Below are 72,089 nucleotides of genomic sequence, written 5' to 3'. Positions count from 1 at the left end.
CCCCTTCTCTTCCTGCCCCCAATCCCTCCCAGCATCAGAGACTTTTCCAATGAGTCAACTCTTTGCATGAGGTGGCCAAAGTACTGGGGTTTGAGCTTTAGCATCATTTCTTCCAAAGTAATCCCAGGGCTGACCTCCTTCAGAATGGACTGCTTGGATCTCCTTGCAGTCCAAGGGACTCTCAAGAGTCTTCTCCAACACCACAGTTCAAAAGCATCAATTCTTTGGTGCTCAGCGTTCTTCACAGTCCAACTCTCACATCCATACATGACTACAGGAAAAACCATAGCTTTGACTAGACGGAACTTGGTTTGCAAAGTAATGTTTCTGCTTTTCAATACGCTATCTAGGTTACTCATAACTTTCCTTTCAAGGAGTAAGCGTCTTTTAATTTCATGGCTGCAATCACCATCTGCAGTGATTTTGGAGCCCAAAAAATAAAGTCTGACACTGTTTCCACTGTTTCCCCATCTATTTCCCATGGAGTGATGGGACCCAATGCCATGATCTTCGTTTTCTGAATGTTGAGCTTTAAGCCAACTTTTTCATTCTCCACTTCGTTTTCATCAAGAGGCTTTTTAGTTCCTCTTCACTTTCTGCCATAAGAGTGGTGTCATCTGCATATCTGAGGTTATGCAGAATCTGATATTTCTCCTGGCAATCTTGAGTCCAGCTTGTGTTTCTTCCAGCCCAGTGTTTCTCATGATGTAATCTGCATATAAGTTAAATAAGCAGGGTGACAATATACACCCTTGATGTACTCCTTTTCCTATTTGGAACCAGTCTGTTGTTTCATGTCCACTTCTAACTATTGCTTCCTGAACTGTATACATATTTCTCAAGAGGCAGGTCAGGTGGTCTGGCATTCCCATCTCTTCAATAATTTTCCACAGTTTATTGTGATCCACACAGTCAAAGGCTTTGGCATAGTCAATAAAGCAGAAATAGATGTTTTTCTTGAACTCTCTTGCTTACTCCATGATCCAACGGATGTTGGCAATTTGATCTCTGGTTCCTCTGCCTTTTCTAAAACCAGCTTGAGCATCTGGAAGTTCACTGTTCACGTATTGCTGAAGCCTGGCTTGGAGAATTTTGAGCATCACTTTACTAGCATGTGAGATGAGTGCAATTGTGCTGTAGTTTGAGCATTTTTTGGTATTGCCTTTCTTTGGAATTGGAATGAAAACTGACCTTTTCCAGTCCTGTGGCCACTGCTGAGTTTTCCAAATTTGCTGGCATATTGAGTGCAGCATTTTCACAGCATCATTTTTCAGGATTTGAAGTAGCTCGACTGGAATTCCATCACCTCCACTAGCTTTGTTCGTAGTGATGCTTTCTAAGGCCCATTTGACTTCACATTCCAGGATGTCTGGCTCTAGATTAGTGATCACACCATGATTATCTGGGTCGTGAAGATCTTTTTTGTTCAGTTCTTCTGTGTATTCTTGCCACCTCTTCTTAATATTTTTTGCTTCTGTTAGGTCCAGACCATTTCTGTCCTTTGAGCCCATCTTAGCATGAATTGTTCCCTTGGTATCTCTAATGTTCTTGAAGAGATCTCTAGTCTTTCCCATTCTGTTCTTTTCCTCTATTTCTTTGCATTGATCGCTGAAGGATTTCTTATCTCTTCTTGGTATTCTCTGGAACTCTGCATTCAGATGCTTATATCTTTCCTTTTCTCCTTTGCTTTTCGCTTCTCTTCTTTTCACATCTATTTGTAAGGCCTCCCCAGACACCTATTTTGCTTTTTTGCATTTCTTTTCCATGGGGATGGTCTTGATCCCCTTCTCCTGTACAATGTCACGAACCTCATTCCATAGTTCATCAGTAACTCTATCTATCAGATCTAGGCCCTTAAATCTATTTCTCACTTCCACTGTATAATCATAAGGGGTTTGATTTAGGTCATACCTGAATGGTCTGGCGGTTTTCCCTACTTTTTCAATTTGAGTCTGAATTGGGTAATAAGGAGTTCATGATCTGAGCCACAGTCAGCTCCTGGTCTTTTTTGTGTTGACTGTATAGAGCTTCTCCATCTTTGGCTGCAAACAATATAATCAATCTGATTTTGGTGTTGACCATCTGGTGATGTACATGTGTAGAGTCTTCTCTTGTGTTGGTGGAAGAGGGTGTTTGCTATGACCAGTGCATTTTCTTGGCAAAACTCTATTAGTCTTTGCCCTTCTTCATTCCTCATTCCAAGGCCAAATTTGCCGGTTACTCCAGGTATTTCTTGACTTCCTACTTTTGCATTCCAGTCCCCTGTAATGAAAAGGATATCTTTTTTGGGTGTAAGTTCTAAAAGGTCTTATAGGTCTTCATAGAACCGTTCAACTTCAGCTTCTTCAGCATTACTGGTTGGGGCATAAACTTGGATAACTGTGATATTGAATGGTTTCCCTTGGAGACGAACAGAGTGGCCCCTTACAGAATAGAAATTAAAGGCTGCTAAGTTCCGTCTAGTCAAGGTCATGGTTTTTCCAGTAGTCATGTATGGATGTGAGAGTTGGACTGTGAAGAACGCTGAGCACTGAAGAATTGATGCTTTTGAACTGTGGTGTTGGAGAAGACTCTTGAGAGTCCCTTGGACTGCAAGGAGATCCAACCAGCCCATTCTGAAGGATATCGATCCTGGGTGTTCTTTGGAAGGAATGATGCTAAAGCTGAAACTCCAATACTTGGGCCACCTCATGCGAAGAGTTCACTCATTGGAAAAGACTCTGATGCTGGGAGGGATTGGGAGCAGGTGGAGAAAGGGACGACAGAGGATGAGATCGCTGGATGGCATCACCGACTCAATGGACATGAGTTTGAGTGAATTCCGGGAGTTGGTGATGGACAGGGAGGCCTGGCGTGCTGCGATTCATGGGTTGCAAAGAGTCGAACACGACTGAGCAACTGAACTGAACTGACGGAACTGATAGATACACAATTGAAATTAAAACATTTTGAGGAACCTTGTTCCCCTTGGAATTCTCCCATTTTTGGAATAAAAAAGTAATCTGACAAATGGCGTCTTTTAACAGATCTTCAAAAAGTTAATACATCTATGAAACCTATGGATGCATTCCTACTGGGAATTCCATCACCTACCATTATTCCTCAAAACTGGCATATTATTATTATAGATTTACAGGATTTCATTTTTAGTATACCCATGGATGTGAGAGTTGGATTGTGAAGAAAGCTGAGTGCTGAAAAATTGATGCTTTTGAACTGTGGTGTTGAAGAAGACTCTTGAGAGTCCCTTGGACTACAAGGAGATCCAACCAGTCCATTCTGAAGGGGATCAGCCCTGGGATTTCTTTGGAAGGAATGATGCTAAAGCTGAAACTCCAGTACTTTGGCCACCTCATGTGAAGCGTTGACTCATTGGAAAAGACTCTGATGCTGGGAGGGATTGGGGGCAGGAAGAGAAGGGGACGACCGAGGATGAGATGGCTGGATGGCATCACTGACTCAATGGACGTGAGTCTGAGTGAACTCCAGGAGTTGGTGATGGACAGGGAGGCCTGGTGTGCTGCAATTCATGGGGTCGCAAAGAGTCGGACCCGACTGAGTGACTAAACTGAACTAAACTGACACCCTCTTCCTTATCATAATCATATCGGGTGTCATAAACGGTACCAATGGACTGTGTTACCTCAAGGAATGATGAATTCTCCCACCATGTGTCAATATTATGTAGCCAAAGACCTTGAAACTGTGACAAAACAATTTCCTGACCTTCTTGTTATTAATTATATGGATGATATATTGTCTTAAGCTCCATCTATTTTAGAAACTCAACAGATGTTTAACATAGCTCAACAATGCTAAAAGCTTCTAAATTGATCATTGCCCCTGAAAAGATTCAAACATCTACACCTTACAATTACTTAAGATTTGTTGTTAATAGACAACATATTACTCCCCAACTAACAGATTAATATTAATAAATTATCAACCTGAATGATTTTCAAAAACTTTTAGGCGATATAAATTGGATTAGACCCTCTTTAGACATTACATATTATCAACTAATTTATTTAACAGTTTAAAAAGAGACCCCGATTTAAATAGCCCTCATTCACTTTCATAAGAGGCACAAGATAAACTGTTCAATACAAAATAAATTGCAAAAACAATTTCTTACTCATATTAGACTTGATTTACCTCTACAATTATTTATACCCACCTCTCTTCATTCTTCCACTGGACTTCTTACCCAACAAGAATACCCAATAGAATGGATCTATACCCATTTTAGAGGGACAAAGTCTCTTACAACCTATCTTGATTTGATCATGCTAATCATTATCAATGGAAGAAAGAGAGCAAAGACTCTAATTGGCTCTGATCCTCATAAAATTGGAGTACATATTAATAAATCTCAATTAAAAAACACATTATGAATGACTACTAATTTCCAAATAGCTTTTCTGGAATATTTTGGAGAAATTTCATTTCATTATTCTTCTAACAAACTCTGGAATTTCTTCAAAAATACTGAATTTATTCTCTCTCACATTGTCACATCACAACCTATACCTCAAACTGATGTTTTCTATATAGATGGGACTAAAAATGCCAAAGCCTCATTCTGGTCTCTCAAAGAATATAAAATCTTTTATACTAAATTTCCTCTGCTCAACAAAACGAATTAGATGCTCTCATTCAGGTTATTCACCTACGTTCTTATCCTATTAATATAGTTTCTGTCTCCTTACATTCAGTTTTTGTATTAAGAAATACAGAAACTTCTACCATAAATTCTAATCAATCTATTATCCAACAACTTTTTCTTGAACTACAATTATTGTTAAGAACCACACTTCCCCCATTTATATTCAGTTCAGTTCAGTTCAGTCACTCAGTCGGGTCTGACTCTTTGGGACCCCATAAAGTGCAGCATGCCAGGCTTCCCTGTCCATCACTAACTTCTGGAGTTCACTCAAACTCATGTCCATCGAGTTGGTGATGCCATCCAGCCATCTCATCCTCGGTCATCCCCTTGTCCTCCTGCCCCCAAACCCTCCCAGCATCAGAGTCTTTTCCAATGAGTCAACTCTTCTCATGAGGGGGCCAAAGTACTGGATTTTCAGCTTTAGCATCATTCCTTCCAAAGAACAATCAGGGCTGATCTCCTTCAGAATGGACTGGTTGGATCTCCTTGCAGTTCAGGGACTCTCAAGAGTCTTCTCCAACACCACAGTTCAAAAGCATCAGTTCTTTGGCGCTCAGCTTTCTTCACAGTCCAACTTTCATATCCATATGTGACCACTGGAAAAGCCATAGCCTTGACTAGACGGACGTTTGTTGGCAAAGCAATGTCTCTGCTTTTCAATATGCTATCTAGGTTGGTCATAACTTTTCTTCAAAGGACCCGTATTCAAACACATTCTTGTCTTCCTGGCCCGATGGCTCACGGCAATGAACAAGCTGATAAACTTGTCTCTCTTGTTACTCCTGAAGTGCATCATGCTCTATTATACAATAATATAGGCTCATTACATCAAATTTGGAAAACTCCATACTGACATGCTAAAGAAATCATTAATAATATCTCTACTTGTAGGCCCCTACATCTTCGACCCTTTGCACAAAGTATCAGTCCTCGAGGATTACAACCCAATGAACTATGGCAAATGTATGTAACTCTTTGCCCTGAACTTTCTCCCTCTTCCTTCTTACATATCTCAATCGATACAGATTCTTTTATATGGGCCACACCTCCCCGAGGTGAAGCTACACATGTGATAACCTACCTATTAACTTGCTTTACAATAATGGGAACGCTAGTTCTATAAAAGCAGACAATGGCCCTACCTATATTTCTAGGCCATTCAAAACAATTTTTACAATCATTTCCTATTAAACATATTACAGTTATTCCTTATAATTCACAAGAATAATGCATAGTAGAATTAGCACATCACACACTGAAACTACATATAAAAAACTTTAAAAAGGGGGAATACACAGGAACATTTCTATCTTCCTTATATGTTGTAGTCTTTACAGACTGGGCCCTGGGGACTAGAGTCGATGAAAAGAAAGTGAAAGAAGGATGCGGGGGACCCAAGTCTCAAGTGAAACAAGGGTACTTTATTTTCAGAAATGCATGCTTATATATCTTCAAGAAAAATGATTACTCAGCCATTAAGAATGAAATTCCATCAGTTGTAAGAAAATGGATAGTCCTATAAGTTAAAGGTCACTGAAGGGAGTCACTGAAGGGAATCGAAGCAGGTGCTCTTTCCTATGATCTCAGTCCTGAGAACTGCATGCAGCTCTGCTTGTTCCTGTTTTCCAGGAACTGATAAGGAACAGAGAGTCTTGAGAAATGGCACACAAAGGAAGAAAATGCAACATATTGGATCCCTTAAAGTTGAACGTCCCCTGAGAATTCCCTCTTTTTTATTTTTTCATAATTGGGGGTGACTATAGATACTTTTTATGAAAAAGGCCCTGACCAATTGAGTTTGTTTACTTTGAACAATTTTACTTGAAAAGCATCGGTATACTACAAATATAATCACCAGGATAATTATCAGCATTATAGTTCCAGATCCAATACTACATGTAATTCTTTGAAACCATCCTCGAGGGTGTAGCCCAGATAATTGATCAGCTAGCTGTTCTGCTAAGGTTTCCAAATTGTTGGAAGAAGGTAGACTCTTAGAGAAGGTTTCAAAGATTTCCTTTTGTAATAACTGTACATTTAAGGAAGCATTATCATGTATGTCTTGCAAATGAAATTTGATTTGTTCCCAATAGTAGGCACTACAGTTGAACCGAACAGGGGTAATACAAAATTGAGTAGAATTCCAGTCACATTTTAGTATAACTTGCTTTTGTAAATGTATTAATTGATCGCTGACTCATTGGATGGCTGTTTTTATTTCCTGTATTTCATCTTGAACTTCCTCATTTATCTGAGCCTGAGTGGTCCACATAGCATGCGCACCTTTGCTCCAATTTTGAATAAAGTTGTGTGTTTGAATTGAGGCTTGTAAAGCAATGCCTGCGACAGTGGCAGTAGTGCAAATGGTAGTTAATCCCCAAATGCCAAGAATTAACCATCCAATAAATCGTTTAGATCATCGAAGTACTTTAGTAAGTAACTGGGAGGCAAGTCCTGCCATGGGACCCTCTTCCCAGGGTCGTTGGAGATCTACTGGCAACCATAGATTATGTCAAGATTGAAGAATCAAAAGGGATTTGTTTTGTTTTCAAAGAAACCTAGGAATTAAGACAAGTATACAATTTGCAATCTATACAAGTCACAGAACATAAAGTCTTTTTAAACTACAAGTTCCCTATAGCTATAACAAAAGGAAGGGGAACACAAGCTTGTATGAAATATGAATGATTATAACGAAAGGAATAGTTACTATGACTACAGCTGGTCCCCATGAAATATCCAGTCCAAGTTCCAAGTTCTTCGGTGCTTGCGGCAAGTTTCCAGATGTCCCATTGTTCAGGCCCAGTCTGTTTATTGAGGACAATTTGAGGGCGAAGGGGTGCCATTTCATCATCAAGCCAGCCAAGAAGTCCTTTGTCATGGTAATGTTCCATCATAGTATCAGTAACCTTCTATGCTACCTGAGTAGCATAATCACAGACGGTGCTATTAATATCATCTGAACAGTTAGACAACCATATACTGTGGGATCCCCAATCAACAATGGTGTAATTGGCCACAAACATTAATTTCCTTGATTTAGCTTGACATCTGTATATTCATATATATATATATGAACAGGAGTATATTTAAAGTTCTTATATGCAAAGCCTTTGCATAACGACTTTTGTCCTTTTCTTAGAGTTTCAGTAGTGTTGACATGGTTCTCATTGAAAGAAAGGGCAGTAAACAGTCCAAGCAATGTCCCAAAGTTCTTCTTTGGAGGCAGAACGAAAGCCCATGTTTGTCGGCTATTGTTAATGCATAATTCTGCTGGACCCATGCAGAGAGGAAGGACTTCATACCCTAGAGAAATATTAATCTCCCTTCTTCCTCAGGATGAAAGGGCCCCTCCAAACTCCAAGGAGGAGGCATATGTACTGAGTCATTGGTGGATACAATCAGTCCTTTATCTGTCAATTCTACAACCTGCAGTAAAGGGAGGTTGGGTATATAGGCCCAATAAGTATGATAATTAATTCAGCTTGAGCAGGGGAAGCAAAAGCAAGGAAAGCAAGCATAGCAACAAAAATCTGTTCTGGATTCTGAGGCATTCCCTGTTGAGAAACCAGATTTTCAGCTTGATAAGCAAGGGTTTTTATTTGTCCACAGTAGGGAGATCATCAGGTCGATGACATCAAAGGTGATGCTTCTTGAAGATTTTGAGAGCCGCCATGACATTTATTGGAATATTTTTCTCCTAGGGTTTTGTTTTTTCGTCTTTATTTTGAACACTGGAGGCTCCCCTGGGGCAGATCTTCTGAAGAGGATGCCAATTGAGTTCGTTGGATCCATCTGGAGAAATACAAGCATACCCCTTTCCCTGTAAGATAATTTCCCAAATTTCCATTGCTTAGTGAGCCCGTCTTGATACCAAATGGGCAGAGGAAGAGAGGTATCCTTTAATTCCTCAAAAGGTTTTTCTGCTCATATCAAGATATCTCCTTGAGGTAAGTTTAAAAAATTTAAAACAAATAAAGCTGTATTAACAATAGTTATAGGAATAGAGAGTATACAGTGTTGAGATCTAGTAAAATCTGCTCTGGATAAGGAAGATAGAAATGTTCCTGTGTATTCCCCCTTTTAATTTTTTAATTCGTAGTTTCAGTGTTCAATGTGCTCATTAAACTATGCCCTGTGCTTGTGGATTATAAGGAATGCCTGTAATATGTTGAATAGAAAAAGACTGTAAAAATTGTTTGAATTGCCTAGAAGTATAGGCATGGCCGTTGCCTGTTTTTATAGAGTTGGGAGTTCCCATTATTGCAAAACAAGCTAATGGGTGGGTTATAACGTGCGGTGTAGCCTCACCTCGAAGAGGGGTGGCCCATATAAGATAATTTGTGTTGATACAGACATGTAGGAAAGAAGATGGAGAATGTTCAGGGCAATGAGTTACATCCATTTGCCATAATTCATTGGGTTGTAATCCTCGAGGATTAACACCTTATGCAATGGGTCGAAGATGTAGGGGACTACAAATAGAGCAATTATTAATGATTTCTTTAGCATGGTGGTATGGAATTTTCTAAATTTGGTTTAAGGAGCCAGCATTATTGTACAATAGAGCATGTTGTTCCTCGGGAGTAGCAAAAGAAACAAGTTTATCAGCTTGTTCATTACCATGAGTCACAGGGCCAGGAAGGCAGGAATGTGTTCGAGTATGGGTAATATAAGTGGGGGAAGTGCAGTCCCTAATAAGAGACCGTAGTTTGAGAAAAACTTGTTGAATAATAGGTTGATTGGAATTTATAAGAGGTTTCTATATTTCTTAATATAAAAACTGAATATAAAGAGTCAGAGACTATATTAATAGGGTAAGGATATAGGTGAATAACTTGAATAAGAGTATATAAATCCTTTTGTTGAGCAGAATGAAATTTAGTATAAAAGACTTTGTATTCTTTGACAGACCAGAATGAGGCTTTGGTGTTTTTAGTCCCATCTATATAGAAAACATCCTCCCGAGGTATAGATTGTAATGTGACAATGCAAGAGATAATAAATTCAGCATTTTTGAAGAAATTCCAGATTTTGTTAGAAGGATAATGAAATGAAATATCTTTAAAATATTCCAGAAAGGCTATTTGGAACTTGGTAGACATTTGCAGTGATTCTCAAATTGAGATTTATTAATTACAATTTTATGAGGATTGGAGCCAATCAGAGTCTTAGTTCTATTTCTCCCATTGATAATTATTAGAGTGATCAAATCAATATAGGGCGTAAGTGACCTTGTCCCTCTAAAATGAGTAGAGATCCATTCTATCAGGTGTTCTTGTTGGGCAAGAGGTCCCGTGAGGGAATGGAGAGAAGGGAGTATAAACAACTCGAGAGGTAAATCAAGTCTAATACGAGTAAGAAACTGTTTTTGCAATTTATTTTGTATTAAACGAGGGCTATTTAAATAGGGATCTCCTTTCAAAGTATTCAAGAAATTAGTCAGTTGATCATTTGCAATGACTAAAGTGGGTCTAATCCAGTTTATGTCGCCTAAAAGTTTTTGAAAACCATGCAAGGTTGATAATTTATCAACGTGAATCTCTGTTAGTTGGGGAGTAATACGTTGTCTATTAACAACAGATCCTAAATAATGGTAAAGAGTAGAGGTTTGAATGTTTTCAGGAGCAATGATTAATCCAGAGTCTTGCAAGCATTTTTTAGCTATGTCAAACATTTGTTGAGTTTCTAAAACACATGGAGCTGAAAACAATATATCATTCATATAATGAATAACAAGAAAGTTAAGAAATTGTTATCTCACAGGTTCAAGGGCTTTGGCTACATAATATTGACACATGGTGGGAGAATTCATCATTCCTTGAGGCAATACAGTCCACTGATATAGTTTATTAGGCCCGATATGATTAGGATAAGGAAGAGAGAAAGCAAATCTCTCTGGGTCTAGAGGGTGTAAAGGCATAGTAAAAAAAGCAATCTTGTAAATCTATAATATGCCAGTTTTGAGGGATAGTGGTAGGTGATGGAATTCCTGGTTGCAATGCACCCATAGATTTCATAGATAGTATTAATTTTCCTAAGGTCTGTTAAGAGATGCCATTTGCCAGATTTCTTTATTACAAAAATAGGAGATTCCAAGGGGAATAAGATTCTTCAATATGCTGTGATTTCCATTGTGTATTGATTAGTTCTTTAGTAGCCTCCAATTTCTCTTTTGTGAGGGGCCATTGCTCTGTCCAAATAGGCTCGTCATTTTTCCAAGTAATTTAAATAAGTGCATTGATTGTTAAGTGAGCAGTGGCCCCTATGAAAAATGTGGAATATATATTTGAGTTTGCCATTGCATAAGTAAATCTCTTAATATTAAATCGAGGGGTGTATCTATCACATAAGGTCGTAATGTTGCAGGCTGGGCTTTTGGTCCCTCACATGGATATACTTGGACACTGTGATAAACCTCTTGTGCTTTGGTTTGAGAAACTCCTGCAATTTGGCAAGAAATTCTCTGTATAGGCCAAGATTTGGGCCATAAATGTTTGGAAATAATAGTATTATTGGATCCAGTATCAAGAAGACCAGAAAACCTTTTGTCATTAATTTTGATATTTATATTTGGTCATGCATATTCAGATACTATTGATGTCCATAAGGACTGCTTTTGATCTGTACAGCCAAATCCATCTGTCCAGATGCCATTAGAGGAGTTAATAGACATGTAAGGTAAAAGGAGTAGTTGGGCAATTTTGTCCCCCTTTTTGAACTGCCATAGTATCTGAGATGACATCATAATTTGAATTTATCCCTTATCATCTGAATCAATTATTCCAGGGTGAACAGTAATTCCTTTAGAAGTCAAACTAGATCGGCCAAGTAAAAGGCAGAAGGTTTGTGGGGGTAGAAAGAGTATTCACCTCATTAGTTTAAGTGGAACCTTATATATGTTAGGGACCAAACGACGGTCTCTAGGACCTGAGTCATGTTTACCAGAAAGAGACAGGATATGCGCTCATCCTGCCTGGCCAATCATGTAACGCCAGCTACTCCTGTAACTGAGACAAAGAACTGCCTGTATATAAGCCGCCATACTCCTTTGTTCGCGGCTCTTGTCAGATTCCCTCGTGTGGGATGAGACTTGGGCCCTAGCGCGCTAGGAATAAACAAACTCCCTTCTTGCGTTTGCAATACTGTGGTGGACTTGTTCTCTCGGTCGGTTCGGAGATACGGGCTTGGAGCATAACATCTGGGGGCTCGTCCGGGATCTCCGTCCCGCCGGGGAGGACAACTCTCCTGGTAGAAGGGAGTAACCTCGTTAGGAGATAAGAGCTCTGAGCACCGGTGCTAACGTTGCAGAAGCCCAGATTAAGTCCAGGGCCTAGTATCTTACTGGGGAGGCATCTGGCTGTAAAGTGCAGAGGCAAGTCAGCGTAAGGCCGGGGCCTAGTTTCGTGCTGGGGAGGCAGCTGGCTCTGATACTGGATTAAGTCAGCGTAAGGCCGGGGCCTAGTTTCGTGCTGGGGAGGCGGCTGGCTCTATAACATCCTGCAGGTAAGATTGAGTGCACTGCCAGTGGCCACCTTGTGTTTGTTATCTGTTTGTCTATTTGTGGTGTCTGCACTGCTCTTTGTGTGCTCTGTTGGCTCCCAGTGTACTTTTCTGTGATCATGGGACAAACAACTTCTACTCCTTTATCTCTTATGATTAACCACTTCTCTGATTTCAAGTCTAGAGCTCAGAATCTTTCGTTACTGGTAAAGAAGAGCAAACTGGTGACTTTCTGTTCTGTCGAGTGCCCCAAATTATCCAGGCAGTTAAAGAGAGGGTGCTTACTCCTAGTCCTGCCGGGCACCCAGATCAGACTCCCTACATTCTGGTCTGGCAGGATCTAGTTTAAGCCAGAATGGCTTAAACCCTTTGTTCTCACTCCTCCTAAACCTCCCCATCCCTCTTCCCCAACTCCAACCTCACCAAGCCCACAGGTGTTAGTAATGAAGGCTTCCGAAGAAAAAGAAGAAAAAAAGGACGAAAATCGACCAAAGCCGGTATTCCAGGAATCTTCTCTGTATCCTAATCTAATAGATCTGGAGACCGAACCGTTCCCACCCCTGTATGTGGATCCACATCTGCCCTTGCTTTCACAGGTTTCATCGGGAGAAGCCAGGAGGAGAACCGAGCCTTTAGCTCATCCCAGAGTAGGGGGCCCCGCCCAGGGAACTCAGGGAAAAACAAGAGAAATGGCCAATGTAGCGGAAGAAGACCCAGAAGTCCCCTCCTTCACTGTTCACACGTTTCCGGTCCGGGCGGGACCAGCCAGAGAGGGTGGAGAGCGGACATATCAGTATTGGCCCTTTTCCACTAGTGATTTGTACAATTGGAAAACCCAGACTCCCTCCTTCTCTGAAAAACCGCAGGGTCTTATTGATCTGTTAGAGTCTATCCTTTTTACTCATAATCCCACTTGGGATGATTGTCAGCAACTGTTACAGGTGCTTTTCACTACAGAAGGGCGAGAGCGGATCCTGTCAGAAGCTCAAAAGAATGTGCCAGGGGTGGATGGGAGGCCCACAATACAGCCTAACCTCATTGAGGAGGGGTTCGCCTTGGTGCGACCCAACTGGGACTTCGAATGCGCTGAAGGTAGGGAGCGTCTCCGGGTATACCGTCAGACTCTTATGGCCAGCCTTAGAGTGGCTGCCAGAAAGCCGACTAATTTGGCCAAAATAAGTTCAGTGAGGCAGGAACCAAATGAGAGCCCAGCAGCCTTCCTTGAAAGGATAATGGAAGCTTTTAGACAGTATACCCCTATGGACCCACAGGCAGATGAGTCACGAGCAGCAGTTATGTTAGCATTTGTAAATCAAGCAGCCCCCGATATTAGAAAAAAGTTACAAAAGATAGAGAGGTTAAATGAACAATCCTTGCAAGATCTAGTGAGGGCAGCCGAGAGAGTTTTTAATCATAGAGAGACCCCAGAAGAGAGAGAGGACCGCATTAGAAGAAAAGAAAGAGAATTTAGAGCTGAAGAAAACCGTAAAAATCAAAAAGAGCTGGCCCAGATATTTTTTGCTGGGGTTGAAAACAAAAACAGGTTCCAGAAAGGGAAAAAATTGGACTCAAAAACTGAAGAAAAAACGACAAGGCGTAAGCTTGAGAAAAACCAATGTGCGTTTTGTAAAGAGTTTGGACATTGGAAAGATAAATGCCCCAAGAAAAACCTAAAAGAGGGGCCCAAGAACCCCAAAAACGAGACTCCCTCTCCAGACAGTCATATCCTCTATGCAGGTAAGGATAGCGACTGGGGGGTCAGGGCTCGAAGCCCCTCCCCGAGTCCTGGGTAACTATAAATGTGGAAGGGAAACCGGTTGGCTTCATGGTGGATACGGGAGCCCAATACTCAGTCTTAAACCAAAAAGATGGACCCATGTCTAAGAAAAGTACCTGGGTGCAGGGAGCAACCGGGACTAAACGATATGGATGGACTACAAAACGGCATGTGAACTTGGGGGCCCACCAGGTGACCCATTCTTTTCTGGTGATACCTGAGTGTCCAGCGCTCTTGTTGGGAAGGGATTTACTGTCTAAAGTAAATGCCCAAATTCATTTCGACCACGGACAAGTGTCGGTTTTAGATGAGACCGGGCATCCTCTTGAGGTCTTGTCTCTGGCATTAAAAGATGAATACAGACTCTACTTGCCAGAGGCCCCAGCGACAATAAGCCCCGAAGTACAACCATGGGTTCAAAGATACCCTCAGGCCTGGGCTGAAACTGCAGGAATGGGACTAGCCAAACAGAGGCCCCCTATCATTGTGGAACTAAAAGCCAGTGCTTCCCCAGTGAGGGTACGACAGTATCCCATGAGTCAGGAGGCTCAACAAGGAATTACTCCTCATATACAACGCCTCATAGACGCTGGGGTCCTGAAAAGGTGCCGGTCCCTATGGAACACTCCCCTGTTGCCTGTGAAAAAGCCTGGGGGAACTGATTTTAGACCAGCTCAAGATCTACGAGAAGTCAACAAACGGGTGAATGATATTCATCCTATGGTTCCTAACCCTTATACATTGCTAAGCAACTTGCCTCCAAACTACATTTGGTACACTGTTTTAGATTTAAAAGATGCCTTTTTCAGTTTGCCTCTTGCCCCCGCAAGCCAAGAGATCTTTGCCTTCGAATGGCAGGAAGACGGTGGTCAGACCCCTGTGCAGCTGACATGGACTCGCTTACCACAGGGTTTCAAAAACTCGCCCACGTTATTTAATGAGGCCCTGGACGAAGACCTCCATGAGTATCGGGTTGGACACCCTATCATTGTTTTATTACAATATGTTGATGACCTTATGCTGGCGGCGGCTACAGAGAAAGAGTGCCAAGAGGCAACAGGTGATCTTCTCCAAACCTTGGGGACTTTAGGTTACCGGGCTAGTGCCAAAAAGGCCCAGATTGCCAAGCAAGAGGTTACATACCTCGGTTATAAGATAAAACAGGGCCAGAGGTGGCTAACACAGGCTATGAAAGAAACCATCCTCCAGATCCCTGAGCCGGCTAACCCTAGACAAGTGAGAGAATTTCTGGGAATGGTGGGATATTGCCGGTTATGGATCTTGGGGTTTACAGAAAAGGCCAGGCCCCTATATGAGGGGATCAAAGAAAATAAGGACTGGAAATGGACTGAGCCAATGAAAGAGGCCTTCCAAGAGCTCAGGCGAGCCTTGCTAGAGGCTCCTGTCCTTGCCCTCCCTGATCCATCTAAGCCTTTCCAATTATTTGTAGATGAAAAGCGGGGGATAGGAAAAGGGGTACTAACACAGAGATGGGGACCATGGAAGCGACCTGTAGCTTACCTTTCCAAGAGACTGGACCCAGTGGCAGCCGGATGGCCACCTTGCCTCCGTATCATCGCGGCCACCGCGCTCTTAGTCCACGATGCTGATAAACTGACTTATGGACAGAGACTCTTGGTCTACACTCCTCATGCCATAGAGAGAGTTTTAAAGCAACCCCCAGGTAAATGGATTTCTAATGCCCGCTTGACGCACTACCAGGCCTTGCTACTTGACACCCCACGGATTCATTTCCAAAAGCCCTGCACTCTAAATCCGGCCACTCTTTTGCCCAATCCGGGGGAAAATAGCCCCCTCCATGATTGTGATGAGATACTGGCCGGGGTAACAGCAATGCGAAAGGACTTAACTGATACTCCACTGGATAACAGTGAGCTAAGATGATTCACAGACGGCAGCAATTATGTAAAAGATGGACAGAGACGGAAGGGAGCCGCAGTAGTAGATGACTCTGGACGGACGATATGGGCAGAGGCCCTTCCCCCGGATACCTCAGCACAAAAGGCAGAGTTAATTGCCCTGATTCAAGCATTAGAGAGAGCCAAAGGAAAAAGAATAACTATTTTCACTGACAGTCGCTATGCTTTTGGCACGGTACACATCCAGGGCCCGATATATCAGGAACGGGGGTTTTTGACAGCTGAAGGAAAAGAAATTAAAAACTTGCCTGAAATCCGTAGACTTTTAGAGGCTGTACAGATGCCTTGGGCTGTGTCAATAGTACACGTACCTGGACATCAGAAGGGTGACAGCCCCACGGCACGAGGGAATCGTGCCGCAGACCTGGCAGCTCGAAAAGTAGCTGATGAAGATTTCATCACCCCTGTGTTGGCGATCGGACTTCCACCTCCAGGTATGGGAACTCTGCCCCCAACCCCTGAGTATTCATCCACAGACTTTGCTTGGATCCAAAAACACACCAACCTTCAAAAAGATAAAGATGGATGGTACCGAGACTCAGACGGCTACTTGATACTCCCTGCTCAGTTGGGACAGCAATTATGTGAGCATTTGTACTTGTCTACTCATCTGGGAGAAAAGAAGACTCTGATGCTCTTTCAAACTGCGTGCCTGCGATTTCCCCGGCACCAGACGACTGTAAAGAATATAGTGCATGCTTGTAAGGCGTGTCAACAGATGAGGCCAGGAAAAGGACAACATGCAGGACTGAGGTATCGGGGAGAAGGACCAGGGCAACACTGGGAAATAGATTTCACCGAGGTTGATGGTATTGGGCCTTGGGTGCATTGCAACCACGTACGCCCAGCTGCTTCAGCAGAGCAAGAAGACGCTAAGAAAGAATGGGAAGCATCTCTGCTCCCGTCCAACCTCTTGAGGCTAAAGCTTCGAAGGCGCCAACAGGACCAGGACAACTCGGCTGGGCTCTCTTGTGGATGACCCAGTTACTCTGCTCTGGAGTTGCCAGCGTGAACCCACATCAACCCGTCAAAATCACCTGGAAGCTGCAAAATGGACTAACACGAGAGGTGCTAAACTCCGCTACCGCAATACATCCACCAAACACATGGTGGCCAGACTTGTACTTTGACCTTAAGCTGATGGTAAATGTGCCTTGGGCTAGGGGTTATCTCTGAGAACAACAGTTCTGGGCATGCCCAGGTGCACCCAGGCATGACTGGAAGACCTGTGGGGGGGGCACAAGACTCTTATTGTAAAACTTGGGATTGTGTTACTTCTAATGATGGACCTCGGCGCTGGGAAGTAGGAAATCGAGATTTACTTAATTTTTCATTCGCCAAGCCCCTCCCTAGGGCCCTTGGAGATCCAACTTTTAGCTGTGAAAGTTGCAATTATGCACAAGTCAGAATAAGGTTCAATCCAGAAAAAAGCAAAAAAGAGGGGACCTGGATCTCTGGCCTATCTTGGGGACTACAGACGAGGGAATCAGGAGGGTTTGGGGTTGATGGAAAAGGGATTATAGCAGTGAGCCAGGTCTTAGAGCCAATTCTTGTACACAGTATCAGGCCCAACAAAGTAGAAAAGCTGGCTATAACCCCCCGCCTAATGACTTCCATGCCAACATCTTTGGCAGTGAGTCCCGAAGCAGAAGCGCTCGCTGAAATAGATCCCCTATGGAAGCTGATTAGGGCAGCTTATGCCACCCTGAATCAGACCCATCCTGAGGCAACTAAATCTTGTTGGTTATGTTACAACTTAATTCCCCCTTATTACGAAGCAGTAGGCCTCAATGCCTCTTATGACTTGGCCAACAGCACCGATCCTCCTCAATGTCATTGGGGGGACCAAAAGGTGGGTCTGACGATGAAAGAGGTATGGGGAAAGGGCTTATGCATGGGCACGGTGTTACCAGCAAAGTCTCCACTTTGTGTGCATGTTGTCGAGCCTGATGATTTGCCTGTAGCTAAATGGTTAATACCTCAAATGGGGGGATGGTGGGTCTGTTCACACACGGGGCTAACTCCATGCCTGCATAGCTCAATCTTTGACCCCAAAGAAGAATTCTGTGTTATGGTGGCTGTCATGCCAAAGATTCTGTACCAACCAGAGAAAGCAATATATGATTATTGGGCCCAGAAATTAACTCTAAATCCTCCAAAAAGAACTTATAAAGTTAAGAGGGAACCTCTTACCATCATAACCATAGCAACTATGTTCGGTCTTGGAATAGTTGGGGCTGGAACCGGAATAACAGCTCTGTCCCTGCAAGGCCAAGGATTTAACTCCCTGAGAGCGGCCATAGATGAAGACATTACCCGTATAGAGCAATCTATTAGTCATTTAGAATCATCTCTAACTTCTCTATCTGAAGTAGTTCTGCAAAACAGGAGGGGATTAGATCTGCTCTTTCTGCAACAAGGGGGACTCTGTGCTGCCCTAGGAGAAGAGTGCTGTTTCTATGCGGATCATACAGGAATAGTTAGAGAATCTATGGCCAAAGTGAGAGAAGGACTAGCCCAATGTAAATGAGAACGTGAGGCTCAACAGGGATGGTTTGAATCTTGGTTTCAACAATCCCCTTGGCTGACTACCTTAATCTCCACCTTGCTAGGACCCCTGCTAGTACTTTTACTAATGCTTACCTTTGGCCCATGCATTATCAATAGACTTGTAGCCTTTGTAAAGGAACGCATAAATACAGTACAGCTGTTTGTGCTTCGACAACAATATCAAACTGTGTCTCAGGACAAAGAAGAAGATGCCTCTATATGATCTAAGGACAGGGGGGAATGTTAGGGACCAAAGACGGTCTCTAGGACCTGAGTCATGTTTACCAGAAAGAGACGGGATATGCGCTCATCCTGCCTGGCCAATCATGTAACGCCAGCTACTCCTGTAACTGAGACAAAGAACTGCCTGTATATAAGCTGCCATACTCCTTTGTTTGCGGCTCTTGTCAGATTCCCTTGTGTAGGATGAGACTTGGGCCCTAGCGCGCCAGGAATAAACAAACTCCCTTCTTGCGTTTGCAATACTGTGGTGGACTTGCTCTCTCGGTCGGTTCGGAGATACGGGCTCGGAGCATAACAATATACTTCTCAACTAGCTGTTGAGAACAATAAAAAGAATACCTCAAAGTTGTAAGAGGTCTAATTAGGCCATTTCCCAAGACATACATGCTAAGATAACTTTGGTACAAGATTAGCCAGGGAGAACAGGTTCCAGACAATGTCTCTATGCAAGATATACTGTTGCTGTGTAACCAGGGGTACAAGTCTTGAGATATAGGTTCCCAGGCAAGATTTGTTACAATTATAATCATTACCATAGAGCCTAAGAAAAGCGTTTCCATGAGTAAGACATTCGGCTGTCTAATCATTAGTTCTGGACCTAAAGAAAGGTCAGTTCTCCAGCAAGATACATTGTTGCACAAGGCTTAAGGAAAGCATGAGTGAGAATGTTTGCCTCCTCCTTAGAGGGCCTTGAACTGCCTGCCTAAGCATTAACTCTTTCATTTCCTCCTGCTTTTAGGAGAATACTGTTGCCAGGGAAAGGGGTGGAGAAATTGTTCTGTAACTTCTTCCTGCTGGGAAGGGGCATAGACCCTAAATTGTTGAGGCAACATATTCTCCTTATCTTCATATTGAGGGTCTCTGATCCAGGGGCCCTGAGTAATAGCTAGAGGAGGTAGCAGAAACTGCAGGAGCATGAACAATCACTTGTAACTTAAATGCCTAAGCCACTTAGATACAAAGTTCATTATATAGTTACAGATAGAAAAGCAAACAGCAAGAACCAGATGACTACAATTATTACAGTCAATTAGTTTTCCACCAAGGAGGGCTTTGTATTTGAGCTTCTATAGCATCACATTGCCCTGTATGGGTTAATATTTCAAAAGTAAGTTGGTTTTGGGGAGTATCAGCTCGAGCATTAGAATTGGCACGATCTCGGGCCACACCCTGAAGCCATATGGTCCACTGAAGATATTCTCCTGGTTTAAGATGAGCCCTTATCAAAAGTCGCCAATTAAAAAGTTACAAAATTTCCAGTGGAAGATGCCATAGCGTTTAAAAGTTCCGTAGTAAAAGGCAAATGAGGACGTACATAGTTACAGCTTTTTTCATTTGTTGCATGTGAGAAAAATCAATGCCTTGCTATTGAGGTATTATTTGCCCTTGGGTGTTAATATTTCTCAAAAACAGGAAAAGCAGAGAAACCATCAGCCTCAGTGATTTGAGACTGCAAAGCTGGTAACTCAGAAAGCCTTCATCGTGAAGGAGAATGAGTGGATAGTTTTTTTTTTTTTTTTTCATAAATACGAGTGTGTGCCAAAGGCTTATCATTGTCATCAAGAAAAGTATTGTCAGCCTTAGTGTCAAAAAGAGCCTCAGAAGAATTATGTTCAGGGTTATCCTGTTCTTGAATTGAGGGGACTTTCGGTTTTGTGCCCATTGCAAGAGGAGGAAGAGGAGCACTTGGGGCAGGGCTGGTGGGAAAACTCTGAAATATTTTATGTTGTTCTAACTGAGCCTTTTGTAAAGTTTCATCATCTAATTCATATTCATGTAACAAGTGTTTTGCCTATTGTCAAATATTGGGGAGAAGTGGGGCTAGAGTTACCTTGAAATGGCAGAATCACAGCTTTATTAATAAGAGCCCATAAGGGCCAGAAATATTCTGGAATAGTTTTTCCCCATCTTGAGGCTTGTTTAAGATTCTCTTTAATCTGGTTCCAAATTTCTAAATTGAAACTGCCCTCATCGGGGAACCAGGGATTATGTTCAACCACCGTTTGGAGATAAGCTTCTATTCGCTGACACGAAACTGAAAGTCCTTGAACTTACACAAAGTAAGAAAATGCAACATATTGGATCCCTTAAAGTTGAACGTCCCCTGACACTTATCCCGAGCAGATTCCTGTCAGGGAATCTTTAACAGGAGGATTCCTATGTGCTGTTTCTCATAAATCCTCTGTTCCTTATCAATTTCTGTTGTCAGAAACGAGTGGAACAGCACTCCGCTCCCAGGGCTGAGGTCATAAGATGCGAGAGGCTTGAATCTCCTTCAGTAAACATTCTCCTTATGACAAAACTGCTTAGTTTCGACCCTCTTTCTTAAGATATGGATTGTCTCCTGACCTTGTGCCCATTATTAATCCCTTGTTCCCTTGGTAACGGTTGCTGTACGTTTGGTTTTCTGATCTTTATCATTATCGAAAGAAATTTCTTGTACAACAGTCTATATATACTCACAGAAATATTAAAGCACCTTTGCACCATCAGAGCTTGGGTCTCCGTGCCTTTCTTTCTTTCTCTCTCTCTTTTACTCTCTTCCACTTTCTTATCATCGACTCCGGACAGCCAGGTTCTGATCCATTAAAGGACCCAAAGTGGCGTCCGAACAGGGACTCTGGTATACGTGGCATTTCGGACAGAGGGACTCAGGACCTATTGAGGTTGGTAAGTACTAAGACACGGGTCAAATGGCTGGAAAGCCCCATCTTTTCTCTACTTTATTTTACCATTTGTTTAAAGCTCAGGGACATTTGGTTTCATGCCAATGAATAGAGGCTTGCTTTCAAACAGTGGTTAAATGAAATCCTTGGTCCCCTAATATAGGTCGTTTTGATTTAGAAATTTGGCACCAGGTCAAAGAAATTGTTGAATGAGTCACCAGGCAGGGAAAAAATATTCCAGTTGATTTCTGACCCCTATAGGCTCCCATTAAAGCTGTAATTCTGCCATTTCAAGGTAAATTCTAGCCCTCCCAGTACTCAACAACAGACAGAACACTTATTGCATGAATATCAAGTAGATGATAAAACTTTCCAAAAGGCCCAAATAGAACATAAAATATGTCAAATTTTTCCTACTAGCCCTGCCCGGTTGCTTCAAATGCTCCTCCTCTGCCAGCAGGCACAAATCCAGAAGTCTCTCCTTTGTTAGAACCTAATGATTCTGACAACGACTCTCCTAAGATGTTTTTTAAAGGTTCTTCAGACTGCCCTCCTGCAAGCTCCCGCTTTGAGCTTGCCCACAGGGTCAGAATTTAATTTGTTTGTCACTGAAAGAAAATGTGTGGCCTTGGGAGTTTTGACACAACCCCGAGGGCCTCACCAGCAACCTGTTGCTTATCTAAGTATAGAATTGGATGTAACTTCACGTGGGTGGCCCCACTCCCTAAGAATAATTGGGACAGCAGCTTTATTAGCACCTGAAGCTTTAAAAATAATCAATCGATGAAATCTTACTGTCCTGACTTCTCATGATGTGAATGGAATCTTAAATTCTAAGGTTAATATTTGGATGACAGACAGTAGGCTTCTTAAAATCAGTCTTTGTTGTTAGAAGGACCAGTACCTAAGCTTAAAGTGTGTGGACATTTAAATCCTGCCACTTTCCTTCCTGAGAAGGAAAATGAAACACCTGATCACAATTGTTCCCAATTTCTAACTTTAAACTATGCAGCTTGGGAGGATCTAATGGATACCCCATTACACAATCCTGACATGGAAATATTTACAGATGGCAGTTCCTTTGTTCAGGATGGAAAGCATGAAGCAGGTTATACCTTGGTGACTGCTGAACAGGTTTTAGAAGCAAAATCTCTCCCCCAGGAAACCAGTGCTCAGTTAGCGGAGTTGTGGCTCTGACCCGAGCTCTACAGTTAAGCAAAGGGCAGCGTGTAAATATCTACATGGATTCTAAGTATGCCTTTTTGACTTTACATGCTCATGCTGCAATATGGAAAGACGGTTTAAAACAGCAACAGGAGAACTTATTAACCATTTCAGAGAGATTGAGAGACTTTTAACTGCTATATATTGTCCTAAAGAAGTAGCTACTATGCATTGCAAAGGGCACAGCAGGGATGGGAGTAAAGCAGCTGAAGGTAATCAGCTGGCTGACTGTCAAGCCAGAAAAGAGGCACTTTAAGAAACCCCTTCACTACAGACACCCTTGATCTGGACAGGTCCTGTAGAACATGAAAAACCACAATATACTGAGCCAGAATTAGAAAGATATAAGAGGAACTAAGATTACAGATAAAGGATGGTTATAGTCTGAGGATGGACGACTAATAATTCCTGAAAATGCTCAATGGAAAATTCTTAAGGGTTTACAGCAGAGTTTTCATTTGGGTGCAGACAGTACTTACCAGATGGCATCTCATTTGTTTGAAGGTAAAAATGTAATGAAAACTTTAAAGAACATTATCAAAAGGTGTGAGGTTTGTTAGAAAAATAAGCCAAAGACTGAAAAGCTAGCAAAATCTGGATTACAATGAAGTGGAAAGTATCCTGGAGAGGATGGAGAACTTGATTTTACTTATATGCCAAAAGCTAATGGGTATTCTTGCTTACAAGTTTGGGTGGATACTTTTACTGGATGGATCTTTGCGTGGTTCAGCAACAAACTTTTATGCTCTTCTGAACAAAAAGTCCTTGGCACAGACTCATATTTACAAAAAATCAGCACTTACTTGTTATGCCCAAGTCGCGAAATCTCCCAGTGACCACCAGCGAGCCGATATCCGATGCAAAAGCAAGAGAGTTTTTATTACCAAGCTCCAGCTGGCAGTTCCCTGGTGGTCACTGGGAGATTTCGCGACTTGGGCATAACATTTGGGGGCTCGTCCGGGATGGGTAGCAAAGTGGCAGGGTTCAGGAAACAAGGTGTTTGAAAGTGTATCCGGGGAGCATCCAGCAGCAGGCCTGGTAATGGGTTAAGTGAGCATTAGAAATCCACTTACCAGGTGGCTGTTTGAGGATTCCCTCTATGGCATGAGGAGTGTAGACCAGGAGACGCTGTCCATAAGTCAGCTTGTCAGCATCATGGACAAGGAGAGCAGTGGCCACGATGATACGGAGACAGGGTGGCCATCCTGCAGCTACTGGATCCAGTCGTTTAGAGAGATATGCCACAGGCCATCTCCAAGGTCCCCATTGCTGCGTCAGGACTCCCTTCCCTACTCCCTGCTTTTCATCCACAAACAGTTGAAATGGCTTAGCTGGGTCCGCAAAAGCAAGGGCTGGGGCTTCCAGTAATGCCTGTCGAAGTTCCTGAAATGCCCGCCTCATTGGCTCAGTCCAAGTCCAGTCTCTATTTTCTCTGCTTCCTTCATATAGAGGTCGGGCCTTTTCAGCAAACCCCATAATCCATAGACTGCAGTACCCAACCGTCCCTAAAATCTCCCTCACCTGCCGGGGAGTTGTTGGCTCAGGGATCTGTAGAATAGTCTCTTTCATAGCCTGAGTCAACCAGCTCTGCCCCTGTTTTATTTTATATCCCAAATAAATAACTTCCTGTCTAGCAATTTGGGCCTTCTTCGCACTTGCCTGGTTCCCCAATGTCCCCAAAGTCTGGAGGAGATCGCCTGTGGCCTTCAGGCATACCTCCTTAGTCGTAGCGGCCAGCATTAGGTCATCTACATACTGCAACAGAACAACTTCGGGGTGGCTGGTTCGATACTCACAGAGATCCTCGCCTAGAGCCTCATTGAACAACATCAGTGAGTTTTTGAATCCCTGTGGGAGGCGAGTCCAGGTCAGCTGCCCCACAGTTTGGCTGTCCTCATCAGCCCATTCAAATGCGAAGATTTCCTGGCTCTGGGGGGCCAAAGGCAAGCTGAGAAAGGCATCTTTCGTCTAAAATTGTATACCAGACATAGTCTGGTGGCAAGCTGCTCAGGAGGGTGTAAGGGTTAGGGACAGTGGGGTGAATGTCATTCACCTGTTTGTTGACTTCATGAAGATCTTGGACTGGTCTAAAGTCTGCTCTCCCGGGCTTTTTCACAGGCAACAGGGGAGTATTCCATGGGGACGGGCACTTTTTTGAGAATTCCTGCCTTTAGGAGGCGCTGAATGTGTGGCATAATTCCTTGCTGGGCCTCCTGGCTCATGGGATACTGTTTCACCCTCATAGGAATAGCATTTGCTTTTAATTCAACAACAATGGGAGGTCTTTGTTTAGCCAGTCCTGTTCCCACTATCTCTGCCCAGGCCAGAGGGTATTTCTGAATCCACTGTTGCATAGCAGGATCCACCGCTGCAGGGGGTTTTGGTGAATATAGTCTGTATTCATCTCTCAGTGCCAGGGATAAAACATGAATTGGTTGTCCAAGCCCGTCTGTGACTGATATCCCCCCAGAGTCAAAGTGAATTTGCACACTGACTTTGGCCAATAGGTCTCTTCTTAATAAAGGGGCTGGACATTCCGGGATCACCAGAAATGAGTGGGACACCCGTTGGGCTCCCAAGTCCACTTTTCGTTTAGTAGTCCAGTTATATCTCTTTGTCCCGGTGGCTCCCTGGACCAAGCTAGTCTTTTTGGACATCGGCCCAAATTTTTGGTTGAGAACTGAGTATTGGGCTCCCGTATCCACCATGAAGCCAACCGGTTTCCCCTCCACATTAATAGTTACCCAGGACTCGGGGAGAGGTCCCGGGCCCTGACCCCCCTAATCACTATCTTCCCCTGCATATAAGATGTGGGTCCCCGAGGAATATTCTTCCTTTCTTACAGTCTTTTTCTTCAGATCTCTCTTGGGGCACTCATTTTTCCAGTGTCCCTTCTCTTTGCAGTAAGCGCATTGGTCTCTCTTTAGGGCAGGTCTAGCTGGTTTTTCCTTTCCTCCCGACCAGGTGTCTTTAGTTCTCGGGGCTTTGGGCCCCTTACTCGTCCCCGCAAAAAGGATCTGAGCCAGCTCTTTCTGATTTCTCCGGTTTTCTTCAGCCCTATATTCCCCTTCCTCCTGTCTAATCCGTTCCTCATATTCTTTTTCTTCCCATCTAATCCGTTCCTCCCTCACCTCAGGGGTCTCTCTGTTATTAAACACTTTCTCAGCTGCCCTTACCAGATCCTGTGTTGACAGTTCCCCCAGCCCTTCTATCTTCTGTAACTTTCTCCTGATATCTGGAGCTGCCTGGTTCACGAAAGCTAACAGAACTGCTGTGCGTGACTCATCAGCCTGGGGGTCCATGGGCGTATACTGCCTAAAGGCTTCCATTAACCTCTCTAAGAAGGCTGCTGGGCTCTCTTTTGGCTCCTGTCTTATCAGATTCACCTTAGATAAATTCCTCGGTTTCCTGGCGGCTGCCCGGAGGCCGGCCATTAGAGTCTGGCGGTAGACCCGAAGACGCTCCCTACCTTCCGCACACTCAAAGTCCCAGTTCGGCCGCATGGAAGGGAACCCTTCCTCCACTAAGTGGGGCTGCATGGTCGGCCTCCCATCCACTCCGGGAACGTGTTTCTGCGCTTCCGACAGAATTCGCTCCTGTTTCTCTGTGGTGAAAAGCACCTGTAACAGCTGCTGACAATCATCCCAAGTAGGATTGTGAGTAAACAGGATAGTGTCTAAAAGATCAATAAGGCCTTGGGGCTTTTCAGAAAAAGAGGGGTTTTGAGCTTTCCAGTTATATAAGTCGCTGGTAGAGAACGGCCAATATTGATAATTCTGTTCTCCGTCAGGATTTGCTGGCCCGGCCCAGACAGGAAGTGCTCGAACAGTAGACGAAGGGGCCTCTCGGCTCCCATAGTCAGACGAGTCTCCACCCCCTCGGGTCCTTCCGTGAGTTCCCTGGGCTGGCCACCCTTCCTGCTGCGGAGCTGAGGGTTCTGAGTTCCCCCTTTGTTCTCCGGACGACACCTGAGGTACCTGCAGGAGCAAGGGTGGTGGGATATATGGGGGAGGAGAGATTTCAGTGTCTAAATCAATCAGACTAGGGTATAGAGAAGATTCCTGGAGTATCGGTTTCTTCCGGCTCTCCTATGCCTCCCGGTTTTCTTCCTTAGAGGTCTCCATGACCAGGACCTGTGGAACAGAAGCACTGAGGGGGTTGTGAATAAAGGGTTTCAGCCAGACGGGAGGGTCTTCTACTAGATTTTCCCAGACCAGGATGTAAGGAGCTTGGTCCAGATGGCCCCGAGGGTCAGGAGCCATTATCTTTTCTTTAACAGCCTGGATGACCGGCAGGCCGAAAGTTCCCTCCGGCGGCCAGCTGACCTGAAATGTCAGCCACTCAGATGAGCATAGGGTTTTTAGCTTGCTCTTCTTTACTAGCAGGGATAGATTCTGAGCCTTGGACTTAAAATCGGAAAAATGGTCAGTCATTACAGATAGCAGTGTAGAATAACTTTGACCCATGGTGGCAATATCCACAATGAACACACAAAAAGCACGGCGCCAGCACACAAAGACAAGCGACAGACAGTAGACGAACAAATATCAGCCGAAAACACTGAACTAGGTTTATCCCGGGTTGCTGTTGTCCTGTTCCCCAAAGTTACCTTACCGAAGGACGTCCACTGCCCACCAGACTCAGGATCGGGAGAAACGTTTTCCCCCATTCCTTTACAGAACGGCTCACAGAACCAGCTGCCTTCCAGCTCGAATTCTGGGCCCCGGACTTATGCTGGCCGGGCGACTCTTTCACCCCCTGACCTAATGCCGGCGTCCAGATATATTTCCTCCTAGTGAGGCTTCCCTTATGCCTGGAAGGTGTTGTTCTTCTCAGTCAGGGGATCCCGAACGAGCCCCCAAATGTTATGCCCAAGGTCCCAATCCCCAGAACTGAGAGAACAAGACATCCACAGCAATGCAAACACAAAAAGGAAATTTATTGCTAGCTTGAGCCAAGGCCCTTGTTCCACTCCACTGCGTTGGATGAAACTTGGGCCCTGGCTCGAGCTAGCGATAAATTCCCTTTTTGCATTTGCATTGCTATGGATGTCTTATTCTCTCAGTTCTGGGGATTGGGACCTTGGGCATAACATTACTCACTCTCCTCCGTGACAGAGGCTCTCTGAATTACAGGCTTTGCAATCACAAGTTTCTGATGCCAATGGTTTCTCCATCTTTCCAGTTTTAAGAAATCCTGACGCTCAAGGGCACATAATACCTCAATATGAGGGTATTAATCTTTTTTTACATGCAACAAATGAAAAAGGCTGTAACTATGTATGGTCCACATTCGCCTGCTACTAAAGAGCTTCTAAATGTTGTGGCATTTTCTATTGGAAATTTTATTCCCTATGATTGGTGAACTTTAATAAAAGCTCTCCTTAAACCAGGAGAATATCTTCAATGGACAATGTGGTTTCAAGATATAGCCAGAGATCATGCTAACAAGAATACTTGAGCTGGCACTCCCCCAAACCAAATTACTTTTGAAATGTTAACTGGTGCCAGACAATTTGATACCATAGAAGCTCAAATACAATGTCCTTCCTTATTGCATGAACAATGGAAAACAGTGGTCCTTGAAGCCTGGGATAGAATTACTCCTCAAAGAGAGCCTACAGGTAGCTACACTAAAACATTACAAGGACCTAATCAACGTTATGCTGGTTTTTTTAGCTAGATTAGAAACTGCTATTTCCCGTACTGTAATCAGAGAAGAAGCCAAAAAACAGCTAGAGAAATTACTTGCTTATGAGAATGCAAATCTGGAATGTCAGAGAGCTACGGTTTCAATTCGTGAGACTGGGACTATTATTATTTGAAGACTTGTTGTAATCTAGAATCAGAAACTCAAAAGATGCAAATGCTAGCTAAGACAATGGCTGCTACCTTCTAGAAAGCGAAATGAAGATTATTTTACATGTGGAGATAAAAACCATTTAGAAAGGGACTGCCCTAAGAAGGCTAATAAAAATCTTCGAAGAATCTGCCCTCGTTGCCATAGAGGAATGCATTGGGCCAAAGACTGTAAATCTAAATTTGATATTGAAGGAAAACCTATTCCGGGAAACTCCAAACAGGGGACCCCCCCACACACACCACAGGTCCCCTACAATAAAAACCAGGGGCAACTTCTATCTTTTCCCTCAAACCTCAACATCTGGCAGTGTTGCGGTCGATATACCAGCCCTAAATGATTTTTCCCTTTACCTTCAAGCAGTCCCTTCTACAGTACCTACCGGACTTTTTGGACCCCTGCCCCCACAAACTTTCGGTCTTTTACTTGGCCAATCTAGTTTGACTTCTAAAGGAATTACTGTTCACCCTGGAATAATTGATTCAGATTATAAAGGAGAGATTCAAATTATGATGTCATCTCAGATTCTATGGCAATTCAAAAAGGGGGACAAAATTGCTCAATTACTTCTGTTGCCTTACATTTCTATTAACTCCTCTAATAATGTACAGACAAGCAGATTTGGCAGATCAAAAACAATCCTTATGGACATCATTGGTATCTCAATATGCCCGATCAAATATAAATATCAAAATTAATGCTTCAAGATTTTCTGGTCTCCTCGACACTGGATCTGATATTACTATTATTTCCAAACACTTATGGCCCAAAACCTGGCCTACAGAAAAAAATCTCTTGCCAAATTGCAGGAATATCTCAAACCAAGGTATAAGAAATGTATCAAAATATTCAAATCTACCCACATGAAGGACTGAAAGGCCAGCCTGCAACATTAAGACCTTATGTGTTAGATGCACCCCTTAATCTAATAGGAAGGGACTTACTTATGCAATGGCAGGCTCAGATATACATTCCACATTTTTCCTAGGGGCCACTGCTCATTTAACAAACAAAGCAATTATTAAACTAACTTGGAAGAATGATGAGCCTATTTGCACAGAACAATGGCCCCTCATGAAAGAAAAATTACAGGCTACTAAAGAACTTATAGACAGACAAGTAGAATTAAAACATATTGAGAATCTTACTCTCCTTGGAACTCTATTTTTGTTATAAAAAAGAAATCTAACAAATGACATCTCTTAACAGACCTTAGAAAAGTTAATGCATCTATGACTCCCATGGGTGCACTACAACCAGGGATCCCATCCCCTACTACTGTTCCTCAAAATTGGCACATTATTATTACTGATTTACAAGATTGCTTTTTAAATATAACTTTACACCCTTTAGACTGAGAGAGATTCACTCTCTCTCTCCCTTTTCCTAATCACATCGGGCCTCATAAAAGATTTCATTAGACTGTGTTACCTCAAGGTATACTTAACAGTCCCAAGGCTTTACACATCCAATGTGACAGCAAGTCCCTCATGCATATATCATTAGTAATATACTGTAACTACAAAAAGGAGAAGTGATATTTTTGACACTGAATGGCCATGATATTCATTCTTTAGACTCCATAAAAAACTGATTAAATCTTTTTTGAAATTGCAAAACCCGTTCTTACATGTGCAGTTAGGAAAAGGTTAACTTGTTAAAATACTTTTTTGGCGCTCCAATTCTGCCTCGGAAACAAAAACAGGCCTAAGAAAAAAACCTAAAGTTAACTCTTATCATGTCCTTGGGATACACAGCCCACTCTATCTGGGACTCCAGACATAAAGAAATTGGTGGAACTCAGGGAAAAAAAAAATACACACACACACACACACACACACATATACATATATCAGAAAGATATTTTAAATGTCAAGTGGAAAACTATGTCTGTCTGTCTATCTAAAATTATCTATGTCTCAATGTATGTCTTTGTTTTTGGATAATATGAAATTAATGAGCTCTATTTAAATTCAAGTTCATGTCAACTGAAAAATATTCAATATTAAATGTTTATTTAAATATAAATATAATCATTTGTTAATTAATTAAGACATGTCTTAAATCATTATATAATACTTTTATTGTGCCTAGATTTAAGGTAAACTAAGTTTGTCAACAAAAAAGTAACTCACTATATATATAAATATATAAATGAGATGAAAACTTTTAGATAAACTCTAATAAAAATAATTATATTTTCAAACTGTCTACCTAATCTCTTAGGATTGAGTTAACCTAAATTCATAAAATTGTACTAAACGAAATAAGAAAAGTTTATTAAATAGCTAGGTCATTTCCAAATAAAGTAAGATTTTAGAAAATAATTACTGAACACTAACTTCCTCTTACAAAAAGTTTTCCTTACAGAAAAACTAAAGAGATTTAAACTATTAATAAATATGTATTTTCTTTGCCATAATGATAAATACAAACATATAAAAAAGGTTTCTGACAAATGAAAGAATTTTATGGCAAATGGATGGAACTCATTGCTCTGAACTTTCTTCCTCTTCCTTCTTACATGTGTCAATTGACACAAATTCTTTTATATGGGCCACAGCTCTCCGACATGAAACTACACGTTATAACCCACCTGTTAGCTTACTTTGCAATAATGAGAACACCTAATTCTATAAAAACAGACAATGACCCTGCCTGTATTTCTAAGCATTTCAAACAGTTTTTACATTCATCCTCTATTATACAGATTACAGACATTTCTTATAATCCACAAACACAAGACACAGTTAAACAAACACATTACACACTGAAACTACAAATAAAAAATTAAACACGGGGGAATACACAGGAACACTTTTATCTTCCTTATCCAGAGCAGACTTTACTAGATTCCAATGCAATATATTCTTTAAGCCTATAACTATTGTTAATATAGCTTTGTTTTAAATTTTTTAAATTTACTGCAAGGAGATATCTTGACACGAGCAGAAAAAAACATTTTGAGGAATTGAAGGACTCTTCTTCTTCCTCAGCCCATTTGGTAATAAGACAGGTTAAATGGACAATGGAAATATGGGAAATTAATCTTATAGAGGGGCAGGCTTGTATTTCCCCAGATGAACTCACATGGCTTCCTCTTTGGAAGATCCGACCCAAGGGGGCCCCCGGCCTTCAATGTAAAGAAATGAGACAACAAAAACCCCAGGAGGAAGAAATTCCAATACAGGCCATGGTGGCTCTAAAGATCTCCAGAAAGCACCACCCTTGGCGGCATCAACCTTATGATTTCCCGTCTTGGGCAACAAATAAAAACCCTAACTAATCAAGCTGAAAATCTGGTTTCTCAATATAGAGAATGCCTTGGAGTCCTGAAAATGTTTTTGTTGCCTGGTTTGCTTTGCTTGCTGGCACCTCCCCCCAACTCAAGCTGAACTAATCAATCACACTGGGCTTACATATCCAACCCCCCTTTACTTCAGGTTGTAGAATGGACGGAGAAAGGGCCAATCATATCAACTAATGACTCCATACATATGCCTTCTCCCTGGAGCCTTAAAGGGCCCTCATACCCTGAAGAAGTGAAACTAACACCTCTCTAGATTATGAAGTCCTTCATGTATGGGCCCAGAAAAATTATGCATAAACATTAGCAGACAAACTTGGGCTTTTGCCCTGCCTCCAAAAGAGGACTTTCAGATGTTGCTTAGATTATTTATCGCCCTTTCTTTGTCTGTGAACCATGTTTATACTACTGAAACTTTAGGGAGAGTTAGGGAAAGAACAAAGAACACTATCCAAAGCGTTTACTAATAAGAACTTTAAATATACTCTGGTTCATTGGGACAAGTGTCAGGCCAAATCAGGAAAATTAATGTTTGTGGCTAATCATACAATTGTCGAATGGGGACCCCATGATATGTGGTTATCTAACTGCTCAGATGATATTAACAGCACTGCCTGTGATTATGCTTCTCAAGTAGCATAGAAGGTTAGTAACACTATAATGCAACATTACCATGACAAAGGACTTCTTGGGTGGCTTTAGGGTGGAATGGCACCCACCTCATCCTCGAATACTCCTCGATAACCAGATTGGACTTGAACAATGGGACACCTGGAAATTTGCTGCGAGCATCAAAGAACTTAGGACTTGGACTGGACATTTCACAGGGACTAATTGTAGTCACAGAAACTATTTCTTTCGTAATAATCAATCATATTTCATACAAGCTTGTGTTCCCCTTTCTTTTGTTCTAGCTATAGGAAGTTTACAATTCAATAAGACTTTTACGTTCTGTAACTTGTATAAATTGCAACTTATATACTTGTCTTACTCTTCTGTTTCCTTAAGAAATGAATCCCTTTTGATTCTTCGATCTCGACGTAGTCTGTGGTTACCAATAAATCTCCAGCGGCCCTGGGAAGAAGGGCCCATGGCTGGACTTGCTTCCTGGTTACTTACTAAACTGCTCATCATCTAAACGATTCATTGGATGGCTGATTCTTGGCATTTGGGGATTAATAGCTATTTGCACCACTGCTGCTGTCACTGGCATTGCTTTACAAACCTCAATTCAAACACATCATTTTATCCAAAATTGGACTAAAGATGCTCATACTATGTGGGCCATTCAGGCTCAGATAGATGAGCATATTCAAGATGAAATACAGGAACTAAAATCAGTCATCAACTGTGTTGGAGATCAATTAAAACATGAACAAAAACAGGTGATGCTAAAATGTGATTGGAATTCTACTCAATTTTGTTATACATGTTCAATTCAATAATAGTACCTACAACTGGGAACAAATCAAATTTCATTTACAAAACATACATGACAATGCCTCTCTGAATGTACAATTATTACAAAAAGAAATCTTTGAAACCTTTTCTAAAAATCTGCCCTCTTCCACTAATTTGCAAACTTTAGCTGAACAACTAGCTGATGAATTATCTGGGTTAGCCCCACACAGATGGTTTCAAAGCATTACACACAGCACTGGGTCTGGAACTGTAATTTTGGTGATTGTCTTGACAATTATATTTATCGTTCACCATTGCCTTCATGCAAAATTGTTAGAACTAAACAAATTCAAATGGCCAGAACCCTTTTTACAAATAAGTGGGAATTGTCAGGGAATGTTTAACAGGAGTATTTCAACGTGCTGTTCATCAGTTTCTGTTGTCAGAAACCAGTGGAACAGCACGCCGCTCCCAGGACTGAGGTCATGGATGAGACAGGCTTGAAACGCCTTCAGTAAACGTTCTCCTTACAACAAAACTGCTTAATCTCAATCCTCTTTCTTGAGATATGGATTGTCTCCTGACCTTGTGACCATTATTAATCCCTTGTTCCCTTGGTAATGGTTGCTGTATGTTTGTTTGTATTGAAGGAAATTTCTTGTACAACAGCCTATATACACTCACAGAAAGATCATTAATGCACCTTTGCTCCATCAGAGCTTGGGTGCCTGTGTCTTTCTTTCTCTCTTTCACTTTCTTATCTTTGACACCGGACCGCCAGGTTCCAGTCCATTAAAGGACCCCAACACATTCCAACGCAATATACTCTTTAATCCTATAACTATTGTTCACTTCAGTTCAGTTCAGTCGCTCAGTCGTGTCCAACTCTTTGTGACCCCATGAATCGCAACACACCAGGCCTCCCTGTCCAGCACCAACTCCCGGAGTTCACTCAGAGTCACGTCCATCGAGTCAGTGATGCCATCCAGCCATCTCATCCTTGGTCGTCCCCTTCTCCTCCTGCCCCCAACCCCTCCCAGCATCAAAGTCTTTTCCAATGAGTCAACTCTGCACATGAGGTGGCCAAAGTACTGGACTTTCAGCTTTAGCATCATTCCTTCCAAAGAAATCCCAGGGCTGATCTCCTTCAGAATGGACTGGTTGGATCTCCTTGCAGTCCAAGGGACTCTCAAGAGTCTTCTCCAACACCACAGTTCAAAAGCTTCAATTCTTTGGTGCTCAGCCTTCTTCACAGAACAGCTCCCACATCCATACAACACTACTGGAAAAACCATAGCCTTGACTAGACAGACCTTAGTCGGCAAAGTAATGTCTCTGCTTTTGAATATGCTATATAGCTTGGTCATAACTTTTCTTCCAAGGAGTAAGCATCTTTTAATTTCATGGCTGCAATCACCATCTGCAGTGATTTTAATACAGCTTAATTTGCTTAAAAATTTTAAACTTGCCTCAAGGGGATAATTTGACAAAGCAGAAAAACATTTTGAGGCATTCAAGGATACCTCCCTTCCTCTGACAATTGGTATCAAGATGGGTGGACTAAACAATGGACATCTGGAAAATTAATATTACAGGGAAAGGGGTATGCTTGGATTTCTCCAGATGGACCCAACGAAATCAGTTGGCTCCCTCTTCAGAAGATCCGCCCCAGGGGAACCACCGGCATTCAAGATAGAGAAGAAATGGCAAAATCCCCAGGAGGAGGAATTTCCAGTACAAGCCATGGTGACTTGAAAATTTCCAAGAAACGCTGCACTTGAGGTCATCGACTTTATGATTTCCCTACTTGGGGACAGATAAAAACCCTTACTAATCAAGGTGAAAATCTGGTTTCCCAACAGGGAATGCCTCGGAATCCTAAAAATATTTTTGTCACTATGCTTGCTTTTGCTTCCCCCGCTCAGGCTGACTTGATTAATCACACTTATTGGCTTATATACCTAACCCCCCCCCCCCTTTATTGCAGGTTGTAGAATGGACAGATATAGGACCGGTTGTATCCACTAATGACTCAGTATATATGCCTCCTCCTTGGAACTTGGAGGGGCCCTCTCATCGTGAGGATGAAGAAAGATTAATTAACATTCCTCTAGGCTATAAAATCCTTCCTTTATGCATGGGCCCAGCAGAATTATGTATTAATGTTAGTCAACAAACGTGGGCTTTCATCCTGCCTCCAAAAAAGAATTTCCACACATTGCTTAGACTGTTTACTGCCCTGTCCTTTTATGAGAACCATGTCAATACTACCAACACTCTAGGACAAGGACAAAAGTTGGAATGTAAGGGGTTTACTTATAAGGATTTTAAATATACTCCTGTTTGTTGAGATAGATGTCAAGCTAAATCATGGAAATTCATGTTTGTGGCCAATTATACCATTGTTGATTGGGGACCCTATGGTATGTGGTTATCATACTGCTCAGATGATATTAACAGTACCATGTATGATTATGTTACTCAAGTAACATGGAAGATTACCAACAGTTCAATGGAACACTTCCATGACAAAGGACTCCTTGGCTGGCTTGATGGTGGAATGGCACCTCCTCGCCCTCAAATTGTCCTCAACAAACAAATTGGCCCTGAACAATGGGACATCTGGAAACTTGCTACAAATACTGAAAACTTGGAACCTGGACTGGATATTTCACAGGGACCAGTCATAGTAACTATTCCTTCCATTATAATCATTCACATTTTATACAAGCTTGTGTTCCCGTTCCTTTTGTTATCGCCATAGGAAACTTACAATCAGACTTTACGTTCTGTGACTTGTATAGATTGCAAATTGTATACTTGTCTTAATTCCTCTATTTCTCTAAAAACACAAATCCCTTTTGATTCTTCGATCACGACGTAGTCTGTGGTTGCCAGCAGATCTCCAACGACCCTGCAAAGAGGATCCCATCGTAAGACTTACCTCCCAGTTACTCACTAAATTACTCTGACGAGCTAAGGAATTAGATGCTTGATTCTTGGCATTTTGGGGTTAACAGCCATTTGCACCACTGCCACTGTCACAGACACTGCTTTACAAACTTCAACTCAAATACAAAACTTTATTCCAAATTGGACTAAAGATGCTCGTACTATATGGGACACTCAGGTTCAGAAAGATGAAAAAGTTCAAGATAAAAACAGCCATCCAATGGGTCGGAGATCAATTAATAGATTTACAAAAACAAGTATTATTAAATTGTATTTGGAATTCTACTTAATTTTGTATCACTCCTCTTCGGTTCAACCATAGTGCTTACAATTGGGAAAAAAATTAAATGTCATTTGCAAGATATGCATAATAATGCTTCCTTAAATGTACAATTGTTGCAAAAGGAAATCCTTGAAACCTTCTCTAAGAGTCTACCCTCTTCCAACAATTTGGGAACCTTACCTGAACAGGTAGCTGATCAATTATCTGGGCTAGACCCTCAAAGATGGTTTCAAGGCATTACACATAGTATTGGATCTGGAACTATAATGCTGATAATTATCCTGGTGATTATAATTGTAACATACCAATGCCTTTCAACTATATTTGTTCAAACAAAACAAACTCACTTGCTCAGGGCCTTTTTCACACAAGTATCTACAGTCATCCCCAATTATAAAAAAGTAAAAAGGGGGAACTGTCAGGGGACATTCAAATTTAAAGAATCCAACATGATATTTTCTTCTTTTGTGTGCTGATTCTCAAGGACTCTATTCTTTATCAGTTCCTGGAAAACAGGAATGAGCAGAGCTGCATGCAGTTCTCAGGACTGAGGTCATGAGAAAGAACATCTGCTTGGAATCCATTCAGTGACTCCCTTCAGTGACCTTTTACTTCAAGGTAATCTGTTCAGTTATGCCCCTCTTCCTCAGGATATGGAATGCTTTCTGGCCCTTTCAAGATTGTTATTTGCTTGGCTTTGTTTTTCCTCAATGTTTTTACTGCCTAAAGCTGCCTTGTATAAAGATATATAAACATGTGTTTTTGCAAATAAAGCACCCTTGTTTCACTCGAGACTTGGGTCCCCTGCTTCCTTCTTCTCATCGACTCCATTCCTCAGGTCCTGGTCTACAAAGACCATGACAGCTCTGTCTTCAATTTCCACAAATAAGAGTAACTCTTCTTTAATCATACATACAACAGTTATTTTTATCCAATGGAGAACATGACCCTATTCCTATGCTTTGTTCCTAGCACACCATCAGTCCCTGGTAACTCTCCCTCTCCTCCTATGAAAAACCCAGGCCTTTTAACATCTTGCCTACTCTGTTCAAGGTCAGTTGGTAGAACATTATGTTTTATAACAGGCTGGACTATGTACAGAAGAGCTTCCTGTTCCTACTGACCATGATGAGTCATGTCCTAGTTTTAAATTATTTTCTCCCCTCCCTATTGCTAATTCACACACACTATTGAATTTTGTAATTCAGGCTGTGTGTTTTTCCAGGGAACATGGATGTGAAAGAATTGTATCTAATGAAGTCGATCCCTTCATCTCATTGATTCCTTTCCAGAGACCATCGTGAAACACATGTAGCAAATGCATTTGATCAATGTCAAAGCCAAGTTCTTAGAGCTCACCACACAACAGGCCAATAAACAGAGACTACTTGTTGGGAAAGGAATAGTGACTTTATTCAGAGAGCCAGGAGACCAAAAAGATGGCGGACTACTGTCCCAAAGAATCATATTTGCTGAGGTAGAATTCAGGTTTCTTTTACACAAAAAGATCTCTATAGCTTCTCTTCAAATATGGACTGACTGCAGTTGCTGAGTACCTGAACTAAAGTCATCAGAGAATACATAGAGTGAAAAAGGTAAAGGATTTGCCACAACCACTGAGTCTGGGAAGTATGGCCCCACTATGTCCCTATCTTGTGACTTTTGGGTAAGATCCTTGCCACACACGTTACATTGCTGTGTGTTTTCTCCAGGATAAATACTCTGATACTACTGGTGAGATGTGAGGATAGGGTTATTTATTTTTTAACATTTGTGAAATTGGTGAGGAATCTTTCTAGAATGAATTCATGTTCTAAAGACCTGACTAATCAATACATATATATCTGGCTTCTATCCAGTATGAATTTTCTCATAAAGCCTAAGATGTTGCCACACTCATGATATTTGTATGGTTTCTCAGTAGGATGAATTCTCTGAGCAACAGTAGGGTGTGAATTTTGAAGACTTCTACCATATACCACATTCACATGAGTTTCTCTCATGTATGGATTTTCTGATGTTTAGTGAGTGCTGAGACCTGAGAAAAGGATTTTCCACACTCGAAACATTTGAAAGGTTTCTCTATATGTATTCTCCAAACTTGCCACACTCATTACATCTGAAAGGTCTCTCTCCAGTATGAATTCTCCAGTGAAGTTGAAGATGTGGTTTTTGACCGAAGACTTATCCACACTCATCACATTTGTAAGCTTTCTCACCAGTATGAACTGTCTGATGCCTTAAAAGGGTTGACTTTTCAGGAAAGGCCTCACCACACTCATCACATTTGTAACGTTTCTCTCCAGCATGAATTGTCTGATGCCTTAAAAGGGTTAACTTTAGACGAAAGGCCTTGCCACACTCATCACATTTGTAAGGTTTCTCTCCAGTATGAACTGTCTGATGCCTTAAAAGGGTTGACTTTAGATGAAAGGCCTTGCCACATTGATCACATTTGTAAGGTTTCTCTCCAGTATGAAATGTCTGATGACTTAAAAGGGTTGACTTTTCACGAAAGGCCTTGCCACACTCATCACATTTGTAAGGTTTCTGACCAGTATGAACTATCTGATGCCTTAAAAGGGTTGACTTTATACCAATGGCCATTCCAAAAACATCACATTTGTAAGGTTTCTCTCCAGTATGAACCGTCCGAAGACGAGCAAGCTTCGAATTTTGGCCGAAGACTTTGTCACATATGTCACATTTAAATAATTTCTTTCCTGTATGAATATTCTTCTCTCTCCTGAGGTATGAGCTGTCAGTAAAGGCCTTGCCACACTCATCACAAGGTTTCTCTCCAGTATGAACTCTCTGATGCCTTAAAAGGATTGACTTTACATGAAAGGCCCTACAACACTCATTACATTCGTAAGGTTTCTCTGCAGTATGAACTGTCTGATGCCTTAAAAGGGTTGACTTTAGACAAAAGGCCTTGCCACACTCATCACATATATAACGTTTCTCTCCAGTATGAACTGTCTGATGCCTTAAAAGGCTTGACTTTACACGAAAGGCTGTGCCACACTGATCACATTTGTAAGGTCTCTCTCCAGTATGAACTGTCTGATGACTTAGAAGGTTTGACTTTAGACGAAAGGCCGTGCCACACTCATCACATTTGTAAGGTTTCTGTCCAGTATGAACTGTCTGATGCCTTCAACGGGTTGACTTTAGACAAAAGGCCTTGCCACACTCATCACATATATAACGTTTCTCTCCAGTATGAACTGTCTGATGACTTAAAAGGGTTGAATTTTGGCCGAAGAGTTTGTCACATATATCACATTTAAATAATTTGTTTCCTGTATGAATTTTGTTATGTTTCCTGAGGTTTGAGCTCTGAGCAAAGGCCTTGCCACACTCAGCACATTTGTAAGGTTTCTCTCCAGTATGAACTCTCTGATGACCTAAAAGGGTTGACTTTACACGAAAGGCCTTGCCACACTCATCACATTTGTAAGGTTTCTCTCCAGTATGAACTGTCTGATGCCTTAAAAGGCTTGATTTTAGACGAAAGACCTTGCCACACTCATCACATTTGTAATGTTTCTCTCCAGTATGAACTGTCTGATGACTTAAAAGGGTTGACTTTACACAAAAGGCCTTGCCACACTCATCACATTTGTAAGGTTTCTCTCCAGTATGAACTGTCTGATGACTTAAAAGCTTTGACTTTAGACGAAAGGCTGTGCCACACTCATCACATTTGTAAGGTTTCTCTCCAGTATGAACTGTCTGATGCCTTAAAAGGATTGACTTTAGACGAAAGGCCTTGCCACACTCATCACATTTGTAAGGTTTCTCTCCAGTATGAACTGTCTGATGACTTAAAAGGGTTGACTTTACACAAAAGGCCTTGCCACACTCACCACATTTGTAAGGTTTCTCTCCAGTATGAACTCTCCGATGACCTAAAAGGGTTGACTTTACACAAAAGGCCTTGCCACACTCATCACATTTGTAAGGTTTCTCTCCAGTATGTACTGTCTGATGACTTAAAATGCTTGACTTTACACGAAAGGCCATGCCACACTCATCACATTTGTAACGTTTCTCTCCAGTATGAATTGTCAGATGACTTAAAAAGGTTACCTTTAGACGAAAGGCCTTGCCACACTGATCACATTTGTAAGGTTTCTCTCCAGTATGAATTGTCAGATGACTTAAAAAGGTTACCTTTAGACGAAAGGCCTTGCCACACTCATCACATTTGTATGGTTTCTCACCAGTATGAACTGTCTGATGACTTAAAAGGGTTGACTTTACACGAAAGGCCATGCCACACTCATCACATTTGTAAGGTTTCTCTCCAGTATGAACCCTCTGATGACGAGCAAGGTTTGAATTTTGGCTTAAAACTTTGTCACATATATCACATTTAAATAATTTCTTTCCTGTATGAATTTTCTTATGTCTCTTGAGGTGTGAGCTGTGACTAAAGGCCTTGACACACTCATCACATTTGTAAGGTTTTTCCCTGTGTGCTTTGAGTTCTTCTCTTATTCCTGAAGGATTCATGAAATCATTTCCATATATATTAGAAACACTGGTTTGGACACAGGGAGGAATTCTTTGAACTGGTGAAAATGAGAAACTGTTGTTGACAGAACTCTTAACTTCATTATATTCAGAAATTATTCTGCCAGTTTGAAACATCTGCAGTTTATCCAGAAAGTTAAATCCAAACCTCTTTCCAAAGGGCTTGATGCCTGCATCCTTCCTATCATGCGAATCTCTTCCATCAGGCACATTTCCAAAAACGCTTATAGGTGTGCCTTTGTAATTTATTTTGTCATCACTCCCCTGACACTCAAAGTCACACATATTTTCCTGACATTCCCAAAGATGAAAAAGTTTTATTTCACAGCTTTCAGGACTTGCCAGCATCAATGTATGGAATGTTTCTAGTTTATCACTGTTCGCTGTGGGTTGTAAATGCTTCATCACATGTGTAGGAGAGATATCTACAAGATAAAAAGAACCATAGGTATCCTGCTCACAATAACTCAAAAATAAATGTTTCATGTTGAATATATATTACATCAAAAGTAATACATCAAGTTATGAAACTCCATAATGATCATCTTAAGTCTTTAGAAACACTAAAGGAATAGAATTCTTAACTTAAGAAAGCATAACATAAATTCACCGTTAAGGTAGCCTAGTTTTAAAAACCATATGCCAAACACTCACATTGGACAATCTTATGCCAACTCTCAAACAGAGTGTTTTTCTACCAGGGCCCTTAGGAACATATCAATCAACGGCTGTCTCAAATTGAAAACAAAATATTACACTATCATTGTATTCTGCAAACTTACTGCACATAAATTCTAAACAATATATTATATATTGTAACAGTAAATAATCCAAAACCAAGCTTACACACCTAATAATTAACTTTTCATAATTGGTTGTTTACAATTGAAAACAAATGAGAAAATGAAGAATACTACTAAAACAATTATTTGAAACAACATAGTTTTCTAAATCTGCTATAGAACTACATACCTAAAAAGAAAAGGCATTTTATAATGTTAACAAGTGGTATGTGTCAGCTGTATTGCAGAATACACGCCAAAAGACCATCATCTGTAAATGACACATAAATTAAGACGTAAAATATTCACCGGTTTTCTAACAGCCAATAAACAATGCAACCCCCACCTATATTGCTGTTGTTCAGTCGCTCAGTCGTGTTTGCCTCTTTGGGACACTGTGGACTGTAGCGAACCAGACTCCTCTGTCCATGGGATTTCCCAGGCTAGAATAGTGGAGTGGGTTGCCATTTCCTTCTCCATGGGATCTTCCTGACTCAGGAATCAAACCTGCATCTTCTGCATTAAAGGGTGAATTCTTTACCACTGAGCCACCAAGCAAGGCTAATCTCTAGCCATGCACTATTCTTAATTACCTAGTTTAATGGCACCAAAATATAATAAATAAAAAGTGAGTGCTTTGTGTATTTATTGACTAGGGTCAGACACAATATTGCTGAAAAATGTTGCAAGTGAAATGCATACAAAATATAATGTAGCTGAGGTTTGACAGAAAACAAAATTCGGTAAAGCCATTATCCTTCAATTAAAAAATAAATAAAATTTTAAGAAGATATAATGTAGAGCTAGAACAAATAATTTCACAATTTGTATGGAAATACAAAAAACCTCAAATAGCCAAAGCAATCTTGAGAAAGAAGAATGGAACTGGAGGAATCAACCTGCCTGACTTCAGGCTCTACTACAAAGCCATAGTCAACAAGACAGTATGGTACTGGCACAAAGACAGAAATATAGATCAATGGAACAAAACAGTAAGCCCAGAGATAAATCCACACACCTATAGACACCTTATCTCTGACAAAAGAGGCAAGAATATACAATGGTTAAAGACACTCTCTTTAACAAGTGGTGCTGGGAAAACTGGTCACCACTTGTAAAAGAAACTAGATCACTTTCTAACACCATACACAAAAATAAATTCCAAATGGATTAAAGATCTAAACAGAAGACCAGAAACTATAAAACTCCTAGAGGAGAACGTAGGCAAAACACTGTCCGACATACATCACAGCAGGATCCTCTATGACCCACCTCCCAGAATATTGGAAATAAAAGCAAAAATAAACAAATGGGACATAATTAAACTTAAAAGCTTCTGCACAACAAAGGAAACTATAAGCAAGGTGAAAAGACAGCCATCAGAATGGGAGAAAATAATAGCAAATGAAGCAACTGACCAACAACCAACCTCAAAAATATACAAGCAACTCCTGCAGCTTAATTCCAGAAAAATAAACGACCCAATCAAAAAATGGGCCAAAGAACTAAATAGACATTTCTCCAAAGAGGACATATAGATGGCTAACAAACACATGAAAAGACACTCAACATTACTCATTATCAGAGAAATGCAAATCAAAACCACAATGAGGTACCATTTCACACCAGTCAGAATGGCTGCGATCCAAAAGTCTACAAGCAATAAATGCTGGAGAGGGTGTAGAGAAAAGGGAACCCTGTTACACTGTTGGTGGGAATGCAAACTAGTACAGCCACTATGGAGAACAGTGTGGAGATTCCTTAAAAAACTGGAAATAGAACTGCCTTATGACCCAGCAATCCCACTGCTGGGAATAAAAACCAAGCAAACCAGAATTGAAAGAGATACGTGTACCCCAGTGTTCACTGCAGCACTGTTTATAATAGCCAGGACATGGAAGCAACATAGATGTCCGTTAGCAGATGAACAGATAAGAAGGCTGTGGTACACATACACAATGGAGTATTACTCAGCCATTAAAGGAATTCATTTGAATCAGTTCTAATGAGGTGGATGAAACTGAACCCTATTATAGAGTGAAGTAAGCCAGGAAGAAAAACACCAATACAATATACTAACGCATATACATGGAATTCAGAAAGATGGTATAACGATAACCCTATATGCGAGACAGCAAAAGAAACACAGATGTATAGAACAGGCTTTTGGACTCTGTGGGAGAGGGAAAGGGTGGGATGATTTGGGAGAATGGCATTGAGACACGTATAATATCATATATGAAATGAATCACGAGTCTAGGTTTCATGCATGATACTGGATACTTGGGGCTGGTGCACAGGGATGACCCAGGGGGATGCTACGGGGAATGGGGAGGGAGCGGGCTTCAGGATGGGGAACACGTGTATACCTGTGGTGGACACATGTTGATGTATGGCAAAACCAATACAATATTGTAAAGTAATTAACCTCCAATGAAAATAAATGAATTTATATTAAAAAAGATATAATGTAGATAAAGTCATATCCTAAAGAACATGACAGAATATAGATATTACCTTTTTTAAACAAATAAAATTTTGAGTATTTACTATAAAACATGTACTACTGACAGCACTAATTTGCTTTAAAAGGCTTGAGGTAAATTAACATGTTATTCTCTAATCAGAGCAGGAGACACACCCAATTGGCCCACAAAGTGGTAAGAGAACCAGGATATGAATCTGAACCTACTGGGACAACTGAAAAAACTTATTTGTAAACATGACCACCCAACAAACGAATAGACTAGAAAATATTTCAAAAAAATAAAAATAAAAGAAACTTAGAAGGAAAATATCAAGGAAGATATAAGACAAAAGAAGTCTGTTTAACTATTGTTCAACCATCCCATCTCAAAATGGGCTGTGAGCCATCATGGATGCACAGAGTGATTTAGGTCATGTCCTGAGAAACGTGTTCAATAAATGATCAGAGAGAATCTTTACAGTGAGAGTATGTAGAAGGTGGAGGGATGTGATAGGTAAGAACAATGTTTCCATCCATATCAAGGTACTACGTGAGGACTGGTCAGGACTAAGAAAGGGTCTGCGTAGAGCATAGGGTACACAGGTTTATGCCAGATACCAGCTTGTGACTGCATGTCTTTGTGAAAATAACTGAGAGCGCAAACTAATATACTGACCTTAAAAGAAAACAACTGGTTCAGCAAGTTTATGGGCATTATACTATGGGTATGGGACAGAAACAAGAGAGGTTTTAAAAGTGATTATGATATATAGAGAAAGCAGGATAATACCTGTTATACTATTTACAATGTAATGTATCCAACTCTGATTTTGTAACTTACAATGGAATGCTTATATTCAAGAAAAGCATACACAATATTCCAGGATATTGTGTAAGAATCTCATTAGCAGAAATCAGAAGGAAAATCCAGGAAAAAGCTATCTAAACCTGAGTTCCTCTGCCAAGTATGATTAACCTCTCTATTGGACATTTACTTCGTTTCTTCTTCCACACATGGTCATCTCAAGATCAAGGAGTATCAAAGGAAAGGAGGGATTGACACTGACTCTGGAAGACCTTCCCAGTTACAAAAGCCTTTCTGAGGCATCCAACTCTTTTTTGTAGAAAAAGGCTTTATTCTCCTAGACCTTCCCTGAGTTCAAAAGAGCAGATTCAAACAGTTACTAATACATTAAAGGACATTAAAGGATCATACCACGATCAAGTGGGATTTATTGCAGGGATGCAAGATTTCTCAATATCCACAAGTTCATCACTATGATACACCACAGTAACAGTCGAAGACTAAAAGCCGTATGATCATCAATAGAAGCAGAAAAGGTTCTGACAAAATTCAAGTGCCATTTATGATAAAAACTCTTGAGAATGTCAGCACAGATGGACCCTACCTCAACATAATTAAGACTGTATATGTCAAACACACAGCTAACATCATACTCAGCAGGGAAAAACTGAAAGCACTCCCCTTAACAACATGAATAAGACAAGAATGTTCACTATTGCCACTTTTATTCAACATATTTTTGGAAGTCCTAGCCACAACAATCAGAAAAAATAAATAAATAAATAAAAGGAATTTAAGGTAAAAAAAATAAAGGAGAAGTAAAACTGTCACTATGATGCTACACACAGAAAATCCTGAAGATGCCACCAGATGACTACTAGACCTCATCAATGAACACAGTAAACTTGCTGGATACAAAATATATAGAAAACTGCTGCATTTCTATATGCTAACAATGATATATCAGAAAGTGATATTAATGAAACAATCCCATTCACCATCTCAGAGAAAAGAATACAATTCTAAGGAATAAACCTACCTAAAAAGTCAAAAGAACTGTACTCATAAAACTATAAGATGCTGATGACTGATACCAAAGATGACATAAACAGATGGGACAAACATATACCATGTTCTTGGATTGAAAGAAGTAACACTGTCACAATGACCATACTATCCAAGGCAATCTACATAGTCAATGCAACCCTTCTCAAATTAACAATGACATATATCATAAAACAAAGAAAAACTTACTTTGTACCAAAATACAAAAGACTCTGATATCTAAAATGATCTTGAGAAAGAAGAACAGAGCTGGAGGAATCATGTTCCCTGAGTGCAGACTATACTACCAACTCACAGTCAACAAAGTGAAAGTGAAGTCGCTCAGTTGTGTCCAACTCTTTGTGACCCCATCAACTGTAGACTACCAGGTTCCTCTGTCCATGGGATTTTCCAGGCAAGAATACTGAAGTGGGTTGCCATTTCCTTCTCCAGCAGATCTTCCTGACCCAGGAACTGAACCTGGGTCTTCTGCATTGTAGGCAGATGGCTTTACCATCTGAGTCACCACGGAAGTGGTATGATGATGGCACAAAACAGAAACACACATCAGTAGAACAGGACAGAAAACCCAGAAATAAACCAATTTACTCAGAGTCAATTATTCTATAACAAAGGAGGAAAGAATATAGAATGAAGAAGTCTCTTTAATAAGTGATGCTGGGATAAATGGATAGTTACATGGAAAAGAATGAAATTACAACATTCTCTAACACCACATACAAAAATAATCTCAAATTGTGTGAAACATCTAAATGCCAGACCAGATACTATAAAATTCATAGTGGAAAACAAATGCAAAACACTGACATAAATGTCAGCAAAATTTTTTTGAATCTATCTCTTAGAGTCATGGTAATAAAAGCAAAATCGAACAAATGAGACATAATTAAATTTAAAACCTTCTTGCAAAGCAAAGGAAACCAAAAAAAGAACAAAAATTCAACTTTTGCACTAGGAGACTATATATGCAAATGATGCTATCTATAAGGGATTTATTTCCAAAATATACAAACAGTTCATACAGCTTCATATCAAAACAAACCAACAAACAAACAACCCAGTCAAGAACTGGGCAGAAGATCAAAACAGATACTTCTCCAAAGGAGACAAACAGATGGCCAACAGTCACCTGAAAAGATGTTTGATGTCTCTACTTAGGAGAGAAATGCAAATCAAAATCACAAAAATGTATCACCTCACACTGGTCAGAATGACCACCATCAAAAAGTCTACAAACAATACATGCTTGAGAGGGTGTGGAGAAAAGAGAACCCTTCTACAGTGTTGGAAGGAACATAAATTGGTACTGCCACTTTGGAGAATAGCATGGAGGTTCCATAAAGAACTAAAAATAGAGCTATCACATGAACCAGCAATTCCAATCCTGGGCATATATCCAGAAAGGATGAAAACTAATTCAAAATGATACATGCACCCCAATGTTTTTAGGAGCACTATTTATACAGCCAAAACACGGCAGCAACCTAAATGTTCACTGACAGACAAAGGGATAAAGAATATGTGGTGCATATATACAAGCGAATATTGTGAAGTGAAAGTAGCTCAGCCGTGTCCAACTCTTTAAGACCCCATGACCTGCAGCTGCCAGACTCCTGGTCCATGCAATTCTCCAGTCAAGAACAGTGGAATGGGTTGCCACCTCCACAGCATAAAACACAATGAAGTAATGCCTTTTATAGCAATATAGACAGACTTAGGGATTATTCTAAGTGAAATCAGACAGAGAAAGACAAATATCATAGGATATTATATGTTAAACTGAAATAAATGATACAAATGAACTTATTCACAAAATAAACTCACTGGAATATAAAACAAACTTATGGTTACCAAAGGGGATAGTACAGGATGGTGAAGGGGCAGGAAAGGGAGAGATAAATTACCAGTTTGAATATTTACAAACTAATGTATATACAAAATAGATAAAACAACAGGAACCTACGATACAGCTCAGGGAACTATATTGAGTATCTTGTAAACTGCTGTATACCTGAAACACAAAACTGTAAATTAACTATACCTAAAAAGTGGAGAAGGAAATGGCAACCCACTCCAGTATTCTTGCCTGGAGAATCCCAAGAACAGAGGAGCCTGGTGGGCTGCTGTCTATGGGGTCGCAGAGAGTCGGACACAGCTGAAGCGACTTGGCATGCATGCACTGGAGAAGGAAATGGCAACCCACGCCAGTGTTTTTGCCTGGAGAATCCCAGAAATAGAGGAGCCTGGTCGGCTGCAGTCTGTGAGGTCACACAGAGTCAGACACAATTGACGCAAAAGCAGCAGCAGCTGCATACCTAAAAAGAATGGTTAAAACAAAAACAAAAACACCTCTTGCAGAAATGTTCAAAGATGTTTCACAAGGGTGTAAAAACTACTAAATGGGGGAAGCAGTCTATGAAACAAGACATGTTGAAAAAACTGAATACCCACCAGCAAAAAACTTACTTGGAACATTATCTTACACTACAGACAAAAACCCGAAGAATTAATGCTTTTGAACTGTGGTGTTGGAGAAGACTCTTGAGAGTCCCTTGGACGGCAAGGAGATCCAACCAGTCCATTCTGAAGGAGATCAACCCTGGGATTTCTTTGGAGGGAATGATGCTGAAGCTGAAACTCCAGTACTTTGACCACCTCATGCGAAGAGTTGACTCACTGGAAAAGACTCATGCTGGGAAGGATTGGGGGCAGTAGGAGAAAGGGACGACTGAGGATGAGATGGCTGGATGGCATCACGGACTGAATGGACAGGAGTCTGAGTGAACTCCAGGAGATGGAGATGAACAGGGAGGCCTGGTGTGCTGTGATTCATGGGGTCGCAAAGAGTCGGACACGACAGAGCGACTAAACTGAACTGACAGACAAAAACGAACTCAAAATGGTTCAAAGACCAAAACGTAAGTCCCAAATGTATAAAAATCCTAGAAGTAAACGTGCAGGAAATGTTTCTGGAAATTGGACCCACAAATGATTTACTAGATATAACACCAAAAGCACAGGCCACAAAATAAAACCAGATATTAATAAATTGAACTATATCAAAATTATAAACTACTCTGCATTAAAGTGCAGTGAGTTTGAAAAGACAATCAACAGTAAAAGAGAAAAGATGTGGAAATCATACATCTGATAGTAAGTGAGTACAAAGACTATATAAAGAATTTTAAGAGGGACTGATCACCAGTTCCACCATAGGGACCATTTCCCAATCAATCATCCAAAGCATTGCAAATACAAAACAGAAACACTAAGAGTAATACAGAATTTTGAACTCAATGATAAAATAAAAAAATACCTACAATGAACAGAACAACAGTGCACCCAATAGCCCCATAGATATGAGAATGTGAACTTGGACAAAGTTGTCCTGGGATAAATTCCCATATCATTTACAGAGGCTAAAATATATGGTCCTTGATACACATCAACAACACTGTCATGGTGCCCTTGACAGAGTCTCCAAAGCCAGAAAATAACCTGGAAAGACGTATCAGGCTCTCATGATACTTTCTCTCTCATCATCCTAGAACATACTGATCACTCTACTGGATAGCTTCAAGTGGTGACTTTGTACAGAGCAAGAAAATAACATTAGGAATAGTGTCTCCATCACAGTTTTCTGTTACCTACTAAATCCACCACACAGAGACTCAGAGGCTGCCAATTAAACATAGGTGGATTATCACAGCAAGGAAACCAGATAAAATTTCAGACCCTCAGGAATATATTTCAAAGAAATTGAAGAGGTAAAATGATACAAAGTAAGGAGAATGGAACATCAGGAACAGTTGACATTCGCAGACTGGGTAGAGCAGCACAAGAGTAAAAATAATACAACATGAAGGTCAGACATTACAGCATCTTGAGATGGGACCATGCACTCGACCTACAGATGGCAAGCTCAGAGCCTGCAAGACTCACATATGCTCCCCTCGTAGGATCTAGGATCAAAAAGATGATCTCTCTACCCAGTCTTACATTTTCCTAAGTAACAACCACAGAGGATCCAATCCACCAACTTGTCCCACTCCTAAATAGAAGAAAACAGTGCTTTTGAGATGCTCATTTTTCTTTATATGTTGTATTTTTGGCTACTTTTACATCACTCCCCACTGTCCAGAGCTTTTTCTCAGGCTCCAACGTGGAGATAATATTGAGATCAGAAACAGAAATTCTGGGACTTCCCTGGTGATCCAGTGGTTAAGACTCTGCATTTCCAATGCAGGAGGTGTAGGTTTGATCCTTAGTCAGGGAACTAAGATCCCACATGCAGAATGGTGCAGCCAAAAAAATGTAAACAAGCAAGTGAAAACAAATAGATATTGAGTGTTATCAGAAGAAAGAAATCTAAAGTGACGTGAATTTTTTTAAACACTGAGCAAAAGTCAAAAGGTAGAAAATAGGAAATCGGGTTTTTAGGTATTTTTTTTTAACATCTGCCAGTGAGCTCTGTACATAATTAAGCTCTGGGACAACCTTAGATACGACATGAAACAGATACAGCATCTGAAGAGGGTCAGTTTAACCTTGCGAAGCTGTGTCATGCCCCAGTCACCAGAACTCTCACATGAAAGACATCAGGGCCTCCCAAGGGGCACACAGGGAAAATGCAGATACCCTACGGCAGCTCTGGAAGGAAGTCATCCTCACCCACAGACAGCAGGTTCCTGTAGGTCTCCAGCATCACGTCCCTGTACAAGGCCCTCTGAGCAGGATCCAGGAATTCCCACTCCTCCTGAGTGAATTTGATGGCCACATCCTCAGAGGTCAGTCGTTCCTGAAATGAAACCACATGTCACCAAAAGGGCCATGAAAAGTTCTCATTTTCATGCAAAAGAGAAAGGGCGGTAAGGGGTATGAATTGACTTGGTTGAAGTATGTGTTCTAACAGATCCATGCAGGGGTATCTGGAGAAATTATGGATCTCTAATTTTAATTTCTTACGCTTTTTCCTAAGACCTTATGAGATCCTCCAATTAACATGGATTTTTCATCATTGTTCAAAATCCATGAAATATATAAAAATAAAGCTCAACACTGTTTTGGCTATACAAAAGTGTCAGATATTATGTTCTACCCAGTGAGAGCAACTCATTATCTCGATGAGGTATAGCATGAGTGGTGTCTTCAGAAATGACAAAGTCCATGGCACTTTTAATGGAAAGGTCAAAATTTTCAGGTATGATGTTGATAACAGCAGCAAAGACCAAATGTCTCAAGGCTTCCTGTTGCTCTAAATTACTGTAGTATTACCCTAAACATTAAATAAGTACTTTACAGGCAAGAACCTGTCACCAGCATAATAACTCATTAAAGAACCATGTGTTCCCACCTTACAGAAGAAAACCTGTGTCACAAACACTCTGAGAAACTTGACTCAGATCAAAAAGGTAAGAAATGTTACATGAAGCACCTGAACTCAGAAGCTTGGGCTCAGCAACTGAAGCTTAAGCATCTAACAGTGAAGTAATACAGAGAACATTACAAGTCCTTTGACAGAGGGCTCCTAAAGAAAACTTGAAAGAAGTCCAAGGTGAGCCTCCTCCCTGCCACTCTGTCTTCTATGCAGGGGGAGCAGCTCTCAGGCCTCAGGCCTTCATCCCTTGAAAATGGACACCTGTGCCAAATTAGTCTCTACCCCTCCCTGATTGGGAGAATGTTCCCCCTGTTGAGTGATCACTGTCCACAGAGGTGGTGAAGGACCAGAGACACTGACCCATGAGAGCCACAGCAGCTTGGCAGCCCCGGGTCCCCAGCCATCTCACTTATTCTTAGCCACAGCTTCCAAACCAGTGTCATTTCACAGGACTCTGACACAGCAGCCAAGTTCCCTGGAGCTGGAGTTGCCACAGCAGGGGTGGCTGGCTATGGGGCTGGAAGTGGGACTTTGTTCGGGAGCTTCATCACTGTTATGCCAGGAACCCTTCTCTGAAACAGCAGCTCTTCCACGTGATGGGCTTGGCCCTCTCAAAGGCCATGGGGCTCTTTTGGCTGATGGTGGTCTAGCTCATCTTCTTCACGATGTGAAGGAGCTCTTTCCACCTCCCATAGTTCTTTCTCCTGTGTCTGCACTGTATGTTCCCTTTCCTGTAACTCCCCAGGCAGCCTGAGGAAAGTGGTGGGCTCAGGGTTTGACAGAAGGAGAACAAATAAATATTGTATTAATATGGAAAAAAAAAAAGTCCAAGGTGAACAATGTGGAATGGCATGAAAGGTCATTATAGACGTGAATACAGAAACACAAGTGTTAGTAATTTACTATTTAAAACACTAACAGGATGGTTTAGAAAATTTCAAAGCAACAGATTATACTGATAACATAATTTCAACTGAAAGAAAAAGGTGATATGTAGTTTTTAAATCATGCTGTCTTTTATCGAAATCACAGACTTGCACATGCATTCATGCTTATCTATAAAAAATTAACTGACATGAGAGGATTCGTCTTTGACAGATTTTTTTGGACAATTATATACCATCCTTTTATTCACATGTGTTTCAGCATCTTTCAGATGATAAAAACGTATCCTTTGTACTCAGCTGAGTTTGTCAACAGGATTCTATACTACGCTACCAAAAGAAAACTGGTAAAAAATTAAAAACAATTATGATTTGAACTCAATTCATAATAAAATTACCATACACAAAGATACAAATATAATTTTATCCATTTAGATTTACATAGCAAGGCATTAAGAGAAGCCAAAGAATTTCTTTGCCTTTTTTTCCATTTCCAATAAAAGAGTGATTTGAAACTAGAAGAGTCATTAGATTATGACCAAAACAAAATATCACAATACCAAGTAAAAAACTTCTTGCAGAATTAAAAATCATGGCAAAAAAGAATATGGAAAAAAAATACAGTTATTAAGCAAGACTACCTCAAGAAACATCATGATAGGAAGGAAATATTCAATACATTCCTTCTGAAATTACAGTGGCATGAAAGGAGCTGTCCAGGGTGCCTGTCTTTCACCACCATATGATGCACAGGAGCAGGGGCCACTAGAACTAACAGGAGGAAAAAAAACAAGGCAAGAGACACAGAGTTTGTCAGAGAGTTGAAACAGGTAGTACTCACTAACCCAAGGACATGGAAAGATGAAAAGTGAAAGGATGGAAAAAGACAGTCCATCCTAAAGAGAGCAGGGGAGACTGTTATACCAGACAAAATAAACTGAAGGAAAAAAAAGTGCAATGAGATAAATATTGTGTAATGATAAAATGGTCAATTTACCAAAAAGCTGTAACAAGTAAAAATATATATACATCTAACATTAGATATCTCAGAAAAATGAAGCAAATATTGAACAGGCATGTACAGATCACACTGCCCAAGAAAAGCAGAAAACACATGTATCTCAAGGACACAGAAAACATTCTCTATGAGAGACCACATGTTAGGCCAAAATTAACCATTTTAAGAGACTGATAACCATAAAAGTATCTTCCCTAACAATGATGAAATAAACACAAGAAAAAAAGAAAATTCCTCAAATGTGAACATTAAACAACTCACTCTTACACCACAAATGGGTCTAAGAAAAAAATCACATGGAAATTTTTAAATACATGGATAATAACAAAAAGACAACATTACAAAATTTATAACACACAGAGAACACTGTACTAAAAGGAAAGTCTGAACTGTTAAATGCTTATAGTAAAAAAAAGAACAGATCTTAAATCTGAAATACATTTAGACCTCTAGGAAGCAGAAAACAGAAAACAAACTAAACTCAAGTTTAGCAGAAGGAAACATGTAAATAAGAAAGATTAAACCAGAGATACAATAGAAAGTAGAAAAATATAAAAATCAACAAACCATCAGTTGATGTTTTGAAAAAACTGTAGAGGAAAACCCCCACTTTGATAAAGGAAATGAGAAAAAAAGATTCAAATAACTAAAAACAGATATGAAACAGGAGTGATTACAACTGAGGTCAAAAAGGTAAGGAAGTATTATGACCAATAATGCCTATAAATGACAGAATACAGGAGATACTGGCAAATTCTCAGAAACATACAAACTATTTTATTTATTAAGAAATAAAAAATTTGAGAAGTGTTGAAAGTGAAAGTGATAGCCACTCAGTTGTGTCTGACTCTTTGTGACCTCATGCACTGTAGCCCACAAGGCTCCTCTGTCCATGGAATTTCTCCAGACAAGAAGACTGGACTAGAGAGCCATTCCTTTCTCCAGGGAATCTTCCCACCCAGGGAGAGAACCTGGGTCTCCCGCACTGAAGGCAGATTCTTTATGATTTGAGTCACCAGGGAAGCCCATTATAACTAGAGAGATTTAAAAAGTAGTCAGAAACCTCTAAGAAAAATATAGGACCAAATTCTACCAAACATTTACAGAAGAATTACCACTAATACTGCTAATTCTATGGAGCAAGCATGATTCTAATAGTTTGCTGATTTCCCAAAGACACAAGAAAGGAAAACTAGAAACCAATATCCCTGACGAATACTGATGCAAAATTAAAATACTTGCAAACCAACTTTAACACATATTAAAAAGATCTGGAGAAACAGACACAGAGAACAGATGGAGGTGGGAGGGGAGGAAGGAGAGGGTGAGATGTATGGAGACAGTAACATGGAAGCTTACATTACCATATATAAAGTAGAGAGCCAATGTGAATTTGCTGACTGACTCAGGGACTCAAACAGGGGCTCTCTAACAACCTACAGGGGTGGGATAGGGAGGAAGATGGGAGGGAGAGGACATATATATACCTATGGCTGATTCATGTTGGTGTTTGGCAGAAAATAACAACTTCTGTAAAGCAATTATCCTTCCATTAGAATAATTTAAATAAATAAATAAAAAGATCTGACACCATGACCAAGTGGATTTTATTCATATAAGGCAAGGAGAAGTCAACACACAAAAATCAATTAATATGACACACCACATTGACAGATTAAAGGGGGAAAAAAAAAACAGGATCAACTCGATGCAGAAAAAAACCATTCGACAACAATTTGACAACCTTCCAAGATGGGACACTCAACAAACTACAAACAATAAATTATACCAACATCAACATAATAAACGCCATTATGAAAAGAGCACAGCAATGGGGAAAGAATGAAAGCTTTTCCTCTGAGATCAAGAAGAAGCCAAGGATGTGCACTTTGCACTACAGTTCAACAAAGCAATGAAACCCTTAGAGCAATTAGATGAGATCTTCTTTCCCACAGGACAAAGTTTCATCAGTAGAAAACATTAAGATTTAAACATGCTATATCAAAACAGATTCTTTAATAACCACACAAAGGGTCAATCAACCAATTAACACATTATCAATACAGCCATGACAATCTTTGTAGAAGCAGAATAAAACATCATGAAACTCACAGAATTATTCAAAGAGTGAACAGCAAAACTCTTGAAGAAGGAAGATGGAGGTCTTTCTATTTCAACACCTATTACAAGGTAATCAAGGTGACGTGGTACTGGTATAAAAACAGACAAATAAACCAACTGAACACAACACAGTACTCAGAAATAATTCTTTGTGTATATGTAAGGTATATTCACAAGGATGTCAAGATACGCAAAAGGCAAAGGACAGGCTCAATTGCTCTGATTCCCAGATTTAACCAGCTATTGTGCATACAAACACTTGACTTTCACGTGCAGTTTCCTTACCCTGGTTGAGAGAGCAGACAGTGCATCCAGATAGGCCCTAAGCAATCCCTGCTGCCCAACAGCACTGAGACCCCTTCTCCAACCCGTGGGTGAGAAGCCCTGCCCAGGACGGTGCCCAGGGGAGCCTCCTCACAAGGGCCAGGTCACCGAGTCATGGGGAGACGGGATCTAAGTGGAGACGACAGGGCCTGGGGGAAGGCCCTGGATGACTGTGCATGTACAGGAGTCACACAGGACACTCCAGAGTCAGACATGATTAGTGAGTCTAGTGAAGGGCATTTCAGGAAGGACAGACGAAATATGACCTTACCTGAGAGCGAGCCATGCCTCACTCATTTTCTTTCCTCTTCTTTAACTTCAGGGCTTCCCCAGGCAACACGAGTCTTCAGAGGTCTATCATGAAAGTTGAAAACATGCTGTTTAATGCTTAGAGTCAACACATCCCCTTCCTGAGCCCACACCACACACACACAGGGAAGCCCTCACCATGAGGAACAGATAGGCCCCTGTGGCCAATGTCTCAGGAGGGACTCAGGACAGTAAACTTCCGCAGAGAGACCAACACGGGACTTTCCCACACTTTCCCTCAGATCACACTCCCCTCCTGCTGAGGCCTCATGTACACAGCAGCAGGAGGCACCTCTACTGACCAGGCAATCTCCTTCAGGTCACACAGCAAGCCCTAATCCATCCCCACTCAGAATGGAGCATCCCCTCCTCAGCCCAGATCTCCCCCTCAGGACTGGAAGGACTCAAGAGTCCTGATGCTCAGTGAGGGATCCAGACTGGAATCAACTGGGGCATCTTAAACAGTCTCAAGCTGTGGACCAACACAAACTACCTGAAGGGGAATCTCTGGTCAGAGGGTACAAAACATGTGTGTCAGGAGCTGCATTAGACATTACTGACAAAATAGAGGCACGGCCCTAACTCCCTCTCCTTCTCCTGCAGGCATAGACCTGGGATGAAGGAGTTAGGTATTGTGATTCTAACTGTTTTTCCCTTTGCTCGGTTGCATTACTGAAAAGAAGGTTAAGGTGCTTATTGTCCTTGAGTAGAGCATGAGAAGGCACAAAGCCTTCTGTAGTTGTGCCCAGAGAATAATCCATATAGTTAACCACTGACCTTTGTTCAAGGATCTTTATAAAGAGTATTCCAGGATGAGCAAGTAGGCCACAGCTTGAGGCCATGGGAAGGATTGTCATCAGAGACCTATTTGTGAGGGAAATGTTTATGGCAAAGGAAGTTTGCTGAATTTAGAGTTTTGGAATAATTAAGAATAGTTAGAAGCTAAAAATTTAAGTAATGTGGTAGTGCTAGCATGTTTTACAATAGCTTATACAGATTAGGAATTTCAGAGATATTAATAGCTAAAGCCTTCTTAGGAGATAGTGAACTTAAGATGCTAGGGGCAAACAGGATTTAGAAAGATAAGAAATAAACTGAGGAATGTGTTATATAGCCCAGACATAAGCATGAGTTACAGTGTAATCACAAGTTAAAGTAACCAGGATTCTGAGAGAATCACTGAAGCAGAAACTCTGTTTGAAGGGCAACAATGTTTTATAGAGACAATAAATCTGGGTGAGGGGAAAATTGAAAATTCCAAACCTCTGACCTAATGGTTTTGTTAAAGTATAAAAGAGAATCTGAAGCTTACAATAAACATGCAGTCCCATACCTTGAGTCAGAGGCTGCATCATTCTCCACCGACACCGCTCATCTCTTCAGGCTGATTCCCTGGCTGCTGGAGCTGGACTCTGGCACATGTGTATGCAAAATGCGTCATCAATGAAACATGAAGCCTGGACTGAGCACCATTCAGAGGCGAAAAGCACGCCCCCCCCCCCCAAGTCTCTTTTTCTTTCCCAGCCTTACTAAGGTGTAACTCACAAAAATGGTATAAATGTACTGTGTACAAAGTGATCATGTGATAGACTCATACACTGAATAATTATTATAGTCGAGGAAGTTACACTTCCACCTATGACTACACTGTATTATTTCTCTCTGGGCGAATTTCAAGGATATAGAAACACTACCGGCAGCAGGCAGCACCTCAGATCCCCAGAACTTACTTATTTTACAACAGAAAATCTCTACTCTTTGACTACCAGTGCCCCATTTCCCCCTCCACCCACCTCCTGGTAAAGCCTCATTACTCGATGGCTCTATGAGTTTGACAATTCTAGTTTCCACATAGTATCTGTCCTCGTTTGTCAGGCTTATTTAACTTGGCATAATGTTCTCTAGGTTCATTCATTCTGGCATAAATGCAGGATTCTTGATTTTTATATTTATATACAGAGAAAACATAGTTCATGAATATACAGTATATAATAAATATTTCTATACCACACTTTTGTAACCTATTCTTTTGTCAAGAGACATCTGGGCTGTGTCTATGCCTTGGCTACTACAAATCCAGTCACACTCATGGGACTGTGGACATATCCCTGAAAAACTGATTGCTTTTCCTTTGGATATCTGTCAGAAATGGGTTTGACACACTGTAGGCCTCTTCTATGTTAATTTGTTAAGGAACGTCCATTTTATTTTCCAACATAGCAGAACCATTTACATTACCACCAGCAGTGCAGTTAAGATTCCGTGTTTCTGTACTGTGCTGTATGTGTGCTTATTTTTGGAGGGACAGGAGTGGATAACACAGAACCTAGCCTGGCAGCAAGACAGTTGCAGCTGCATCTTCTAGAGGACAAGCCTCCAGGCTGCAGATCACTGTGGCATCGCTGCCCTCTGATTTTATGGAGCCATCCTCCCCGACCTCACAGGACTTTATGACTCTTCTCAGGTTGGGCCCAGAGATCCCTACCTAGTAGGACCACCTTATAACAAGCATTCTGTGATCTTAACCTTAGTACTCCTGTTTTCCCAGTGGGACTCAAACAAACTTACAAACTTTCATGGTATCCAACAGAGTCTCCAGAGAGCCCATAATGAGCCTCTAACCCTCTTACACAAACACAAAGCATTCCAAGCCCTGATTGCTCATGCATGAGGCAAAATACAAAAGAGGACACCAAGGATCCACAGACACAAGACACCATATTTTCATTTACAGTGAGTGATCCAGGTCAAACATCGAAATCTCCAAAGACTATGAAAAAGAGGGATAACTCCAATGATGCACATGGCCCACTGAGACCTCACCATCTTCCAAGGAAACACTCCAGATTCTCTTGGTATCTTCCCAAATGCACATGAACCTTTCTGCACTGGCAACCCCAAGTACACAATGATACCAAAGTTGATGCAAAAAAATGACCTGAGATTTTCCCTGTTACTCTATGGTGCCTGCCTCCTAAAAGAGCCAACAAAAGCCAGGGAGCGGAGTGGATGCTGGGGGCACCTGCTAGAACCAGCCCCTCAAACCCAAGGCTCCCATCCTCCTGCACCCACAGGTGCCTGCAGGCTCAGCCCAGGCCACCGTTCCAACAGTGGGAAAGACTTCTCTTGGCTGAATTCCACGTTCTTCATTGCTGCTCACGTGTGGTCACGAGTTGTCAAATCAAACCTGTGCAGGCACATGTCAGCCTCAGCACTGCTCTCCAGGGAACACGAGCTCAGGCAGTAGAACCTCAAACCACTCCATGCGGGATCTCCAACAAACCCCCTTCCAGGTGCCCCAGCCTGAACGGAGACATTCTCTTCCAACAGATCCACACACCCCTTGTCCCTGCAACTACACTTGGGATGGGCACACGCTCCATTCACTGGACTCACCCTGATGCCCCCAAGTACTGCCACAAGCCTCCTGCAGACCCCACCAGGCTCCCTCCGCTTTCCCCATTTGTCTACCTCTCCTCCCTGATGACTGGACTAAGCAAGACTAAAGCACACAGGGGTTTCCGGGCAAAGGGGATCACAAGAGGAGTGCCCACGAGCTACCACCCAAAGGACACTGCACATGCAGTGTGAAAATCAAGAGACTGGCCCTCCTGGGAAAGTCTGCCACCACCTGGGGACATTATGGAGTCCACGTACAAAGGCATTTGAGACGAGGAATTCTCAAAGCAAGGGTCTCCAGGTTTCACTGTCTCCTGTTTTCTCCACCCACACCTACTTCGAAGATATTCTAGCTCTTGGGGGGCGCACGGGGCAGGGTCTTCTTCCTGCCCCATTAGGTTTTGGATTTCTGCTCATCCTCAGCGCAGTGAAACCACAACGCTGACACTAAGGACATGAACTCTTAGATGGCAAAGCTGCTGTCCACGATGGTGACTGATCCTGGTTGGACAGAGCTTAGATCTGGGGGCTGCAGAGGATGAAACCCAGCAGACGAAACATGGGGACATCTTAGCCCACTGCTTGAGGACACCAGTTCTGTAGGGCTTTTCAGGACTTCCTATATTTCTTGGCTCATCTTTTGAGTAATTAAGTAGTCACATGGGGTAAAGATCAATACAGCTGAAATGTCCAGAACACGGGAAACAGCTTCATCACCTGCCCTGTTCTCTTGGTCTTCCTAGAGGATTATTCAGCCCAACCCATAGTTCTGTCATCTACAGACATTTCTAGTAACAGGTACTGCAGCCATGCTGGGAAGAAGAGGAACATATGAGCCCTAAAAAGAAGGGAACCAGGAAGGACTCAAAATAATCCATGAAGAAGGGCATTAATTTCTGCTGATGGCAAGTGATACAGAGGCAATAAACCTAGATAACATGAGAGAGACTGTTAGGAGGGGATGGGGAGACCTCTCTGAGCCTAGACTTGAAGGGTGACAAATGGCCTGAGTCATGGTGGCCTGATGGTAAGAAAAGGAACTACAATGTCAGACAGAAATGGTTTTCGTATTTTGAAACAGAGAAAAAGTAAATGAGACCAGGACAGGCTGAACCATGAGCAAAGGTTCAACTCCCAGGATGAGGCTGGGGACACTGACAGGGCCCTAAGCTTGACAGAGGGTTGTGGACAAACAGCAAGGAGTCAAGCTTTTGACCCAAAAACAAATGAAAGGCAGTGGAAGTCTGAATGTAAGGACATTAAAAAAAAAAAAAAAATCTCCCTTCAGATTTAGCCTTATTCATAGAAGTCATCTAATTCTGAGCCTATGATCCTGCCTCCATCATACAGTTTTCCTTTTCGTTTTTCATTGAGGGAGGACTGGGATCTATTTAAAATTCTCATTACCACCAGAAAGTCCCTCCCAACCAGAACTGCCACACACAGACACACAGCCAATTTGGCTAATCTTTCAGGGGCCAGTGTTGCTCACGCTCAGAGATTCCGGTCTAGTCTCTCATCTGCACGTTACAAGTGGGCTCCCTCAGGCCCAGAGATAAGCAGTTTATGAGAAGGTCTGAGCTGAGTGAAGAGAACCGGGTATAACTGAATAACGAAATGGGAGTCTGAAGGGCAAGTGGGCCAAGTTTGTCCTTATTGCCCATCCCATTTAAGACCAGGAACATCTGTCATGTATCTGAGCAAAAGAAACTTTTCTTTCAAGATTGGGTCAAACTGATACCAAGCAGGTAATTCTTTATTATATGATTGCAGTAAAATATTTTAAAAATACAGAATTGCAAATATATATCCACTGGTACAAAAAACATTGTAAGGGTCAGCTTGGAAATAGGATCTGAGCAACCTTTTTCATTATTAAGAGAGAGGCTCTGTTGCATTTGCACAGAAAAGACACAAAGGGACCTGAGGGAAACATCTTCATATCACTGCACAACTCACTTTTTTTCACTGATCATAGAAAATGGAGAAAACAGACCATTAGACTAACCAGTTAAACTAGGTGGTTTTTTCTTTTTTTCTTTTTGGAAAGGAAAGAATGAAGCATTTTGTTGGTTTTATCATGTTAAATGTTCTTTTATTTTCCCATTTCTCAAAGAAATGCCTTTAATTTCACAAGATCTAATGTCATACCTCCGTCATTCTCTGGTAAACAGCTGAGACCAGAAATATCCATTTGTGTGCGCACACATAAACACATACACACGATTCATGTCTTTGGTAAAACCACACTTGAAAATATGTCTATTTTATTACACGATGTTGAGAGGGTAACAGGCAGGAAGGCCAGGGGTCTCCAAAGGGAGGAAATAGGCTGCAAGTGTCAGACATTTTTATCTCTCTTAAGCAGCAGGAGGAAACAAACTAGCAATATTTTTTTCCTTCTCTACACAAATCTAAAAGGAGGTTTCTCTTAAAATACTGGATTGTCATAATGACACCTGGGGTCAGATTCTCAAGACAATCAGGACTGAAGGTGCCCGGGGGTCGCCACACAAGCTCCTGTCCTAATTACACCTGAGGAACCCCAGGTATTAATAACTGTGGGGGGCCAAGCCATCGATTTCCTTTTAGATACTGGGCAACGTACTCCATGCTTACTGAAGCCCCTGGCCCACTTCCTTCCGGATCCGCTTCTGTAATGGGACTGTCTGGACGAGCCAAAGGGGATTATTTCAGTTATTCTTTATGTTGTAACTGAGATTCTGCGCTATTTTCACACGAGTTTCTGATTGTGCCAGAGTCTCCCTCACCCCTTTTGGGGAGGAATATACTGAACAAGGTCCATGCCTCTGTTTTCAAAAATATAGAGCCCTCCCTTTCTCTCCCTTTAGTTGAACAAACTGTAAATCCTAGAGTATGGGCTGATGGAAAATATGTGGATCAAGAACAAAATGCTATTCCTGTAGTTGTCAAGCTCAAAGATCCACTTATTTCCACATAAGAAGCAGTATCCATTGAAACCTGAGGTTAAGGGTTAAAACACATCATCGAAAATTTGAAGGAGCAGGGACTATTAGTTCCCTGTAACAGTCCATGCAACACTATTTTGGGTATAAAGAAATCAAATGGTAAATGGAGACTAGTTCAAGATTTATGAATAATAAATGAGGCTGTAGTTCCTTTACACCTCATGGTGCCTAATCCTTATACTCTATTGTCTGAAATTGCTGAATGAGCCAAATATTTCTCAGTAATTGATTTGAAAAATGCTTTCTATTCTGTGCCTTTGGCAGAGGAAAGTCAATTTCTATTTGCCTTTGAAGACCCTATGCAGCCAGCTTCTCAGTTAACCTGGACAGTTTTGCCCCTGGGATTTCGTGACAGTCCTCACTTATTTGGACAAAGTTTGTCACGGGATCTACAAAACTTTAATAGCTCCGAAGCGGTGGTGTTACAATATGTAGATGATATTTTGCTCTGTGCTGAGACAGAGGAAGCTTGTTCAGGAGCCTCAGAAGATTTCTTTAACTTTCTGGCAGGCTGCGGTTATAAGGTGTCAAGAGAAAAGGCTCAGCTTTGTCAACAATCTGTTAGATATCTGGGCCTAATCATATCAGAAGGGACTAGGGCCATAGGCCCTGAGAAAATTAAACCCATACCAAATCATCCCCTACCTATGACTTTAAGAGAATTGAGAAGATTTCTGGGAATCACAGGCTACTGTCATATTTGGATTCCCGGTTATGGGGAACTTGCCCAGCCTTTATATAAACTTATAGCTGAAACTCAGCAGGCCCAAACAGACAAACTGCTTTGGTCTCCAGGACTCAAAAGGCTTTTAAGGTTCTTCAGACTGCCCTCCTGCAAGCTCCTGCTTTGAGTTTGCCCACAGGGTCAGGATTTAATTTGTTTGTCACTGAAAGAAAAGGTGTGGCCTTGGGAATTTTGACACAACCCCGAGGGCCTCACCAGCAACCTATTGCTCATCTAAGCAGAACATCAGATGTAATTTCACGTGGGTGGCCCCACTGCCTAAGAGTAATTGGGGCAGCAGCTTTATTAGCACCTGAAGCTTTAAAAATAATTAATCGAAGAAATCTTACTTTCTGAATTCTCATGATGTGAATGGAATCTTAAATTCTAAGGTTAATATTTGGATGACAGACAGTAGGCTTCTTAAAATCAGTCTTTGTTGTTAGAAGGACCAGTAACTAAGCTTAAAGTGTGTGGACATTTAAATCCTGCCACTTTCCTTCCTGAGAAGGAAATGAAACACCTGATCACGATTGTTCCCAATTTCTAACTTTAAACTATGCAGCTTGGGAGGATCTAATGGATACCCTATTAGACAATCCTGACATGGAAATATTTACAGATGGCAGTTCTTTTGTTCGGGATGGAAAGCATAAAGCAGGTTACACCATGGTGACTGCTGAGCAGGTTTCAGAAACAAAATCTCTCCCCCAGGGAACCAGTGCTCAGTTAGCAGAGCTTGTGGCTCTGACCTGAGCTCTATAGTTAAGCAAAGGGCAGCAACGAAATATCTACAAGGATTCTAAGTATGCTTATTTGACTTTACATGCTCATGCTGCAATATGGAAAGAAAGACAGTTTAAAACAGCAACAGGAGAACCTATGAAGCATTTCAGAGAGATTGAGAGACTTTTAACTGCTTTATATTGTGTAGCTGTTATGCATTGCAAAGGGCACAGCAGGGATGGGAGTAAAGCAGCTAGAGGTAATCAGCTGGCTGACTCAAGCCAGAAAAGCAGGCACTTTATGAAACCCCTTCACTGCAGACGCCTTTGATTTAGACAGGTCCTGAGAAACAGGAAAAACCATAATATACTAAGCAAGAATTAGAAAGATATGAGAAAAGAGGAACTAAGATTACAAATAAAAGATGGTTATAGTCCCAGGATGGACGATTAATACTTCCTGAAAATGCTCAATGGAAAATTCTTAAGGGTTTACACCAGAGTTTTCATTTGAGTGCAGAGAGTACTTACCAGATTGCTTCTCATTTGTTTGAAGGTAAAAATGTAATGAAAACTTTAAAGAACATTATCAAAAGGTATGAGGTTTGTCAGAAAATAACCCAAAGACTGAGAAGCTAGCAATATCTGGATTACAACGAAGTGGAAAGTATCCTGGAGAGGGCTGGGAAATTGATTTTACCCATATGCCAAAAGCTAACTGACATTCTTGCTTACAAGTTTGGGTAGATACTTTTACTGGATGGATTGAGGTGTTCCCTGTCATAGTAAGCAGGCTAAGGAGTTTATAAAGATTTCAATCCATGAAACTATCCCCAGGTTTGGGCTGCCACAGAGCCTTCAGAGTGACAATGGCTCCACATTTAAAGCTGCTGTAACTCAGGGGTTATCTAAAGCTCTAGAAATAGAGTATGATTTACACTGTTCCTGGAGACCCCAATCTTCAGGAAAGGTTGAAAAATCTAATGACATTATCAAAAGACATCTGCGCAAATTAACTAAAGAGACACAGGACAACGGGATTAAAGTCCTACCCATAGCTTTAATGAGGCCTTGAACTGCCTCCAAAAGGGAAGGACTGTCCAGCTTTGAACGTATTTATGGAAGGCCTTTCTTATGCACAGACATCATTATAGACCCTGAAGCCTTGGAATTAACTAGTTATGTAACTCAGCTCTCAGCTTTTCAACAGGCATTAACAGAACTCCGAGAGATGACTCCTGACCCGGCCTCTGAGTCAAGCAAGCCTCTATTTGAGCCAGGAATCGAGGTCCTCATAAAAACACTGAGATCTGGGGGCCCATCCCCCGAGCCCCTCTGGGAAGGCCCTTACCAGGTTATTCTTTCTTCTTCCACAGCTGTCAAAGTGCCAGGAATTGATTCGTGGGTACATCACACTTGAGTTAAGAGGTGGCACCCTGACCAAAACTAGGCGACTTCATTTTATGTCTTTACTTTCTATGCTCTGACTTTGTACCTTTCAGATGGGCCTGATAATCTATGTGAGCCTACTTCTGCTGACTCCAAAAATCCTAAGTGTGCCGTTTGATCCTCAAGACAATGACTTCCTGTCCTGGGCTCACCCCACTGCATTCCACAATTGGTCTAACTGCTGGGTCTGTGGAGCACTCCCCTCTTCATCATAAAAGGCTTCCTGTGGCGGACATCTCCACTTCAAGAAAAAGACTTTCTCCAAGTCTGCAAATACCTTCAACAGCAATCATATGTGATGCCTCTTCTACATCTGATGGCATCTACCAACCCTAAATTGGACTGGTGCAACACTTTGTACTTTAACTATGGACATAATGTGACTTTTGATTATACACTGTCTCAGTTTAATGACTATTTCCCTACACATAAGGCAAATAGGTCTGGATCTAATGGTTTTTTACCTGACGTTTATCAAATATGGGATGAGGTTATATGGCTAACTCCTGAAAAAGGACATCTAGTATCTACTGCCCTTCTATGCTGGGAACAAACAGAGCCATCCCCAAAAGTCAGCCAACAACTTAATTACAATGATTGGAAACAACTGGGATTTTTGCTTCAGGATGTATGCAACGTAATCATTCCCATGTTTTCCAACCCCAGTTCTGGTCCTCCCTTTGTCTGGCCAGGCATTAATTGGGACTGGATATCTCAGTCAGCTGGCTTGCTCCAAACGGGACCTATTGGATATGTGGCTCTTACTTATGGGCATGGCTTCCCCTTGGTTGGATAGGGAGATGCACCCTGGGTCTAGCCTTTACTCACGCCTTTATATTTTCAGAGCTTCCAGAAAAGCCTGCTAATTTACCCCACCTTAAAACTCGGTGGGCAAGGTCTGTATTTCACTGGTATGATTATTTGGCTGCAGTCTTTGTTTCCTCTTTGGGAACTACAGATGATATGCTACGAGTGGATGCATTGACTAATTTTACTCAACAGGCATTACAAGATTCTCAAAAAGCTATTTCAGCTCTTAATGCTGAACAAGCACAAATTAGAAAGGTGGTTTTACAAAACAGATTGCCTTTAGATATTCTGACAGCTGCGCAAGGAGGAACTTGAGTCATTATTCATACCCAATGCTGTACATATATACCTGATATGAGCCCTAATGTTATTCACTTTACTAAACACATGAACAAGATGATTGGGGCTATGGATATTCCTGAAGCCTCAACTGCCTCATTTTGGGAGATGTTAACTAGTGCCCCATGGTGGAAAACTATCTTTCTTACAATAATTCGGATTGTTTTGTTTTTGCTGTTTGCTCCCTGCTTCTGTAACTGTGTAACTGGATTTGTTTCTAGTTGCATGAAAGCTTTTAAGTTACAAATGGCTGTGTTAGGGTAAGCACACTGAAACCCCCCACCCTGGCCAGGCACCATAGTAACCATTCGCATGAGTTGTTTTACAGCAGGAGATCCTGATAAGGAATATGGAACTAATGAGCCACCACTAACCTGAAGAGTTCCAAAAAGGTCGAAAGGAGACATGGAGTGTCTGTCCACTTCCCAGAATCCCTCTCGCTAGCATCCATCTTGGCTGAGTGATGCGTGTGCCACCAGGAAAGACTCTGAATTAGAATGATTGGCCAAAGACCACCCAGAAACTAATATCATCACCATAAAATCCGAGACTGTGGGCTGCCCAGCAGAGCAGTTCTCCTGGGTTCCCTTACCCTATTGCTCTCCACCCAAGTGCCCTTCCCAATAAAACCTCTTGCTTTGTCAGCACATATGTCTCCTCGGGCAATGCATTTCCGAGTGTTAGACAAGAGCTCAGTTTCGGACCCTGTAAGTGGTCCCCCTTCCTGCAATAGTTGCTCAAACTCCTGCTACTGCTGCAGCTTCTTCCAACTACTATTTGGGGGCCCTGGATCAGACATCTTCGGTATGAGGGTTAGGAGAACATGTTGCCTCACCAATTTAGGGATAATGCCCATTTTCAGCTCAGAAGCAGTTATGGAACGAGAACAATGCCCCTTTTCCCTAGGCAACATAATTCTTCTAAAAGAAAAGGGGGGACTGAGAGGGTAACAGACAGGAAGGCCAGGGGTCTCCAAATGGAGGAAATAGGCTGTAAGTGTCAGACATTTTTCTCTCTCTTAAGTGGCAGGAGGAAACAAACTAGCGATACTTTTGTCATTCTCTATACAAATGTAAAAGAAGGTTTCTTTTAACATACCTTGTTGCCATAATAACACTTGGTTTTACCTGAAGTTCACTATTCTCAAACCTTGAGTTGACCAAGGCATTTTTCTTATGGAAATGTTTGTCTTAAGCTATGTGAATGGACTCTGTCTTCAAGCCTGTTCTGCCTAATGGCTCAGAACCTACTTCACAAACCAGTATGTTATACTCAAGATACTGTCTCCTAATCTATGTAAATAAAACTATTTACATGGTAATCTGCCCTTCTACAAGATTCCAGTTAATCATTTTATGGCCTGGGATGAATCATCTGGTGCCAAAATTATCCCAAAATGCATCTTATGGATGAGGGGCCTGGTGCCATTCTGAGTTTTAAAACATTCCTTTCCTTCATTAACAGACTGAAGGCAATGGCACCCCACTCCAGTACTCTTGCCTGGAAAATCCCATGGACGGAGAAGCCTGCAGTCCATGGGTCTCTGAGGGTCAGACACGACTGAGTGACTTCACTTTCACTTTTCACTTTCATGCACTGGAGAAGGAAATGGCAACCCACTCCACTGTTCTTGCTTGGAGAATCCCAGGAATGGGGGAATCTGGTGGGCTGCTGTCTATGGGGTCGCGCAGTCGGACACGAATGAAGTGACTTAGCAGTAGCAGTGACTATAATGGCACCCCACTCCAGTACTCCTGCCTGGAAAATCCCATGGATGGTGGAACCTGGTAGGCTGCAGTCCATGGGGTCGCCAAGAGCCAGACACGACTGAGTGACTTCACTTTCCCTTTTCACTTTCATGCATTGGAGAAGGAAATGGCAACCCATGCCAGTATTCTTGCCTGGAGAATCCCAGGGACAGAGGAGCCTGTTGGGCTGCCGTCTATGGGGTCACACAGTGTCAGACACGACTGACATGACTTAGCAGCAGCAGCAGCACCCCCATTCTGAATCTTCCACCTCCCTTCTCACCAGATCTCTCTAGGTTGTTCCAGAGCACTGGCTTTGGGTGCCCTGCTTCGTGCACCAAACTTGCACTTATCATTCCATTTTACATACGGTAATTTACATGTTTCAGTGCTATTCTCTCAAATCATCACACCCTCACCTTCTCCCACTGAGTCCAAAAATCTGTTCTTTACATCTGTGTCTCCCTTTGTTGCCCTGCATGTAGGATCACTGGTACCATCTTTCTAAATTCCATATATATGCATTAATATACAGTATTTGTCTTTCTGTTTCTGACTTATTTCACTCTGTATAATAGACTCTAGGTTCATCTACCTCATTAGAACTGATAAACGAGGTGACATTTTTGCTAAGTATGGCACAAAATAGTCTAAGATGATTTACTACTTACCAAAGAAGATTTCAAATGTATGAAATAAAGGGAAGAAATCACTCAGGCAAGGAATGAATCTGAAAAAAATTTGGAAAAAAAACTGAATGATTTTTAATCTAAAAACCTGGTGTAAAAGTTTAAAAAAATGTGGAGAATAATCATTTTAGAAAAGGATGATAAGAGTAGAATACTAGAAACTAAAAAAGCTTATTTCTGAAGTTAAAAATGAGTACAGAAATTGAATGAATTAAGACCTATTCCAAGCTACAAAAAGCACTATACATAAAGAAAGGAGAAAATGTGAATCCGTTAAAAAAAAAAAAAAAAGTGTTCCTTTAAAAATGCTACCCAATAATGATACAGCGGATAAGAATCTGCCTGACAATGCAGGGGACATGGGTTCTATCCCTGGTTCAGGAAGATCCCACAAGTACCAGCAACTAAGCCTGTGCACTACTGAACCTGTGCTTTAGAACCTGGGAGCCACAACTCCTGAGCCCATGGCACAGCCCAGCCAAAAAAATTCATTAAAAAAAAAAAAAAAGCTACTACCTGTGACACTCTAGAGATGGTCATTTCTTGCTCCAGTCTCTTCTTCCCTGACCTCTATCTTATGATAGGACCAGGGAAGGGGGTCACTCACAACTCAGTGAATCAAGCCACTGCCCCAGGCTTAACAGGGTTTGCAAATTAAAGTCATCTTCTGCCACAACTAATAAAAAAAGACACAAGCCTCATAGAAGGGAGTTTTGAAATTCTCATTCTCCTCTGTATAACTAAAAAAATCATCTGTATCCAAAAAGCGGCCACACCTGGATCGAGGTTACCCCCCGGTTCACCTATCTCCTTATTTCATCTGGGTCTGGTGTCTCTTTTTCTCCCCCTCTGCTCTCCTGCTGCTCCTGTCCTATTTCCTCCCTCACACGTGTCCTGTCCCAGGCTAATGGAATTCGTTCCCCCTGGAAATGCTCTCTCTCACTAACCTTCCTGAGTCTTTCAAAAATCCATACCTATGTCTGCCTCTTTCTTCCCCCATTTCGGCTCCGTCTCTGCGCTCCAGATTACTCCCCTCCTCCCGCTGTGACTCTCCCTTCCTCCCCACTCTCTGGCAGGCCATGTGGCTATGCTTCCTTCCAGCCCTTTCTTCCTCTGCTCCTACCCTTCTCTGCCAGCACCAGAAAACCGGCCACCTCAGATGAACCTTTGTGGCGGGACTCCAACCGGGTGAAAACACAACTCAGGACCCTAACTCAAGAGGCCTGGACTCAAACCTGGCCAAAACCCAGTTAGGGACTCTCGACCTCCGACGTCCTCATCGCCCTTCGCCTCCCCGCTCCCATCACTGAGACAGGGCAGTTCTCCCTGTGCTGTTTTCCAGTCCCTGGAGATCTGGCTTTCTGGTCTATTAATACTTCTCTATTTTACTCACTTGGCTATTTTCAAGGCTTAACCTCTTTGACTTGACTATCCCTTTGCAAATCCCTCAGCCATTCTGTTTTCCCACTGGTTCTCCCTGATGCTTTTCTCCTCGCTTTCAGTTATTTCTCTCAGTCCTTCTGACTCTGCTTCTCCTGATCCTCCTGCCTCCTGAATTTACTGAGTGGGCGACAGAACGAGACGCCCCCGGACCTGAAGATCACCTTTTCCGACCGAGTTGAATTGGGCATGGGACACACATGGCTGGCCCAGGTCACCTACCCTATGAGGGGTGAGGGTACGGGCTGACAGGAAAGAGGGCTGCTGCGGGGCAGAAGGACCGGCCTCAGGAGACGCGAGGACGGAGGGGCTGGGAAGGAGGGGGCTCAGGAGCAGGGCCGGCTCTGCGGAATCCCGGGAATCCCGGGACTGGGGAGAGGGCGTGCGGCCTATCAGGGCTCTGCTTCCAGCGGTCGAGAAGACGACACGGTGGGCGCGACTCCAACTCGCGAGAGAGGGCTTTACTTGGCGAGGCCAGAGGTCAAAAACGGTTTTAAGCAGGAAAATGTCGTCAGAGGCGGGGGTCTACGCGCACCGAGGGCCGAAACCGCCTCAGCAACACTTAAAACCCAAACGAAAAGATAACTGGGCCGCAACCGCAGTGGCAGCGTCTATTCGGGGCCGAGCACCGGGTGCCAGGGTTTTCAGGTCGCTGGCAATTCTCACACCATGAGGACGAGTGAGCGGGCGCGGAGGTGGGGGATGGAGGGGTGGCGAGCTCTGCAAACTTACTCTAGAAGGAAGCTTAGGCGCCGCTCGGGAACCTCGGCTCCGCGCTCTCCAGCTTCCGGCTCCGTGTGAAAGGGCTCTTGGTTTTAGAGCCGCGGCTTCCGACCAGGGGCGGGGCGAGCACCCGCTGTGCGCACTGTTCGTGGGAGGGGCGGGGAGCGGAGGGGGGCGGGGCCTGTTACCTTGACAGCATTCAGTTACCGTCTGTAACACTGCTCAGGTAAAAGCTTCAAGTTATGTCGGAAGCCAAGATACTTCCTCTTAAGTCTAACAGGGTTTATTCTCAATAAAAACTGTTTTTCACAGCATGTTGTGCTCAGATCCTGCTAGTGAGGCTGAAGCAATTCAGGGAACTGGGAACTTGGGCAGTTTTAAGAAACAAGAATGAGTCTATATTGCAAATACAAAACTCTGCCTGGGTAGAAACGGGCTATTCCCTACTCACACCCTACAAAACAGCAAACTTAGGGTCAGTACCTGGGTGTCTGAGATGGAGGACTTAAGGGATGTGATCATTTGGGTCACTAACCACAGCCTTTTAAGAGCAAGACACTTTAAATGATTATAAACTGCGTTATTGTTTCTTTTATCCAACGTGTTTTAATTATTTCCCCCTTCTAAACCCAACTCTTTAAACAGTGACATAAAGGGGTTGTATAAGCAACTCTTACAATGACAAATATCATTGTGTAAGTTTAAGCTACAGAGAAAAATTAACTGATACGTATACTGTGAAACGATTATCACAATAAGTTTGCCTAGCATCCATAATTTCATACAGATAACCTAAAAATGATTCTCGACAGTGGATTCACCAATGATTTATCAGATACAACACCAAAATCTCACACCAACAAAATAAAAAAGGTAAATTGCACACATCCTAATTATCAAATATTGTGCAGTAATCCATCCTCAGCAGTGAAAAAACAATGTACACTATACAACAAAAAAATTGCCAAGCATATATTCAATAATAGCT

The 72,089-nt window shown here is 41.7% G+C and overlaps 1 protein-coding gene and 1 pseudogene across 4 annotated transcripts; one reads left to right on the top strand and one right to left on the bottom strand.

Annotated features, from left to right (window-relative positions):
• Positions 1-37,762: 37,762 nt before the first annotated feature.
• Positions 37,763-71,245, bottom strand: LOC138419201 (zinc finger protein 665-like). Of its 4 annotated transcripts, XM_069551616.1 has the most exons (7): positions 71,111-71,220; positions 68,921-68,979; positions 66,876-66,957; positions 57,399-57,475; positions 56,028-56,110; positions 50,704-50,830; positions 37,763-41,338 (listed from the first exon to the last, which is right to left on the bottom strand). In XM_069551616.1, the coding sequence occupies exons 5-7, from the start codon at positions 56,040-56,042 to the stop codon at positions 39,531-39,533; spliced, it is 1,950 nt and encodes a 649-aa protein (XP_069407717.1). In that variant the 5' UTR covers positions 56,043-56,110; positions 57,399-57,475; positions 66,876-66,957; positions 68,921-68,979; positions 71,111-71,220; the 3' UTR covers positions 37,763-39,530. The 4 variants fall into 4 exon arrangements, with proteins under 4 accessions (XP_069407717.1, XP_069407716.1, XP_069407719.1 ...); XM_069551615.1 differs by lacking the exon at positions 66,876-66,957 and having other exon boundaries at positions 57,399-57,477; positions 71,111-71,245; XM_069551618.1 differs by lacking the exons at positions 56,028-56,110; positions 57,399-57,475; positions 66,876-66,957; positions 68,921-68,979; positions 71,111-71,220 and adding exons at positions 41,886-41,966; positions 51,770-54,450.
• Positions 51,772-52,059, top strand: LOC138418517 (uncharacterized; annotated as a pseudogene).
• Positions 71,246-72,089: the final 844 nt, after the last annotated feature.

Source organism: Ovis canadensis, chromosome 14 (genome assembly GCF_042477335.2).
Source record: "Ovis canadensis isolate MfBH-ARS-UI-01 breed Bighorn chromosome 14, ARS-UI_OviCan_v2, whole genome shotgun sequence".
Taxonomy (NCBI): domain Eukaryota; kingdom Metazoa; phylum Chordata; class Mammalia; order Artiodactyla; family Bovidae; genus Ovis; species Ovis canadensis.
Note: the sequence above shows the minus strand (reverse complement) of the source record. Positions and strands in the feature narration are given on the sequence as shown.

Coding starts and splice junctions, on each gene's coding strand:
- LOC138419201 (XM_069551615.1), bottom strand. Junction 41,339..50,703: donor CAGGAACCTGCTGTCTGTGG/GTGAGGATGACT, acceptor TTTATCTTGTAG/ATATCTCTCCTACACATGTG.